At 39.6% G+C, this 72,089-nt stretch overlaps 3 protein-coding genes across 5 annotated transcripts in view; 1 reads left to right on the top strand and 2 right to left on the bottom strand.

Annotated features, from left to right (window-relative positions):
* Positions 1-1,746, bottom strand: part of C3H9orf40 (chromosome 3 C9orf40 homolog) — a 7,150-nt gene extending 5,404 nt beyond the window's left edge. The window contains exon 1 of the mRNA XM_055272242.2: positions 504-1,746. Coding sequence (XP_055128217.1) covers positions 504-929 — 426 coding nt within the window. The 5' untranslated portion in view covers positions 930-1,746. The remainder of the gene's footprint in view (positions 1-503) is intronic.
* A 16,797-nt stretch (positions 1,747-18,543) lies between these two features.
* LOC129479314 (protein GVQW1-like) lies at positions 18,544-37,106 on the top strand. Its single transcript, XM_063636994.1, has 5 exons — positions 18,544-18,647; positions 26,996-27,084; positions 34,103-34,223; positions 34,438-34,491; positions 36,952-37,106. The coding sequence occupies exons 1-4, from the start codon at positions 18,613-18,615 to the stop codon at positions 34,463-34,465; spliced, it is 273 nt and encodes a 90-aa protein (XP_063493064.1). The 5' UTR covers positions 18,544-18,612; the 3' UTR covers positions 34,466-34,491; positions 36,952-37,106.
* On the bottom strand, positions 23,701-70,886 carry CARNMT1 (carnosine N-methyltransferase 1). 3 transcript variants are annotated; one of them, XM_063636990.1, is made up of 9 exons: positions 70,382-70,396; positions 69,416-69,514; positions 60,688-60,883; positions 59,704-59,867; positions 42,509-42,649; positions 41,376-41,554; positions 39,232-39,345; positions 27,596-27,699; positions 23,701-26,544 (listed from the first exon to the last, which is right to left on the bottom strand). In XM_063636990.1, exons 3-9 carry the CDS (start codon positions 60,874-60,876, stop codon positions 26,443-26,445), a joined length of 993 nt encoding a protein of 330 aa, XP_063493060.1. In that variant the 5' UTR covers positions 60,877-60,883; positions 69,416-69,514; positions 70,382-70,396; the 3' UTR covers positions 23,701-26,442. The 3 variants fall into 3 exon arrangements, with proteins under 3 accessions (XP_063493060.1, XP_055128201.1, XP_055128203.1); XM_055272226.2 differs by lacking the exon at positions 69,416-69,514 and having other exon boundaries at positions 70,382-70,886; XM_055272228.2 differs by lacking the exons at positions 69,416-69,514; positions 70,382-70,396 and adding an exon at positions 69,907-70,134.
* Positions 70,887-72,089: the final 1,203 nt, after the last annotated feature.

The raw sequence follows: 72,089 nt of genomic DNA, 5'->3' as shown, positions 1-72,089 counted from the left end.
TTTCTCCAGAAGCTGTACCAGCCTGTAGGACATTCAATTAATCGATGGCTACCACATTGGTCTCCCTCTAGAAAAAGAACTCTATCCCGAATTCTAGACTAATCGTCGTTAAACCCAGGAAGGCCCTCTACACCTTTGTCTGTCGTTTGTCGTTGGGCTGAACCTATCCCCTCACCGTCCGCGTCCTCAACCATGCTCACAGCCCGCCACGACCCACGGTCCCGTTTCCCTTTTACGGAGCGCGGCGCTGACGCCGCAAGGCCACTTCTATCGCTCCCGACCACGGTCTGTTTCTCCCTCGCCCAGCCCAGTGCTTTCTGCCCATCGGACTCTCGGGGTGTCTTCTGGCGGTCGGCGTCCTCTCCCAGAGAGGTGACCCCTTCTTTTCCCCCCATCAGGCGTCTTAACCTACACAAGTCATGAGTGGGAACCGGCGCGTTTTGGGTGTCGGAGGGAAAAGGCAAGCCCCTTCGCCCCTCAGCCCACCCGCCCCCAGCCCCTACCTGGCGCGATGCGACCCCCCAGTCTCCCCGCTGGGGTCCTGCGCGCCCCGCCCCGTCGTCGCCACCGCCCCCCGGGGGCCGGGCGCCCGGGAGCTCCTCCCCCGGCCCCGGCAATACGGGCGGCAGCGGCAGCGGCGGATCGCCTGTCTCCAGGCCGTGGTCCTCACGCTCCTGGCCGCTCGGGGCGCTGTTGTCCCCGCTGTCACGGCGCTTGCTGGGCGAAGCCGAGGGCTCTGCCATGGTCCCTGCGTCGATTTTGCGCTTTCGGTGCTGCTCGGGGACGCCGAGGGGCTGCCCAGCATGCGCGACCCCGGGCGGCCGGATCCAGAGAGGCGGTGGCGGCGACTGCTCAGCGAAGTCGCAGAGCAGGAGTCGCTTCCAAGGCACGTGGAACGTCACCGGCTCGGCCGCACGCCGCTTGGCCATGGGCCCAGAGGCTCGGGCGGAGCCCGCCAGGCGCGGGAGACCGAGTGCCGATAGCTGCGGGGGCGAAGAGCGAGGACTAAGCGCGTGAGAGAGGGATAGGCCGAAGTCGGGCGAGAAGGGCGACAGGACGCTGGAGGGGGTAGGGCGGGGCGGCTCGCGCACGAGCTAGGGCTGGGGCTCCGGCTCAGAGGCAGCTCCCGCGCTCAGCCCTCGCCGCCGCCGAGATGCGGCCCGGACGTTGAGAAGCAACCGCGAAGCGGCGGAGATTCGAACCTGCGCACAACGTGCGCGGGCGCACTCTGTCTGGCCAGGCGGAGCCGCTGGTTGGTGGAGGCTTGCGGGGCGCGCTCCCGAGCGCCCTCGCGACCGGAAGTGCGCGCCCGGGGGTAGGCGGGAAGGCGGCGGCGGGATTAATTAAAGACCCGATCAAGCGGCCCGCAGAGGGGCGTGACCTTGTTTTCTCAGGAGCGTGGCGGTGGTCTTACTACTATGTTCGGAAAAGCGCGGTACGCTCTAGACTCTTCTATAGGAAATTTAAGGCCTTTAAAATGTGTATTTCCTTCCTCCAGTCAGTGACCACTGGGGCGTCTCCATGAGATTAAGACAGATTATAGAGTTCCAGACCATCCTGGGCAACATAGCAAGACCTCGTCTCTACCAAAAATACAAAAATAGGCCAGACTTGTTGGCCTGACCCTGTGGTCCCGGCTACTCGGGAGGCTGAAGAGGAAGATTCACTTGAGCCCGGGAGGTGGAGGCTGTAGTGAGCCAGAGATCGCACCACTACACTGCAGCCTGGGCAACAGAGCGAGACTCCCGTCTCAAAAAAAAAAAAAAAAGGTAAAGGATAATACAAGATTTAAATAAAACTAGTGTTTAAGAAGCTTCACAGGCCGGGCGCGGTGGCTCACGCTTGTAATCCCAGCACTTTGGGAGGCCGAGGCGGGCGGATCACGAGGTCAGGAGATCGAGACCACGGTGAAACCCCGTCTCTACTAAAAATACAAAAAAATTAGCCGGGCGTGGTGGCGGGCGCCTGTAGTCCCAGCTACTCGGAGAGGCTGAGGCAGGAGAATGGCGTGAACCCGGGAGGCGGAGCTTGCAGGGAGCCGAGATTGCGCCACTGCACTCCAGCCTGGGCGACAGAGCGAGACTCCTCCGTCTCAAAAAAAAAAAGAAGCTTCACAGTAGGTTGTTACTCAAAACAAACGACTGAAGGGGAGTGCGGGCTGAGGGAAGTAGCTAAAGCTAACATACAAAACACACACAAATCGAAGTGTATGCTTTGCATGTTTTGCACAGCTGCTGTGGAAGGTGAAGCAGGCAGTACATTCCTGGAAGATCTCTTGATTAAAAACTTAGGGAGGGAGTTACAGACAAAATGTGCAGCTCATCCAAAATAGCTGAGTAGTTGGCAAGAACCAAGCCTGAAGCACAGCTGTCCTTTCCAACTGAAACCTAAAATTGTTGGGCTCTTAAATTAATGTTGGAAGGCTGAGTTCCCTGCTTACTATGGGCGGTGGTCACTAAGGCCATTACAGCAAAATAGTGTTGTCAGGTGAAGTGAGGTGGAGACAACTGCAGTATATTTACTATTTTATTATTTTTTTTTTTGAGACAGGGTCTCGGCCGCCTAGGCGGGAGTGCAGTGGTGCCATCACGGCTCACTGCAGCCGGGCCCCACTGAGCTCAAGCGATCCTCCTGTCTGGGCCTCCCAAAGTGCTTGGTTTATAGGTGTGAGCCACCGCATCTGGTCGTATTTACTATTTTAATAGTTTGATAAAGACAGTAAGGAAGAAAATAAGACTATTACCAGTACTTTGAAGAGAAAAACTGTCCTCTGTAGAAAAAGTGTGCAAGGAAGATAATTCTATTTTAGTGCTAGGTACTATCTCAGTACTAATTACCCTGTACCCCTGCACCTCAAGGTGGTTGTGAGAGGACAAGTTAATTAGTTATTAACAAGCACAGAAATGGACCAAGTTAGGGTAGTAAGCAATAGCTTTTCTGTTTGGTTTTTACTTTTCTTGTTTGAAATTGGTAACTGGCCAGGTGTGGTGGCTCACGCCTTTAATCCCAGCACTTTTGAGAATATGAGGTGCACAGATCACCTGAGCCCAGGAGTTCCAATACCAGCCTGGCCAACATGGTGAAACCCCATCTCTACAGAAAATACAAAAATTAGCCAGAGGTGGTGCCTTGCACCTGTAGTCCCGGGGAGGCTGAGGTGGGAGGATCATTTGAACCCTGGAGGCAGAGGCCAAGATTACACCACTGCACTTCCAGCCTGGGTGACAGTGTGAGACCCTGTCTCCAGAAAAAAACAAATTGAAAACCCATCTATCTCAAACAGAGAAAGAGTTTTGCCATTTTTAAATCAGCAGGAAAGATCTTAATTGTAGCCATCAGGTGCTGTTTGAAATGTTCTGAGTGCCCCGAAATAATGAGTATAGTTTAGCTAATGGTTGGTTCTTTTGTGTTCCTCTTTACAAACGCTTTTTTCAAAATTGTGAAATTTATCATATATGCAAAAGGTTGTATAAAATACACATGTAGTTAAAAGAATGATAGTAAAACATACAGCATTCTGTTTCAGAAGTAGAGTACTACCTGTACTAGAACATGACAAGCTCCCTATGTGCCCCTTCCCCACTGGCACATGCCCTTCCCTTTCCCTCACTCCCGGTAATTACTGTTTTAAATGTTGAGTTAATCATTCCTTTGTTTTTTAACTTCTCCATCTGTATGTATATTGCTAAATAACTTTTTTTTTTTTTTTTTTGAGACGGGGCTTGCTCTGTTGCCCCGGCTGGAGAGCAGTGATATGATTACAGCTCACTGCACCGACCTCTCAGGGGCAAGCAATCCTCCCACCTCAGCCTCCTGAGTAGCTGAGACTACAGGTGTACATCACTACACCCAGCTAATTTTTAAAATTTTTTTTGTAGAGCCAGGGTTTTGCCATGTTGCCCAGACTAGTCTCAAAGTCCTGAACTCAAGCAATCTGCCTGCCCTGGCCTCCCAAAGTGTTGGGATTACAGGCATGAGCCACCACGCCCGGCTTAATATATTTTTTAAGACTGGGTATTGCTCTGTCGCCCAGGATAGAATGTAGTGGCATGATCACTGCTCACTGCAGCTTCAACTTCCTGGCCTCAAGCAGTCCCCCTGCCTCAGCCTCCCAAGTAACTGGGCCCATGGCTTGTGCCACCACACCCAGCTAATTTTTTATTTTTAGTAGCAACAAGGTCTCACTATATTGCCCAGGCTTGTTTTGCTGGGTTTTGTTTTTGTTTTTGTTTTTTTAAAACAGCTTTACCTAGGTCTAAATGACATACAATAACATGCATATAAAGTGTACAATTTGACATTCATACACCTGTGAAACCATAACCACAATCAAGATGATCAAAGTTTTGAGAGCAATCTTTGACATCTTGTTCTTTAGGAGTGTTTCAACTATACTTGGCCCTTTGTTATTGCATAATAGCATCCTCTGTAACATTTAGTTACTCTTTTGGAATTTTGGTTATAATTGCATTGAGATTATAGATCAATTTGGGAAGAATTATTATCTTTACAATACCAAGCTCATTTCCTGTTCAAGAATATAACTATTTAAGTTTTTAAAAATCTCTCAATAAAGTTTTATCTTTCTCACCATAAAGAGCTTATATCTTTGTTAAGTTTATCCCTAGGCACTTTATAATTTTTGTAGACAATATTCTTTTTCTTTTTAAATAACATTTTCTGAGTTTTTGTTGCTGCTCTGGGTTCTTTTTTTTAAGGCCCCAGAAGTAGAATTTGAAATTAGTTTACCCTAAGTTGTAAATAGTACCAGACCCACTTGTTCACGGAATTTGTCCATTTCATTAATCAAATTTGTTGGAATATTTTCTTAGTTTCTCTTTTTCTCATTTCATTGGCTTCTACTAAATTTGGATTTACTTTGCTCTTCTTTCTTTAGCTTCTTCTAATAGAACCTAGGTCACTGATTTTAGTCTTTGTTAGTTTCTTTTTGGAGACAGAGTCGCTCTGGCTGGAGTGAAGTGGCATGATCTTGGCTCACTGCAGCCTCTGCCTCCCAGGTTCAAGCGATTCTCCTGCCTCAGCCTCCCGAGTAGCTGGGACTACGGGTGCATGCCACCGCACCCGGCTAATTTTTGCATTTTTGGTAGAGACGGGGTTTCACCATGCTAGCCAGGTTGGTCTCAAACTCCTGACTTCAGGTGATCCACCCACCTCGGCCTCCCAAAGTGCTGGGATTACAGGCGTGAGCCAACGCGCCCAGCCGTCTTTGTTAGTTTCTAAAATAAATATTTAAAGCTGTAACTTTCCCTGTAGCACTGCTTTGGCTACATCCTACAAATTTTGGTATGTTGTATTTTTATTATCTTTCAGTTTGAAGTACTTTCAAAATTTCCTTTCTTGTTACTCTACCTCCTTCCTATTGTTACGAATTTCATTTTAAGTTAACCTATTGGTATTTACTTAGCTATACCTCTTTGAATTAATAATGTGGTTGCCATAAGGACTGTTCATATACATCTTTATTTTTTCACAGTCTACTTCGAGCTAACATTGTACCACTTTATGTAAAACATAAACACCTTGCACTCCTCCCCCTGCCCTATCCAAATGCATTTTTTATTGACCTAATAGGATCTTCTACCTATTCTACATATCCCATAATTTTGTGGATAATAACTCAGAAGTCATTAGTTACAACAAAACAACAAAGAAGGGAAACTTTTTTCTTCTTACTGAAAAAGGAATACACACAAATTTATTCTGCTTATCTTTAAACTTGTGTGTTTCAGACTAACTGAAGCCTCACAGCAGTGTAGGGTGGGGAAGTAGTTTAAAATTTTTTAATTGCCAGAACTTTTACATATCTGATTTGATCCCAAAAACTTTGGGGCAGATTATTGCCAGTTTAACAGATAAACCTCTCTTCTGAGCATCAGATCCATGTGACTTCTCATGAGTCTACCTTACCCACCTTATTTAAAATTGCAACTCACTCTACATTTCTCCTGACTCTTGATTCCCCTCTTTTCCCCCATAGCATGATTACTTTCTAATCTATTATACATTTCACTTACTTATTACTCTTATTGTCTCCCTTTCTAGAAAGTAAGCTCCTTGAAGGTAGGGTTCCAGTTTGTTTTTTGGGTTTTGTCCCCAGTCATATACTCAAAGTGACTAGCATGTTAGGTGCTCAGTAAATATTTGTTGCTTGAATGAGTGTCCATTATTTCCACTTGGGTGTTCTGTAGGCATCTCATATTCCATCCTCCAGTGTCATCAGTCATCTATACAGGTACCCATACCAGAAATATAATTGTATTCTTTCATAATCACATTCACTCAGTTTATTCTTTGAATACATATTTTAAGCATCTGCTACAGACCAGGCACTGGGGTTACAACAGTAAAACAAAAATCCCTACCCCATGACTGTCCAAGGAATCTTGGGGGAGACAGACAATAAATAAGTACATCTATCAGGTGGTGCTGAGGAAAAATAAAAATAAAGCAGGATAAGAGGTCAAGATGGGCATCTCTGACAAGACTTTTGGGCCAAGACCTGAGGAAAGTGAGGGGGCAAATCATGTGATCCTAGTCAGATGTAATAGCAAGTATGAATGTCCAAAAGTATAAAATAGCAAAAGCATGAGCAAAGGGCAGCAAAAAAACAAAAAACCCAGTGCTGCCTTTTTCTCAATGTTTTGTTTTGGGTAGTGTCTGTTTCTTCAAGTTCACTAGTTCGTTCTCTTGTACCTTATCTGCTGTTAACCCCACACACTATTTTTTCATCTTCCATGATGTACTTTTCATCTCTAGTTCCATTTGGGTCTTTTTTTCTATCTTCCAAATCTAGGTAACTTTTTGAACATACGGAATACAGTTATTCTGTTTTAATGCTTTCTGCTAATTCTAACATCTGTGTCAGTTCTGGTTTGGGTTCACCTGATCTTTCTCCTCTCTATGGGTCGTGTTATCCAGCATGCCTGGTATCGTGTTTGTCAGCATACTTGGTAGTTATTGCTACCAGATATTGTTTTACTTTGTTGGGTGCTATTTTTGTATTTCCATAAGTATTCTTGAGATTTATTCTAGGATGCTGTTAAGTACATAGACATAGTTTGACCCATTTGGATCTTGCTTACAAGATTTGTCAAGTGGGACCTGAGCTTTTTTAGTCTAGGGCTAATGATTCCACATTACCAAGGCAAGACTTCTCTGTACCACACCTAGTGCCCTACACATTTTGAGGTTTTATAGTCTGGGTGTGAGAACAAACACTCTCTGGCCCTGTGTGGGCCCTGGCTACTGTTATGATACTTCAGGTGCTTTTTTTCCTCTGGCCGTGGTTCGTTATCTCACACATGCACTGATCAGTAGTACTCTGAAGATTACTCAAGGGGGACTGTTCTCATATCTCCAGTGTTGTATGTGCAGCTACCAATGTTTGTATCATATTGGTTATTAAAATTTTAATAAGTGATTGTGTTGATAAGGATATGCAGAAACAGATGCTCTCTTTGTTTTAAAGTGTAAGTTAGTATAACCTTTTAAGAGAGCAATCTGGGTGGGGTGTGGTGGCTCACGCCTGTAATCCCAGCACTTTGGGAGGCTGAGCCAGGTGGATCACTTGAGGTCAGGAATTTGAGACCAGTCTGACCAACGTGGTGAAACCCCATCTCTACTAAAAAATACAAAATTAGCCGGGCGTAGGGGCACGTGCCTGTAATCCCAGCTGCTTGGGAGACTGAGGCAGGAGAATTGCTTGAACCCGGGAGGCAGAGGTTGCAGTGAGCCAAGATCGCACCATTGCACTACAGCCTGGGCAGCAACAAGAGCAAAATTCCGTCTCAAAAAAAAAAAAGCAATCTGACAATATCTGTGAAAATTAAAAAATACACACACACATTCAGAAACTCTAACTCTAGGAACTTATACTCCAGATATACTACTGACAATAGACATAAACAACTATGTACAGGATTATTACATTGTGGCATAATGCTACATAGCAAAAGATTGCAAACAACCGAATGTTACTTACTAGTAAAGTATGGCATATGTTATGTATTAATAAAATTAGTATAATAAATATGTATTTTATGTATAATGGAATGCTGTGCTTTTTTTTTTTTTGAGTCGGAGTCTTGCTCTGTCACCCAGGCTGGAGTGCAGTGGCGCAATCTCAGTTCACTGCAACCTCTGCCTCCTGGGTTCAAGCAATTCTCCTGCCTCAGCTTCCCAAAGAGCAGGGATTACAGGCATGCACCTCCACGCCTGACTAATTTTTGTATTTTTAGTAGAGATGGGTTTCACCATGTTGGCCAGGCTGTTCTCGAACTCCTGACCTCAGGTGATCTGCCTGCCCCGGCCTCCTAAATTGTTGGGATTACAGGCGTGAGCCACCGTGCCCAGCCTGTGCTTTTTAACTGAAGTAAATTTGTATTTATGGATATAGAATAATTGTCAAAATACAACAAAAAAAGGTGCAGAGTAGACTCTATTGGTCACAGATATATAGACATTTCTCAGAGATACTGCATGTTCAGTTCCAGACCAACACAATAAAGCAATTATCATAATAAAGTGAGTCTCACAAATTTTTTGGTTTCTCAGTGCAAATAAAAGTTATGCTGGCCGGGTACAGTAGTTTATGCCTGTAATCCCAGCACTTTGGGAGGCTGAGGTGGGTGGATCAGTTGAGCTCAGGAGTTTGAGACCAGCCTGGGCAACATGGTGAAACCCTGTCTCTACTAAAATACAAAAAAAAAACACAAAAAACCGGGTGTGGCAGTGTGCGCCTGTAATCCCAACTACTCAGGAGGCTGAGACAGGAGAATTTCTTGAACCCGGGAGGCAGAGGTTGCACTGAGCCGAGGTTGTGCCATTGCACTCCAGCCGAAGCGACAGAGCAAGACTCCATCTCAAAAAAAAAAAAACCACACACACACACACATACACAAATTAGCTGGGCGTGGTGGTGCACACCTGTAATTTCAGCTACTCAGGAGGCTAAGGCAGGAGGATAGCTTTAACCCAGGAGGTAGAGACTGCAGTGAGCCGAGATGGTGCCACTGCACTCCAGCCTGGGCACTAGAGCAAAATCCTGTCTCAAAAAATAAAAGGTGATGCTTACACTATACTATAGTCTATCAACTGTAAAATAGCATATCAAAAAAAGTACATACTGTAACTTACAAGTAACTTATTGCTGCAAGGTGCTAACAGTTATCTGAACCTGCAGTGAGCCATAATCTTTTTGCTCGTGGAAGATGTTGCCTCAATGTTGATAGCTGTTGACTGATCAGGGTGGTGGCTGCTGAAGGTTGGAGTGGCTGTGCAGTTTCTTAAGACAACAATGAAGTTTGCTGCATCAATTGATTCATCCTTTCACAGAAGTATCTGATGCTGTTTGATAGGATTCTACCCATGGAAGAACTTTTTCAAAACAGGAGTCAGTCTTCAAACCCCACCACTGCTTTATTGACTACATTTAAGTATTATTCTAAATTATTTGTTGTTATGTCAATAGGGTTGACAGCATCTTTATCAGGAATAGATTCCATCAAGAATTTCTTTGCTTAACTATAAGAAGCAACTCTTCACCTTTCAAGTTTTACCATAAGACTGTAGCAGTCCAGTCACATCTTCACTCATAAGCTTTTTTCATGGCATTCCATTGGGTGCTCAAGAAGGGTGGGGGCATACATAGCAGGAGGCTGCTGCGATCCCCCCTGTAAAGCAAAGATATGTAGTATAGCTGCCCCTGAGGTGGGGATAGGCACAAAAACCCACCTGTTTCCCTGGTTCATTTTCTGCCAAAAACAGAAGCCTTAAGCCGCTGATGGAGGGTTAACAAACATTTTCTCAGGGCAGAAAATGCTTTTGTGGGAGGAATAGAGGCAAAACGTCTCTGCCTCAGAAGGAAGGACAAAGGCAAAGATCTTTCATTTAAGGAGAAAAAGTAGAAGCACAAATCTTAATTTAGAGGAGAGAGACATAAAATAGTTTGGCGCCTAGCATCCTCCACTGATACTACTAGGAGAGGAGTAGGAAATTCCTGCTGAAGACCAGTCATAAATACATGAGGAGCAGGGATAGGAATGCTAAGGACACAATTCTGAGGCCAGGTGTGCAAAGCCTGCCTAAGACTGAGGCTGAGCTAAGACAACAAAGATTCCTTATTGTCTCTACCATGAGCCTAGCACAGACTAACAAGAAAATGCAGTCTACCTCTGAGGCAGGGGCAAGAGCATGGAGAGAGAACGTCTTGGGAGCAAAGGCATACAGAGACAGCTGGAATTGGAGAGGAAGCTGGAACATTGAGGAAAATACCCTCTGGCATCCTGTCCTTTAAGCACACAGGAACAGCTCACTGCTAGAGGAATTTGAAATCTGTGATGTGCTGCAGATAACAGTAAGAAAACATAAACTCAGTTTCTTACAATACTGACTCAACCTCCCATACCAGCCTAACAGGCATGTATTTATAACCAGACATAAATACTGTTTACCTCAGTTTCTGTTTTTTTCTACACACGATAAATGAAATTCAATATTATAAGACTCAAGGGAAAAAAAAAAAAAACACCTTGTCAAGAGATAATGCAATTAATAGAACAAGACTCAGAGGTGACTCAGATAAAATTTGAATTATCAGTTAAGGACTAACATTAATATACTATATTGAAGGATATAGTGAAATAGGTGGACAACACATTGACGCAGGGTGTTTTAGCAGAGATGAAAACTATAAAAATATAAATGAAAATGCTAGAAATAAAAAGAGATGAAAATCCCTTCAACAGGTTCATTAGTAGAATGGAGATAGCTGAGGAAAGATTCAATGTATTGGAAGATACATTTAAAAAGTCATTCTGAAACACTGAGAAAAAAATTACAAAAAAAAAAAAAAAAAGCCCAGTGTGGTGGCTCACACCTGTAATCCCAGCACTTTGCAGGAGCAAGACGGGCAGATCACTTGAGGTCAGGAGTTTGAGACCAGCCTGGCCAATATGGCAAAACCCCAGCTCTACTAAAAATACAAAAATCAGCTGGGCATGGTAGCAGGTGCGGGGAATCCCAGCTACTCGGGAGGCTGAGGCAGGAGAATTGCTTGAACCCAGGAGGAGGTTGCAGTGAGCTGAGATCCCGCCATTGTGCTCCAGCCTGGGTGACAAGAGTGAAACTCTGCTTCCAAAACAAACAATAAAAACAGTGCCCAGGAGCTATGGAATAATAACAAGCAGTCTAACATACATGTAATAAAAGTCTCAGAAGGAGAAGAGAAAACAGGAAAGAATATTTTAGGAGATAATGGCAAGGAATTTTTCAGAAATAATAACAAAACATCAAACCACAGATCTAACCAGTTTAGAAAACCCCAAACAGGATAAATACCAAAACCAATTAAAGCAGCCAGAGGAAAAAAGAAACACACTCAGAAGGACAAAGATAAGAATTATAGCAGAGTACTCATCAAAACAACAGAGTGACATATTTAAAGAAATAAATCAACCCCCAATTTTGTACTCTGTGAATAAATCTTTGAAAAATAAAAGATGAAATAAAGACTTTTTAGACAAAAGCTGAAAGAAGTCACTGTCAGCAGACCTATGATATAAAGTAAGTTCTCTAGGCAGAAGAGTGATGGCAGATAGAAACTTGGATACATACAAAGAAATGACTAGTGCTTTATAACAAGTTATCCCCAAACTTAAGTGACTTCAAACAACATTTTCTCAAGTCTATGGGTTAGAAATTCACCATCAGTTTGGCTGGGTGTTACAGTGTCGCTCATGTGGTTACAATTATGTGGTTGGCTGGGTGTTTGATTATAGAAGGCTTGCCTGGGGTGGAGGATCCACTTCCAAGCTCATTCAATTCATATGACTCTTTGGAGGAGGCCTAACTTCTTCACCAAGTGGGATTCTCCATAGGGGTATTTCAGTATCTTCATGACATGTCATCTGGCTTCCCCCCAGTGCCAGAGATCTGAGAGAAAATGGAAGGTGCAATGTCTTTTATGACCTAGCCTTGGAATGACACATTTCTACCACATTCTATTCATTTAATAAATTACTACAGCCCACACTCAAGGGAACGGGAATTAGGCTGTTCCCAAGGTAGGAGTATTGAAGAATTTGGGGACATATTTTTAAAGCAACCCACACCAGAAATTATTCAAAAATGACGATAAATATAAAAGATATTTTTTGTTAAAGAATTGAGTCCAAAGCAAAAATATTACCACTGTATTCAGGGGTTTATTACACACATAAAATTAAGATGTATGACAACAGCATAAATGATGCAAGAGAAATTGGAAGTATATTGTTGTAAGGTTCTAACTATACATGAAGTGGTACACCATTTGAAGTTTGTATAAGTTGAACATATTTTAAAACCTGGAGAAGCCACTGAAACCTTTTTTTAAATAAAGAGCTATAACTAATAAGCCAATAATGGAGATAAAATCAAGAAAATACTCAATCCAAAAGAAAGTGAGAAAAAAGAAAATGGGACAAGTCGAAAATAGCAAAATAGTGAGATTACATTCAACCACATCCATAATTACATTAAAATGTAAACTAATTTCCAATTAAAAGACATCAGATTGAATAAAAAAACAAGACCCATCGGTCTTCAAGATGGCTGACTAGAGGCATCTGGTACTCAACTTCTCCGTAAAGAACCAAAATAGTGAATAGATAATCACAGTTCGAATATATCATCTAGGAGAGAACACTAAAATTCAACAGAGAAGTGAACAGGAAACACCTAAAACAAGGAAGGAGAGGGAAGTGAGGCAGCCTGCTCAGCTGGGATTGGCTGGGAGCCTGTAGAGACTTCCCAATGAAGGGAAAGGGTAAGGGACAGACACCCCAGCAGTCCACATTTTTATTGCAGACTCCTACAATCCTAACCACAGGAGAGCTCCCTCAATCCTTGTGGGCCCTGAGACTAACATAGGGAGCTGCTTGAAGACCATGTGATGGTATTGCTCCAGAAAGGGATCTAAGGCTGAGTCTTGCACACCCTGAGTTTTAAGCAGCTACAGCAAGGTACCATTTTGAGAGCCAGCACCTCCATGTGCCACCAGGCAGCCTGGGGACAGGTTTGCCTAGACTGGCTCTGTACCCCCTAGTCCCCAAGCACACTCTCAGGGGCCCTGCGGACTGCCTAGCTCAGCCCACCGCCATTGACACCTGAGCACTCCTCCCAGGATCCTAAGGTCAGGCCCACCCAACCTGCCACTACCATCACAGATGTCACCCACCTGTATATGCCACCCTGTGAGCCTAGGGACTGGCCCTCCCAGCCTGTCACAGCCACTGCCAATGCTAGCATGGACCACTTGGGAACCAGAGAACTGTCCCACCACTGCTACTGCCTTGGCTTATGCCATGCTGACTATCCAGGGGCCTAACAAACTGCCTACCTGCTCAGCCCACCACTGTCACTACCAAGCACCCAAGCAAGCCAGCTGGAGGGCCAAGAATCTGCCCATCTGAACCTGCTAATATACCAGTGACAGCATATCCCACCCAGGGGCCAAAGGACAGGCATGCTCAGCCCACTCCTGCCATCACCGGGAACTGAGGACTGGCCCACCTATGTCCCTGTCCACAGCAAAACTTCACCACAGCCTCCACTAAATGGACTCTAAGCCACTGAGAAAATCACAGACACTATTGACACTATTTATACCTAAAGAAAACATACAGAGACTACACTACTGCACACACCCAGAATCAAAGCCACAGTGTCCTACCCAACCAACACCACATATACATCTTCAGGAAAAAGTCCTCCACTATGAAAGCAAATCCAAAAAAATTGGAAGAAGTGACTGTTAGACCAGATGTGCCGCGAAAAATGTAAGGACACAACAAACATGAAAAAGCAGGGAAATATAACACCTTCAAGGGCACACAATAATTCTCCAGCAACAGATTCCAATGAAAAAGAAATTTATGAAGTCCAGAAAAAGAATTCAAAATAATGATATTAAAGAAGCTCGGTGAGACAGCAGAGCACACAACAAATACAAAAAATAATGAGAAATTTACCAAAGACATAACAATCATGAAAAAAACACCAAATTTTGGAACTGATGAATTCACTGAATGAAACACAATATACACTTAAAAGCTTCAAAAATAGATCAAGCAGAACAAAAAATTGCAGAACTTGCAGACAGGTCTTTTGAAATAACCCAGTCAGACAAAAATAAAGAAAAAAGAATGAACAAAGCCTACATGACATATGGGACACCATAAAATGACCAATATTCAAATTTTTGGTGTTCCAGAATGCAAAGAGAAAAGGGGTAGAAAATCCATTTCATGAAACAGTAGCTGAAAATTTCCTAGGTCTAGTAAGAGATTTAAAGATCCAATACAAGAAGTTCAGAGATCCCCAAACAGATGCGATTCAAAGAGGTCTTCACGACACATGGTCGTCAAATTTCAAAGACAGAGAATTCCAAAAACAGCAAAAGAATAGTGTCTAGTCACTTACAAGGGATCCCCCAACTGACTAAGCAGAATTCTCAATGGAAACCCTACAGGCCAGGAAAGAATGGGATGGTATAGACAATGAGCTGAGAGAAAAAACCGCCAGCCAAGGATGCTACACCCAGCAAAGCTATCCGTCATAAATGATGGAGAAGTAGTCTTTCCCAGACAAGCAACAGTTGAGGGAATTCATCACACTAGGTGAGCCCTACAAGAAATGTTTAAGAGAGTCCTGGAAGGAAAACAATGATACACACCACCACAAAAACACAAAATTACAAACCCCACTGGTAGAGCAAAGACACAAATAGGAGAAAGGACTCAAACATTACCACTACAGAAAACCACCAAATCACAATAATAAATAAGAGAGAAAGGGAGGAACAAAGGATATATAAAACAAGTAGCTATCAAGTAATAAAACGACAGGAATTAGCTCTTACATATCAATAATAACCTTGAATGTAAACAGATTAAACTTTCCACTTGAAAGTTACAGGCTGGCCTAATGGATTAAAAAAAAACACGGCCCACCCATAAGCTGCCTAACAGAAACTCGTCTCACTTGTAAGAACGTATACAGACAAATTAAAGACATGGAAAGAGAGATTCCAATCAAATGGTAATCAAAAGAAAGCAGGGGTAGCTATACTAATGTTGGATAAAACAGACTTTAAGTCAAAAACTGTTAAAAGAGACAAAGAAGGTCACTATATAATGATAAGTGGATTAGTAGGGCAAGAGTATATAACAATTATAAATATATATGTACCCAACATTAGAGCACCCAGATATATAAAGCAAATATTAGATCTAAAGGGAGAGATGGACTGTAACATAGAGTTTGGGACTTCAACATACCACTTTCAGAATTAGACCAACTAGATGGAAAATTAACAAACATTTACACTGCACTTTAGACCTAATGGACCTAAACAGCACATTTCATCCTACAGCTATAGAATACACTTTCTCCTCATCAGCACATGAAGCATTTTCCAGCACAGACCATATGTTAAGCCACAAAACAAGTCTCAACAAATTTTTTTTTTACTTTTTTTTTTTTTTTTTTTTTTTGAGACGGAGTCTCGCTCTGTCGCCCAGGCTGGAGTGCAGTGGCGCGATCTCGGCTCACTGCAAGCTCCGCCTCCCGGGTCCACGCCATTCTCCTGCCTCAGCCTCTCCAAGTAGCTGGGACTACAGGCGCCCGCCACCACGCCCGGCTAATTTTTTGTATTTTTAGTAGAGACAGGGTTTCACCGTGGTCTCGATCTCCTGACCTCGTGATCCGCCCGCCTCAGCCTCCCAAAGTGCTGGGATTACAAGCGTGAGCCACCGCGCCCGGCCAAGTCTCAACAAATTTTTAAAATAGAAATCATATCAATTATCTTCGCAGACCACAATGGGATAAAACAATAAATAAGTAGCATGGGCTGGGCACGGTGGCTCACGCCTGTAATCCCAGCACTTTGGGAAGCCAAGGCGGGCGGATCACGAGGTCAGGAGTTTGAGACCAGGCTGACCAACATGGTGAAACCCCATCTCTACTAAAATTACACAAATAATTAGCTGGGCATGGTGGCGTGGTGCCTGTAATCCCAGCTACTCAGGAGGCTGAGGCAGGAGAATTGCTTGAACCCCGGGAGGTGGAGGTTGCAGTGGGCTGAGGTCACACCACTGCACTCCAGCCTGGGCAACAGAGTGAGACTCTGTCTCAAAAAATATATATTATATTTTTTATATAATATGCAACATATTTTATATAAGCTATATAATATAATCTATATTATAATCTGTTATAATCTATATTATATAATCTATATTATATATAATCTATAATATAGTTATAATCTATATTATATCTAATTATGTATATATTAGATATAATATAGATTATAATATAATATATAATTATATACTATCTAGATTATTTATAATATAGATTATATAATATACTATATATAATATATATATATAGTGTGTGTGGTGTGTGGGAGTGGGGAGCAGACTTGTCTTGCTGTCTTTGTCAGAAATTCTAAGTAAGGGCTGTGTATTTGTGGATTACCTTCTTTTGTTCTTCCTGCCAGAGATCATGATAAGAGGGTGTTGGGGGTAGGATTAGCTTGAATTTTTTTTTTTTTCATTATATTCTTCTCCTGTCTGCTCCCTGCTTAGCCCTCCGTTTTCTCATTCCTCTGGTCTTTGAAGACCATTTGGCTGGTCTTCAAAACTGTCATGTGTAGGGTTGACAATGTTGGGGGTAGGGGATCCAGCTTATTTTATTTTCAAGTCCATTCTTGGGGCTGGTGGGGAGGCAAAATGCCCCTCCCTAAGCCCTTAGTGTGTGCCAAGCTTGCTTTTTGATGTTGGCAGTGGAGGGGGAACCTCCCCTCCAGTCTCCAGGGTGGTGACTGAGTTTCCTGTGTCAAACCCTTTAATGGGCACAAAATGGGAGTGCTTGATTTCAGGGTTTTGTTTTTTTTTTTTTATGAATGTCCAAATCTGTGTTTCTCCCTGCCCTCCCAGACTGTGTGGCCAGTTGAAAGTGTCTGGTTTGTGTTCGTCTCTCCCTCATTTCTGGAGCAAGGCCTGAGACCCTGCCACATCTCCTATGCTCTGTATCCATGCCTCCTTTGGACATTAAAAGTTGACTGATGCAATAATAATAAATCATAATGACGTCTCACTTTACATTAGAATAAGTGTTATTAAAAAGCAAAAAAAAAAAATTACAGATGCTAGTGAGGATGTACAGAAAAGGGAACTCAAACTGTTGGTGGAAATGTAAATTAGTTCAGCCACTATGGAAAACAACAGAGAAAAAAACTAAAAATAGAACTACCATACCACCTAGCAATTCTTCTACTGGGCATTTATCCAAAGGAAATCAGTATACCAGAAGGATACATGCACTCCCATGTTTCTGACAGCTCTATTGACAGTAAAGATAAGGAATCAACCTAAGTGTCCATCAACAGATGAACAAAGGAAATGTGGTCTACATACACAATGGAGTACTATTCAGTCACAAAAGAGAGTGAAATCATGTCATTTACAGCAACATGGGTGGATCTGGAGGACATTAAGTTAAATAAGCCAGGCAGAAAAAGACAAATACTGCATGTTCTCACTCATATGTGGGAGCTAAGAAAGTTGATCTCATGGAGGTAGTGAGTAGAATGATAGCTATCAGAGGATGGGAAGGGCATATGGGTAGGAGTGGCTATGAAGAGAGGTTGGTTAATGGGTACAAACATACAGTTAGATAGAGTAAGTTCTAATGTTTGATACAAAGTTGGGTGACTATAGTTAATAGTTAACAACAATGTATATTTCAAAATAACTAGAAAAGAGGACTTGGAATGTTCCTAATATATAGAAATAAACATTCAAGGTGATGGATACCCCAAATACTCTAAAGTGATTATTGCACATTCTATGCATGTAACAATATCACATGTGCCCTATATAAATATGTACAAATACTATGCATTGATTAAAATTTAAAAAGCAAGACCAAGGTATGTGCTGTTAATGAGAAACCCATTTTAAATATAAGGTAGGTTAAAAGTGAAAAAATAAGGGAAAAAAACAACAGTGCATGCAAATACTGGTAAACTCCAAACAAGGTCTATCAATAGTTTAGTAATAGTATTGTACCAATGTCAACTTCAAGGTTTTAATAATATGGTTACTTAAAATGCTATCTTTGGGGGAAGCTGGGTGAGAGTACACAGAACTCTCTGTATTATTTGTGTAATTTCTCATGTCTTTACCAGCATCTAGGAAACTGTAACAGACTAACTTATCAGATGGTAAATAGGGTAAACTCAAATAGCAGACTTAGCAATTTTGTTGAGAAAGAAAGGATGCTGATAGACATGTATTTCTGGATTAGGAAAGACAAGGCTCTGCAGGCCAGTACAAGAAAATAAGACTCCCAAGATCCAGTAATGAATACTATTGCCCAAATGGCAGGAGACCCTACTTCTTCCCGTTTATATGCCGAGCTGCTAGAAGCAGGACTGAAATAAGTCACCCAAATAATAACTTCATTGTTGCTCTCTTCCAGGCAGAAAGAAGAAGAAATGTTATAACAGAGCAGCAAGTCCCATGATCCTAGCTAACAGGTGGTATGGCTGTGACTGCTGAGGTGGAGAGTCCTCAAAGGTAAATTAATGTTGTCAGCAATGAAGGCTTCGCTATTTAAATAGAGCTTTGAGTGACCTGAAGACAGAAGTTAATTTGGTTGAATTGAGCATGGGTGGCCACTTAAAAGTGAGTGAAGGAAACGCCTTGCCTAATAGTATAAAGCCAAACACCTGGTTCCTGTCAACAGTCCAACCTGGCTTATAATGAGGACAGGGCTCTGGATGCCAGGGCCGCCAAGGCTGGAAGACTGCAGGGCAGAACACAGTGGCGTGAGCATGGACAGAAAGGAAGTTTGGATCATAATCCTGAAAAACAATTCTGAATGCCATAATCTCAAATATTGAAATACTGAAAGATCAAAATCCCTGAAGTCTAAAAATCCAGAAAATTGCAATCCCAAAATTTCAAAATCTTGAAAATGTAGGGAAAAAAATCTTAAAAATTATTTAAAATGCATTTATTTACATTTTTAAAAGGGGATTTATTTGAGAAACATAAAAACACAAGAGAACACTGTGTAGGCCACTTCACACAATGAAATAGGCAATAACATATTTTTTGCAAGCATAAACACTCAGGCATACTGATGACAATTGCGTGGATGTAACAATTATGGGCAGATGAACTGTATTCATAAAGAAATGGGTGAAAAAGCTAAATATATAAAAGCATACACCCAGCTTTATAACTGCAGTCATCTGAAATACAGTGATAGACAACATAAGTCTTCTGACCAGATCAATCAAAAACTTCAATGGGGGGCCGGGTGCGGTGGCTCATGCCTGTAATCCCAGCACTTTGGGAGGCCGAGGCGGGCAGATCACTTCAGGTCAGGAGTTCGAGACCAGCCTGACCAACATGGTGAAACCCTGTCTCTACCAAAAATACAAAAATTAGTCAGGTGTGGTGGTAGGCACCTATGATCCCAGCTACTCAGGAGGCTGAGGCAGGAGAATTGCTTGAATCCAGTAGGTGATTACGGTGAGCCGAGATCACGCCACTGCACTCAAGCTGGGGCAATAGGGCAAGACTCCATCTAAAAGGAAACAAAAAAACAAAAACAAAAAAAAAACTTGGCTGGGCATGGTGGCTCACGTCTGCAATTCCAGCACTTTGGGAGGCCAACATGGGCGGATCACCTGAGGTCAGGAGTTCAAGACCAGCCTGACCAACATGGTGAAACCCTGTGTCTACAAAAATACAAAAATTAGCTAGGCGTGGTGGTGGGCACTTGTAGTCCCAGCTACTTGAGAGGCTGAGGCAGGAGAATCGCTTGAACCCAGGAGGCGGAGGTTGCAGTGAGCTGAGATGGTGCCACTGCACTCCAGCCTGGGCAACAGAACAAGACTCTGTCTTAAAAAAAACAAAAACAAAAACAAAAACCTTCAGTGGGTCACCACCAAATACACATTAGCCCAAAGAGCCAAGATTTTCAGAAATTTTATCTTTGACAAACGCAGACGTACAAAGAGGACATCTCTTCCTTTACTGAGGAAGTTTCTACATTTTTACATACATGCAAAATGCTTACACATGGTTAATGCTGTGATAATGTACTCCGTGGTGTCAAATTTCTGATGTCCGAGGCAGCAGCGGAAAATTTGTCCCAGCTCTGAGAGGGACTAATTTGCCTTCTCTGTTCTCTATAGGCCCCTGGCTGATTGGACGGCTCCTGCCAACACTAAGGACAGATCTTTCCCACTTAGTCCACTGAGACTCACATACACATCTCCCCTAGAAAGACTCTCACAGATACACTGAAAATAATGCCTTACTAGGTTTCTAGGTATTCCTTAATCCAGACAAGTTGACACCTAAAACTATGTCCATAAGTCCACTTCTTGTCAATTTGGCACCCATATGAATCTCCTTAAACCGTAATTTCCTAGTAAAGACAATAACAAGGTAATAGTTCTGCCTCTCGTGATGCAAGTATACTGCATACAACCGAAAACACATTAATCCCTTCCCCAGAATTTGTCTCACGGGATTTCAAAGATTTTAATCCATTGAAATTTTAGATGTTAGGGACTTTAGACCTTAAGGATTTTGATATTTCAGGATTTCAACATTCAGGATTATGTATTTTGAGATGATGATCAGCACCAAAGTAAGGGGTCTTGGAAGCTGGACACTCATTGGATGTTGGAGATAGATGGGGGAAGAAGTAACAGCAGTGCTCAGGCACTGAACCTGGAGACAGTGGTCAATGGAAAAAAATGCTGACAATCAAATTTCTTCCCCACCACCATTGAGAAACATAAAAACACAAGAGAACACTTTGTAGGCCACTTCACACAATGAAATAGGCAATAACATTTTTTTGCAAGCATAAACACTCAGGCATACTAATGACAATTGCGTGGATGTAACAATTATGAGCAGATGAACTGTATTCCCCACCACCATTGCTCCTACTGTCATTGTAGGCTAGCTTCCTCTGCCACCTGGAACTCCCAACTGGGGGATAACCTGATCTTTTGGGATCTGTGCTGTAGCACCTGATGCACATGTTAAACTTCTTGGTCTGTGTTCCTACAGGAAAAAAGGCACTTTAATTCAACTGACAGGGTTTGGATAGGGCTTGGAGTGGGGAAGGAAAACTGAAATTGTTAGGGGCCAGGGAGAGCTGAGCTGGCAGGTCGAACAAAGCTTTAATCACTTACTGAAATAGCAAGAGGTTAAACTAGAGAAAGCGCCAACTCTTTTCTGTCCTATCCCAGCCCCCAAATTTTTGACGAGGAGCTGGACCCCTCAAAAATAATGTCACCAGGGCTCTTTGAACATATTCAATATATGTATAATAGAATTCATGGATTTTATGCCTGCACTTCTTGGTCTATATCTTATTCCATCTCACTCTCAAGGAATACTGCACAGACTGAACTCACTCCCTGGTGGTCCAGTATTAAGTAATATAGGCCTCCAAGAGGAGAAGTTTCAAAGACTTAATGGCTGCCTGAGTACTCAGAGAGGCAACAGCTCAATACTAACAATCGCAACAGCTGCCTAACCCAGCCACCACGTACATCTTTATATGTTAACAAAAGAAGGCAGCTATTAACCTGCTAAGCTTTTGTTGAAACTTAATGTGACTTAACGTAGGTCTTCTGACTCTTTGGCTTGACATCCCCATTTTGGGATGGGTCAACTTGGACTTGATGGCTAACAAGATGAAAAGAATCTAATAAGCCTCGCTAGTCAAAGAGAAATAGCATAGCTTGCCTGGCCCAAGCAACTTTTTGGTCCTACATGAAAAAATGGCAGCTATCCTTTTGGAGGTAAACTGTACGGCCAACTCCACTGCATAAAGCAATCTCATTGGTTCAGTGGGGCCCTTGACTTAGTTTCCCCTAAATTTCTGGGCCTACTTCACAAATTGTTTGGCTACAATGAAACATAATGGAGTCCAATGAGCTGCTGCTGCTGTTCAGCTTCAGTGCCAGCTACGTAAAACCAAAAGCAGATGTGGCTGCTCCTCTCAATTACTAGAACTCAAGGCAGTCCTCAAGGCTCTGGCCAGTACTCCACCTGATGAACCTCACTAAGTTTTAATTAGGTTTGGAGCTGTTGCCAATGACCTATCAGGTCTGCCACATGAAATCATATAGACTGGCAGATTAAAAACACTTCTCTTTGGCCATTAAACTCAGAGAAATTGCTTAACTTTCCCAATAATTAAGTAAATGAATATTCAAATTAGATAACACTTCTTATACAGGCATACCTTGGAGATACTGCAGACTCAGTTCCAGACCATCATGATAAAGTGAGTCACACACATTTTGAGGTTTCCCAGTGCATATAAAAGTATGTTTATACTATACTGTAGCGTGTTAAATGTGCAATAGCATTTTGTCTAAAAGAACAACGTACATACTTAATTTAAAAATACGTGATTGCAAAAAAATGCTGACACAGAGATATGACATGAGCACATGCTGTTGGAAAATGACACCAATATAGACTTGTTTGATGCAGGGTTGCCACAAACCTTCAATTTGTAAAAAAAAAAAAAAAAAAAAAAAAAAAAAAAAATACAGTATCTGCAAGGTGCAATAAAGCAAAGTAGAATAAAATGAGGTATGTCTGTAGTGACAAAAATGAAAAGCTCAGCAATATCCAGTACTGGCCACGGAATGGATATGTTACTTTTAAACACTGTTCCTGGCATGTAAATTGGTGCAGTCCTTCTGAAAGGCAACTTTTAACTGAAAATGCACATACACACTGACTGAAAGATCCCACATCTAAATAGGTATCAAAGAGAAAGAATCAAACATATGCAAGAGGGATGTGCTAGCAGGTTAATAAAAGTGGGAGTAACATGCCATTAAATTTTACTTATGCCCTCGCCTACTATTACCTACTATTATATTTCATTATAATTCCCAACAAACTTTTGGAATCTGTATCTGTACCTACCATTTTTTACTGTTTTCCCCAGGATTCCACGGAAACCTTTTTCAAAGGGTCACCGTAAGATAATTAAAACTAATGTCCTGTTAACAATCCTCATTTTTTCCATCACTATATAGCAGTCAACACAGACTGAAATTACATTTATGGTAATTGTCTATCATGTGCTTTCATACACACAAAAATATATATAAAAGCTCATATGACCTAATAAACCATCTGAAATAGATGGTATTAATCCTCTCTTACAGATGAGGAAACAAGCCAAGAGTGGCTTGCCTGAGATCACAATCATTCAGGAAAATGAACCCAGAAGATCTAAGTGCTCATCCCACTGATGGCTGGTCCTAGAACTGTCTTCTACTAGTTCCTTTTATAGTTCTTTTTCTATTATTTAACAAAACTGAAAATCAAGATTATTCGTTTTCCTCAATGGATTCTAACTTTGTTACAGTGAACTTGAATGAAACAAAGTGAAAATAATTAGTATAAGGCTTGGCGTATTATAAGGTGAAGTATTCATGTTACTGACTTCTTAGAAGCATATAAAAATAAGCTAATCCAAGAGTTCAAAAGTATATATGCTCAACTCATTAAAATCCCCACATCTATGGTTACATTAACTTAGATGAAAACAACCAAGCAACTAGTGTTTCATAGCAATTGGCAGACTTTAATATTCAAGAAAAATTAATTTCATCATACACATTAAAAATATAGGAAATTTCATGCAGACATGAAGCTTCCAATTCAGCTTTTGTGGCAACTTTTAGAATGAGAGTTACATATAAATACAGTACATTTTACAGTTACCAAACTTCATAATTTTATACTGTGATTTTTACAGCTTCTCCTTATATTGTACATATTCCACCTTGCTCACTTGATTAGCATACCCTATATCTGCACTGCTTCAGAATACGTAAATTGAAGAAAAAAACATAAGCACAATGGACTATCTCTTCCCATTTCACAAAGTAAATGAAAATGTTTGTGTATACAGCTAATTTAAGAAAAACATTTTAAACTTTAAGGCTTACATACTTTAGTAGCTAGGACTAAAATTAAGAAATACAAAGTTAAATAAATCCTCCAGTGATACTTCTATTATTGATACCACATTTTCAAGTTTAGAATATATTAACTGCAAAAGCTGTAAGAAAAAAAGTGATGCAAATTTGTATAGAACATTTAAAAAACAATATTCATGATATGAGAGATAAATTAACAAATGAAGTAACTGATTTCAGAATTAACTAAAACATATGCTATAATTTAGAAATTTAACATTATTAAAGAAAACCTAATAGAAAAAAATTAATTAATAAAGCCAACCCACCAGTGTCAACCTGTTTTCGCCTGTGACAAAAACAAAGATCATTTGTTTTGATACAAGTTGTAAAAAAGTGAATACTAGTCAGTGAATAAAAAGCATGTCTAAGCCATTCAAAAACAGCATGCATTCCTTTCTGTTCAATTGACTTTTTAAAAAATACTTATGTACTTTGTAAGTTTTCTTCTTTTAAAACAATAATTTGAGGTTTTTTTTTCTTCCTTGCCACTAAATTCAAACTCATTCATGTAAGTAATAAGAATTTCCACCAAATGAACATCTGCTAAGTATTGAGGGACACAAAAAAAGAGAAATCTTTGAAAAAAAAAAAAAGGTTACAGTCTTCCCAATTTTGACATGTCAAATTAACTGCATGAAATCCTCTATTGCATAGTGAGAGTAAAGGTCACAAAAGTCCCATCACTGTACACAGAAAAGGTCCCCCCAACTAGTAAGATGCCAAATAGGGTAGTAACTCCCCAGCCTAAGTGACAACAAAGGTCTAAAGATTTACAAGTAACTTTTCCTATTAAAACATGACATTTATGCGACCAGCACATTACTGAGATTAAATCCATCTAATTTAAATTGCCACAGAGGTCATTTAAAGCAATCACAATCATCTGTGAAAATATTCCATAAGAGTTCTTCCTTTTCTCCAAGAAAAGGCTAAAACATTAGTCATCTCTACTTTCCAAGCTACTGGAAACAGAATATCATACATTAAAAAATACAAAGGAAAACTCCCTCCAATAAAGATCTGCTAGAGGTAGAAATTTAAAGCAGCATATACTGTTTAAGCTCCATCTATCAGGGAACAAAATTGGTATTAATCTGAAATTACATGATGGCTGCTGCTTACAATATTGAAGACACAGACCATGGGCAGTAATTTATCCCTGAATTTCATAATCAAAATTCCCCACATTAATACTATTATGACAGTTTTTCCTAGTATATAATTGTTTTAATGAAAAAAGTGCTTGCTTTCATAATCCAGATAATCTAAAGAAAAGACATTATTGTAAACATCACACTGTCAAACTCTGTATTCATTTAGAGTCTGAAAATCATATATTTCAAATGGGTAAATTTTATTCTTATTTTCTCTGTTTCCTAGCACTACTTTTAATAAAGGCTTTTTATTTCTCACTTTGAATGTTGAGATCTCGTATATTTCAAAGTGATCCATGATGAGTATGCTTTCATAAAGTGTTCAGTTTATTGTGGCCAAAAGACTTTGATAATTTCTCAGTTACTTGAATATATTTTACCGGCCTGTGATGCTATTAAATTTAACACTTCATAAAAAAGAAATGTTTGATGCTTCTTTAAGTTCATCTGAGCTAGAAAATACAAAATTAAATTAATCTGAATGATAAAAGAATAGACACAGGCCAGGTGCGGTGGTACATGCCTATAGTCCTAGCTACTCAGGAGGCTAAGGCAGGAAGATCGCTTGAGTCCAGGAGTTTGAGGTTACAGTGAACTATGATCGTGCCACTGCACTCCGGCCTGGGAGACAGAGCGGGATCCTGTCTCTGAAGGAAAAAAAAAAAAAGACATATTTTACGCATAGTTTTCTTAGATTGAAAGTGAACAAAGTCCCAACTCCAGATGTTGAATATGACTGAGGATCCTTAGACTCTTCTAAAAGTTACATGTGCAATGCATACAAAACAACAAAAAAAGGAAGATTATTATGGACTTCAATACTATTAGTCATTAATTCGGCAGACTTGCAATGGACAGCATCATGAAGACACTGGAGATTAGGTCTTTTTCCTACTGAAACACAATTCTGGGCTTCAAGGAAAAAGTATACTTCAAGACATTTCCTCCATTTTTACTTGTGTAGTACAAATCTGCATGGCATAGTATATTTCTGAAAAAGCAATAGACATATTAAGAAAATAGACACTATTTCTAAATTTCGTTAGGAATAAGAAGGCACCACTGATTTGAGGTTGTGTCCTGTCATCACTGATAGTTGATTTTGAGTCGTTTATTTCAGCATTTGTTCTTACTAAACTTTTTTCCAGGTGGTATCACTTGAGACCATTATTGTGGCTTACGGACCACAAACAAGACACATTCATAGTAGTATTTCATCATAGAGAGATCATTCACAGTATATGTTGACAATACAGATTCTTTTTCCACCTGCAATGCAAACAATAATCATAATACTGACTATGACAGTCATCATGACCACACCACTAACAAATTCTGAGTGCATATGTATCAGTGGCAGGCACAACTTTAAGCATATTCATTTATTACATACAACTACCCCCATAAGAGAGGTAATATTAATATTAGTAGTCTCACTTTACAAAGAACAGTCACACTAATAAGTGGTGGAACTGAGATTCAAACTCAGGCAGTCTTGAGCTCTGAACTACATGATATGTTGCTTCTTATCATTCTTAAAAACAAACCTATTGTTTCCAAAATGGAATGCTTCTAAATCAATGAACTGAAACACAATAGCCAAAATATCACAAAACTTTACAGTAATGCACATAATTAAAAAAAGATGAAGTAGTACACAAGGACATATTGTGAATATCCCTCTTATACCTGCCCTCCCACCCCCTTTTGTTTTCCCCAGAGCCTACTCTACTTTCTATCTATCAGTGGGAGTCTGTAAGACCAGTATTATAATGATCAGCTACCATGTATTGAAAGGCTATTTCACCAGTAAGTACAGTTTTCCCTTTATGTACACATTATCCCAAATCCTTGTAATTCTGAAAGCTAAGTAACACAGGTCAAGCATCCCTAATCTGAAAATCTGAAACGCTCCAAAATCCAAAATGTTTTGAGCGCCGACATAATGCCACAAGTGATAAATTCCACATCTGACTTCATGTGGCAGGTGGTCAAAATTTTAAAATATTGTTATCAAATTACCTTTGGGCTATGCTTATAAGGCATATATAAAACATAAATGAATTTCACATTTAGACTTCAGTCCCCTCCCAAGATATGTCATTATGTATATGCATATATTGCAAAATTGGAAAAAAATCCAAAATCCAAAACATTTCTGGTCCCAAGCATTTTGAATAAGGGATACTCAACCTGTATTATCTTCCCTTTATAGATAAGAAAACAGAGAATTCAAATAGTCACTAACAGCCATGATATCAACACTTCTGTTGAGGTGCTTTGGGAGTTAAACTTTGGCAATATTTTATTCCATTCTTACCTCTACCTTGAATCCATACTGCAGAACAACGTTTTTTATATCCTCATAGCTCAATTCTATGGAAAGTTCATTTGCCAGATTTTCAAAGTGGTACAGCAGAGGACCTATGGTTTAAAGATACTATGAATTACTTGAATATAAACATACACTCATAGCTGTGTTACACCGAATTCCAAGTTGAGTAAGTTAGGTACTGGATGAGACAAACATAAAAAGTCTGGGCATTTGCTGAAAATGCCCAGACCTCTGAAAATTTGGCGTAGTATCTGACACCCTCAAGAGTTGAGCCTACACTCATGAGGATTAAGTCCCTCTGGCGTACCTGCCTTACACTGTGATTCACACCATGGGCCTTCACCTTTAAGTTGTAAGTTACTTCACTTGTAAGTTACTTGCAAACTTCACCTTTCACTTGTAAGTTACTGAAGGAGTAGATGAATCAGAGAATGCTAAGTCCTCAAATTCCAAATGTATTCTGCAATTATAATTCCACAAGCAAATGCAAAACTGCAGTTACCAACTGTGTATCATATGAAAACAAAGAAGGAGCCTCAAGTTAACCTAGGTAGTAAAAGGTGGACAGGTTATGTGGAAGGTTTCCTGAAAGGAGGAAGTAACATTAGAGCTGGCTTTTTTTAAGTGCACTGTTCATATCCCAGCTCTAACATCTAATAATTGTGTGCTGTGGGCAATTCACTAACTCCGCTTCATCTGTAATATGACTTTTTTTTTTTTTTTTTTTTTGGAGACAGAATCTCACTCTGTTGCCCAGGATGGGTGAGGTGCAGTGGCACGATCTGGGCTTACTGCAACCTCCACCTCCCAGGTTCAAGCGATTTTCCTGCCTCAGCCTCCTGAATAGCTGAGATTACAGGAACCTGTCATCACGCCAGGCTAATTTTTATATTTTTAGTAGAGACAGGGTTTCACCATGTTGGCCAGGCTGGTCTTGGAACTCCTGACCTCAAGTGATCCACCAGCCTTGGCCTCCCAAAGTGTTGCGATTACAGGCGTGAGCCACCGTGTGTGCCCTGTAATATGACTTTAATATGAGATAATATGTATTACACCTGTCATAAACAAGGCACTAAGTAAAGGACAGGTATTACACTGTTTCTATGACATCCTCCCTTTACTATTTGCTCATTCCGTACATTCAAGAAATGCACATATGATTTAAAGCATGATTTTCAAATCTTTCAATCTATCATTCTGCCCAATCCATCAACCTCATCCAGGAACCATTATCACTTAACACAGTTATATATACCTCAGGCTAATCTAGACAATCTTCTCTTTACTTTTCATTGGGTTAATTATAAATCCTGCAACCAGCTCTCTACTCCTACACCCCATACAATGTGCTAATCATGGAAGATAAAAGTATTTAATAACAAGACAAAGGTTCTGCTACCAAGAGGCTTAACATTCTGTGGATCACAGTCAGGGTAAAAAAGTTTTTCTTTCTCTCTCCTTTCTGTATCCTACATAAACGACTAGAAAAAATGACCACGAATATAATGTATATGTTAGTGCTACTTACAAAAGATAACAATGGTTCCTTATCAAACTACTCTATCAAGCTGAAATTTGTTATATTAGTACTAGTAAAAATGATCGTTTTCTACCATTTCCTGAGCACTGATGTTTCCTAGACTACCCAAAGCTTTTATAAGAATGCAGAGCCTCACAGCAGTCTTTCCAGCTTTTAAAGATTATGTTGTTCCTGTTCCATTATTTTAAGAGCCTCCAATAACATAGTTTTATTATCTCTACATACATACATATATATATTCCAATGATTTTTACATACTCAGACCATTTTTACCTCTAGTCATGGTGTGTTCCACCTAAAAAGCTCCAACCCTCCAACTCAAGCTTTAGCCATGCTTCAAAACCTTGCTGAAATCCATCCAAGTCTTCATCCCTACTGCTCATTGTTCTTAATGTGGCGTATTTTAACACTCATTTAATGCAGTGTTGCATTGCTCAGTGAAAATTTTTCAGGTAATTAGCACTGTTTTCTCACTAGATTACAAGTTATGTAAGTCAAGGAACACATCTTAAGTTGCTTTTGAACCCACTACAATGCCTAGCTTAGTGCTGAATTTACAAATTTTAGCAAAGACAACAGCTGGAGTGTATATTTTTAGTCTTCTAATACAATGGTACTTTGACAAATATCCTTGTGCATATTTTAGATTATCCCTTACAAAGATGTTTCTTGAAGGTCAGAGAATAAACATTTTTACTGACCTGATTCAGACTGCCAAAAATGCTTTCCCAAAGAGTTATAAGTTTTCACTCACAATTGCAATAAGTACTTATTTCAACATCTTATATTAAGCGGTGGGAATGCAATGGTACAGTCACTTTGGAAAACACCTTGCCAGTTTCTTTTTTTTTTTTTTTTGACACGGAGTCTCGCTCTGTCGCCCAGGCTAGAGTGCAGTGGCGCAATCTCGGCTCACTGCAAGCTCCGCCTCCCAGGTTCACGCCATTCTCCTGCCTCAGCCTCTCCGAGTAGCTGGGACTACAGGCGCCCGCCACCACGCCCGGCTAATTTTTTTGTATTTTTAGTAGAGACGGGGTTTCATTGTGGTCTCAATCTCCTGACCTCGTGATCCGCCCGCCTCGGCCTCCCAAAATGCTGGGATTACAAGTGTGAGCCACCGCGCCCGGCCCACCTTGCCAGTTTCTAAGTTATAGATACACTCACCATATGTGACCCAGCAATTCTGTTAGGTACGTATTTATGCAGAATAAATGGAAATTTGCAGTCACATGAAGATTTATACTCATATTTAATGCAACTTTATTCTTAAACATAATAATTTGGGAATAACCCAAACGTCCACCAACCAGTGAATGGATAAACAAAATGTAATATATCAAATGGAAAACTACTCAACAATAAAAAAAGACCACAATAGTACATGCAACAAAATGATGAATCTCAAAAGTGTTATGGTAAGAAAGCCAGAGACAAAAAGCAGCATACTGTATGATTCTATTTATATGACATTCTAGAAAAGGGAAAACTATAGTAACAGAATCCAAAGTAGTGATGGCATGGTATTAGGAGTAAGAGGAGACAAAGAAGTACAAGGGGACATTTTGGGGTGATGGAAATGGGAAGATTCCCTGTCTTGATAGTGGCCATGGTTACACAATTATCCAGTTTTCAAAATGCATCAAACTGTACATTTGTAAGAAGGGTGAATTTTATTATATGTCAATTATACCTCCAAAAAATCCAACTTAAAAAAAAAACACAACAAGAATTCTTATTAAACAAAATATTTGCTAATTTGATATGGGGAAAATTATATATAATTTGAATTTGCATCTCTTTGAGGCTGAGCAGTTTTTCATATTTACGACCTAGTTGCCCATTCTTTAAACAAATACTTACCAAGCACCTAGCTAATGTCTGGCATTGGATATATATGAAGATGAATAACAGAGACACATTCCTCAAAGGGTTCTTTATTTTCTCAACTCTCATGTCTCTTCGTTCTTTTTAAATTTTTAATTATTTAATTTTTTTTTAGAGACAGTGTCTCGTTATATTACCCAAGCTGGATTAGAATTCCTGGGCTCAAGCAATCCTCTTGCCTCAGTCTCCCAAATAGCTGGGACTACAGGCATGCAACATCACACCCAGCTTTCTTCATATTCTTTTAGTGGCCATAACAGAAGGAGCAAAGATATGTTTTTTTCCTTGATTATAAGATCAAAACTAGGAAGCTGAGATAACATGAAAAAGCATTAAAAAATTAAAAAATCACCTATAAGTCTAACATTCAGAGTAAGCACTTGAATATTTATCTCCTTGCAGTCTTTCCTCGATGTACAGTGTATTCCATATACAGTCTTATATCTTATATACTTCATTGGGAACGTTTCCCTATTTCATTATTTCTAGAAAATAGTTTTACTGTATGAATGTCTTATGACTGTCCACTCCATTACTGTTAGAAATGTAAGTTCACTCTAAGTTCTCGCTGAGTATGTCTGTCCATTTCATCAGTCTTTAGTCTGCCCATATCTGATTATTTTCCTCTGACAGACTTCTAGAAGCAGGCCAAATTTGGCCTATGGGCTGTAGTTTGCCAACCCCTGACTGAATGTATGAATATTTAAGGTTTTCCCACACATTATTTTATAACATGTTACTGTTTTTCTAGAAGAAAGTTGTATCATTTTACATCCCCACTAACAGAACAAGAGCATATCCCATCTCACTGTACTTACCTAAGCTTTAAGTAAGCAAATTTAAAAACTTAGTGAATATGATAGGTGAAAAATGGTAGCACATTTATATTTATTTACTTGATTAACAGTGAGAATGAACATTTTTTTCTGTATATAGGTCGTTTACATTTATTCTTTTTTTCATTTTTTTACTGAGTGTTGGAGTCTTGCTCTGTCACCCAGGTTGAAGTATGATGGCATAAGCATAGTTCACTGCAGCCTTGAATTTCTGGGCTCCGGTGATCCTCTCACCTCAGCTCCCAAGTAGCTGGGAGTACAGGCACAGGCCACTACACCTGGCTAATTTTTAAACATTTTTTTAAGAGATGAAGGGTCTTGCTGTGTTGCCCAGGCTGGTCTAGAAATCCTGGCCTCAAGCGATCTGCCTAGCTTGACCTCAGGAGTTGTCAGGATTACAGGCATGAGCTACGTCATCCAGTTTTTTTATTATTAAAATAACTTGCATATTTATGTTGTACAGCCTATTTCATTGCTGGGTAGTTTTCTCTTTTTTCCCCCTTTAAAGAATTTTTTTAATCTAAAAATATAGTTTGCTGTTGATATGGTTTGGCTTTGTGCCTCCACCCAAATCTCATCTCAAATTATAATCCCACATGGAGGGAGGGACCTGGTGGGAGGTGACTGGATCATGGGGGCGGTTCCCCCCATGCTGTTCTCAGGATACTGAGTTCTTGCAAGATCTGATGCTTTAAAGGTGGCAAATGCAAATTCCTCTGGGGAAAAACACTTCAACCCAGGCCTTAAGAAATCCAAAGTGTGATTTCTCACGAACAATCCCCAATAAACACTCAAAGTCAACGGCACAGAGAAACAAGAAATCATGAACAAGAACCAAGAAAAGCAAGAGAAAGCAGAAAATGACCTGCAAAGACTTGAGATGTTAGAATTATCAGAAATAATATGGTCAGTATTTTCAAATAAAAGACTATCGGTCAGAAGAAACTATCCAGAGTGCAGCATGGCGAGAAAGATAGCAAGAGAAGTGGTTGAGAGATATGAAAGCTACCATAAGAAGTTATAAAATACATTTGATTACACTTCCAGAAGAAACAGAGAAAAAGAATGAGGCCGAGGCAGTATGTGAAGAAGTAATGGCTATCGTTACATATTTTAATGCTAAACCTACGATTGGTAAGAGGGGATCCCCCCGCAAAGCTGAGAATTTTTCACAACTGATAAGGTCAATTCATAGACTTAAGAAGCCTAACAAACTGCACAGTATTAAAAAGAAAACTCTACACCTAGATGTAATATTAGACCTGCTAAAAACTACAAAGTAAAAATCTTAAAAAAACAGAATACCTTCAGAGGAGCAACATTTTAAAAAGCTGAATTCTCAGCAGCAAAGACAGAAGCTAGAGGCCACTGGGTGTGATATATTCTAAGTGCTGAAAGCTACCTGCCACCTTAGTATCTTATATTGAGTGTTGCATTGGAACTAAAGTTATCAGTATGAACTTATGATTTTGTCTGTATGTTTGTGTGTATGTATGTATGAGTGTGTGTTTAGTTTTTCTTAAGGCCCTCCTTTGATGATTTTTACAGACACGCATGTACGTATGATTTTTACAGACGGACATATACATATATTTCCTACCCTGTTTGCCAAAAAGGCCTAGACAAAATACCACTCCAGTGGTAGAAACTAGATTTTCCATTTCTACAAACCATTCCCCATTAAAAGGAACCAGGAATCCTTGGAAATAATGGCTGGTCAGAGAAAGTACAAGATGGGCTTGGAATATCTGGTTGTTGCACAACAGTTCAAGACCAGCCTGGCCAACATGGTGAAACCCCATCTCCAAACAGTGACAGGGATATGTCGAAAGAACAGGAACTAGCTTAAAGGGGGTTGCCAAACCACTTGCCATATCTGTGACAAGTGGATTTAAACCATTTACACCTGTAAGGCTCTAAAAGTTCTGGTTAGGAGATAAAGATTGTTTGACTGGATAGTAAAAATGTACTGTATGCTGTTTGTAAGAGACACACCTAAAACATAAAGATTGCCACAAAAAGGCTGAAAAATCTAAAAAGTTAGGCATAAAGATTTGAGACAGAAAAAGATACAAGAAACAATTATTAATTTTAAAATAAGCTTATATAGCGATATTGACATGCCCACTCTAAGAAATATGACTGGCATCTGTGCAAAACATCTGGAATTCAAACCTCAGTAAGTTTTTTGTTTGTTGGTTGGTTTTTTTTGTTTTGTTTTGTTTTTTTCAGAGGGAGTCTCGCTCTGTCGCCAGGCTGGAGTGAAGTGGCACAATCTCAGATCACTGCAACCTCTGCCTCCCAACTTCAAGCACTTCTCCTGCCTCAGCCTCCCGAGTAGCTGTGACTACAGGTGTGCGCCACCACACTCAGCTAATTTTTGTATTTTTAGTAAAAACGGGGTTTCACCATGTTGGAGTTGGAGATGGCTTGGGCTGATGGTCACTGCTTGAGCATTTTCCAAAGTTTTTAATTAATCCCCTTCTTTTCTGCCCTACATTTTGCCCCCATTCTATATGAGGACATGCTTTCCTAAATCCTGCTCCTTTCCTATTTACTTTTTCTAGGGAATTAAACTTAGGGTCTCTCACCTGAGCATGGAGTGGAACTGGGCATATAAGGTAGGCATCTTGATTATAGAGGAGTCAACTGTTCAATATATATAGATTTTCAAGTTAGGTTTTTCCATACAGCACCTCATTTTCCAGAGTTATTCGGGTAAGGTGGCTCTCACATGTTTTTCTTCGCAAAACTTACCTATCTACCCCAACTTCTAAAAACTGGTACATTATTTTGTCCCTCAGTAACACGCCTGCCATTCTTTGTCCATGTGTTTTATATCTTTTTATATTTTTACTACTACTATAATGAGGAAAGGCTGCATGTCTACCTTTTAAAGGGAATCTCATGTTTTAAAAAATTCTAGGCCGGGCACAGTGGCTCACGCTTGTAATCCCAGCACTTTGGGAGGCTGAGGCAGGTGGATCACCTGAGGTCAGGAGTTCAAGACCAGCCTGGCCAACATGGTGAAACCCCATCTCCGCTTAAAATACAAAAAACAGCCAGGCATGGTGGCGCACGCCTGTAACCCCAGCTACTCGAGAGGCTGAGGCATGAGAATCACTTGAACCCAGGAGACAGAGGTTGCAGTGAGCCGAGACAGTACCACTGCACTCCAGCCGGGGCGACAGAGTGAGACTCCGTCCAAAAAAAAAAATTCTGTAGCTTCATAATGCTCTAAAATCTGACTTAAGACCTATCTTTCAATACACTTCACAAAGATCTCCTTTGGTACTTTTACCAGATGTAGTTACATTTTAATTCTTCAGATGTAGTTAGATTCATTTTATTAATTCTTCCAGATGTAGCTAAATGCCTGCCCTCCACTACCTGACTCCCAAATTTATCAGTGCATACATACACACACACTTCCTTTTTAGAAGAAATTATAAATAAATGTGTTTAAGGAGTGCTGGTCAGGATGAAAAACTGAAAAAGGGAATTCACAGGCATTCTTTTTTTCTCTGCCAAAATCATAGCCTTACCCAAAGGACATATGCATAATAGTTCCCTTAAAAGGCTTACTAGCTTTCCTTAAACTGGGTAGTGTTAAAGAGTCCATCAAATTCTCCTTAATTAAAGCATTTTGTAAATTAATGATCCCCGCCAAATCTGATTTCATGCAATTTGGGCAACATTTTCATATATAATTTTACCTCCAATGTCACTTGTTCCCAAATGGCTGGCCATTACATTTCCCATTATATATGAATATATTGATGTTCTAGTCTACATAAGCATGGTTAGGGTAAAATCATCCCCAAGAGGTTGATCTCTCACTTTACAGAGTAAATTAAGCCTCCAGGTCTACATAATTAAAGCCAAAACCATAAGAATGTTATGAATTTACCAATATAGATGGCACTTCATCATGTCTTCGAGACATCTTAGTATGTTCCCTTTTTCAAATTTTGAAACAATACATTCATACATACAGGTAACAGTCATTAATATCCACTGTTTGCCAGGCTTTGTACCAGGTGACTAGGAAGCATTAGATCTTTGCCCTTACGGAGCTTAGAGACTAGCAGTGGAAACAAAGGCATATGGGTGCTAACACCAAACTTAAGTATATGTTACAGCAGAGTCTCTTAGAACGTAAGAAACACAGAATACTTAACCCAACCCGAAAGGATCACCTGAGCTAAGTGTTTAAGAACACACAGGGACTAACCAAGGGAAAACAGAAGAGAAAGAAAGGGCTAAGTCAAAGGACTGGCACTTGAGGTCAGAGAAGGGGTGGTAAAAAACAATCCTGAAGGTAAAAAACATAATCCTGAAGAGTTTAGGTTTTCCAGAAAGCTAGAATTTCATGCAGGGAGTCTTACAGGAACAGATTTGCATGTTAGGAAGGTCACTGATGATTATGTGGAGAAATGAAAAGGGCTGAAGACAACTTGAAGGGAGGGGGGTCCTTAAGGAAACTACTACAGTAATCCTAATGCTAATCCGGGCAAGAAACCATGAAATTGGAGCAATGGTTCTCAACTGGAGATGACTTTGCCAACACCCTCCACTCCCAGAGGGCAACATTTTCCAATATCTAAAGACATTTTGGTTGTCAAAACTGGGAGGTACTACTGGAGTCTTAGAGGCCAGGAAGGCTGTTAACCATCCTACACTATACAGGCCAGACCCCCACTTCCCTCACCACTCCCACTGAAGAATGATCCAGCCCAAATGTCAATACCACAATCGAGAAACCCTGGAATAGAAAGATATTCAAGGGCGATTAAGTAGCTTTAGGAGATACAACTTTTAGACCGACTAGAGACAAACAGCGAGGAAAAAGAGAGGTCCTATTGACTGTTTGTGTCTCCCTGCCTCCAAATTCACACGTTGAAGCCCTAATCCCCAGTGTGGCTTTATTTGAAGGTAGGACTTCTAAGGAAGTAATTAAGGTAAATGAGGTCGTAAGGGTGGGGTCCTCATCCAATAGGATTAGTGTCCTTATAAGAAGAGACACCAAAGAGCTCACCCATGCTCTCATTCACTCCTTCTCCCTCTATGCACAACCAAAGAAAGGCTATGTGAATACATAGCAAGAGGGTAACCCCTGCAAATCAAAGGAAGAGCCTCACTAGACACCAACATGGTGAGCACCTGAAATTCCAGTCATCAGAACTGTGAGAAAATAAACTTGTTATTTAAGCCACCCAATCTGTGGTATTGTTATGGTAGCCTGAGTGACCTAATAAAAGGGGTAATGAAAGGCTCCCAGTATTTTTCTTTGGGGGAACCTGAGTAGATGATGAATAGAAAAAATATTGGGAGGCATGGAATCGTTTTGTTTTGGCTTTTTTTTGAGATGGGGTCTCGGGGCATGCTGCCCAGGCTGGTCTTGAGACACAAAGATTTTGAAGTATCTGTGGTACACCCAAGTTGGACATACTGGCTTGGAGCACAAGAGAGATGTTTGAACCAAAGATACTGATTGGGAATCGAAAGAGTAGGAGAAGCCATGAGATTAGGTAGGAGGAATATGGAGTCAAAAATGAGTACATGGCATAAAAAATGAAAAACAGATTAGATGCCCAGAACACACTAACATTTAAAATAAAACCGATTCTGAGACTTTTTTTTACATTCTTTAACTTATACATACAAAAGATTTATAAGTTAATACTTTATAAAGTACTAACCTTCCAAATAACTATTTTTAAGGACTGTGTTTCTCCATTATTACAATTTTCAAAATTGTTTTGAGAATCCATAGTGGAATTAGCTCTCCTTATTGACTTCCTGTTAACCAACATGCTCCATTATTTCTGATGCTCATGACAGATCATAAGTCACACTATAGTACATCTACTCTTATCAAACAGTATACTTATCAAGAGCCAACTTTATGTGCTTCAGGTAGTTACAATTATTGTATTATATAACTTAATATTCATAAACCAATAAAACAAATGTTTTAAAAAAAGCTGTTTCTATGAAAGTCACATGCTCTGGAAATACATAAAACCTTACCATAACTCAGTAATGGGGGCCAAAAAATTTAATTATGTAAACACAGGGTCATGTTAATGCTAACTTACAAATTAACTGAGGTTAATCAAGAAATTGGCTGTGGGCTTCAAGCCTGTCTTTGCCACATGTAAGCTACAGGACTGTTCTGCTAGTTATTTAACCCAAGACTCTTAAGTTTCTTCAACTATAACATAGTGCCATTTCAATATAGGGCTGCTTTGAGATTCCACAAGGTATTTATAAGGGACCAACATAGTATCTAACCCACAGTAAGCAAAGACCCAGTAGGTAATATCTTTCCATTTTTCCTTGGGAAAAATTTCCCAAGGTAACTACTTTTAAAGAAGACTTACAGTTTGGGATATTTATTTTATTATGATTGCATTGTACCGCTGCTTTCATCTGGTCCTAAGGAATTCTTAAGAGAAGTTTGCAAAAGACTTACTACTACCTCCAGGGCTTAGTCCCAAATGGCAAAATTTCTGGCAAATTAAAATCATTAAAAAGAGACTAGGTGTCAGAAATTAGTCACAAAAATACACCCACCAGGAAGGCCAAGGGCTCAAAACCATGTACGTTATGTCCTTTTACGTAGTATAATCATCCTTACCTTGAAAACCTTTATGTTCTAGTCGTGATGTCTTTCTGAACGCAGATTATGTATCTCACTAAAGAACACATGTATATCTACCTGGATATTATCATTATACCCCCTTTATTTTAAAAAGGAGTAAAGTGGCAATTTCCTTTAGATTCTGGACTGGAGGAACCATGTTATACTCATCATTTAATTTCTAACATCGAGTAGTAAGTAGAATGCAGTAAAAAAAGAATTTTGCATAAAAAAAATTGTGTTTCTATTCTTTCTTAAACTCAAGGTAATCACAGAAGTTATCACACCTACACTCTTCCCAGTACATGGATGTACTAGGGAGGAAGATTCCACGGGAGAGGTAAAATCTCCCCACTATGCTTCATTATAGAAAGAAAAAGAGAACACTCTCTTCCTAACAGAACGGACCACTGTCTCAGCATGTGGGATGGTGATAATGAGGGAATGATTACCTACCATCAGATCAACAATTAGTATACACTGAAATTACAATGACTGTGAGACTGACCTAAGTGTGAATATACAACTTCTGAGCTTCCACTGCCTTAGGAGGGATCACCACCAGGATGCAGTCTAAAGGAAACTGTAGCGGTTTTAAAACATTTACAACGTAATTCTAATGTTCATGAACATTTGAGACTGTGAAGTTAAATGTAATACAGCTGTAAGTACTAAGATTAATATACAAAATTTTAGTAAATACTAAAAAACTTACCTAAATTTATCCAAATTCCACCTGGCTTGAGTATTTTCCATATTGTATCAATATAATCAATTACATTGTGAGCTGTGTCTATGAAGAAACAGGTAGCAATACAGTCCCAGGTATCTAATGAAGAAAAATCAAATTACTGCATCTGTTATGTTATTTTGCTTTTTTCTTTTAATTATTTAAATCTGCCAGTTACCTTTTACAGAGTATTAATATTTGACAGAGATTCAGAAGCTAAACTTCTGATCAACATTATAATCAAGGTAACCAAACAGTCACTTATGGGAAATACTGATATCAATAATCTGATTAAGTAACCAATTTGGAAATCATCCCCAATAACACTGATATTATAATCTATTCTCTACATATTATTACCAATGATATTTGCTAAGAGTTTTGTTTATCCTCTATTCAACTTCTAGCCTTCATTTAAAATCATTTAAAACAAAATGATAGTCATTCAAATTTAAACTAGTGTTAACCACCAATTCTGGCAGGTTTCAGAAAGACTGCAGGCACCAGTTGCCAACTGAGGAATGAATGACATCCAAATACCTCAACATCTACCACAACTTCGAATAATTACCAGGGAAAAAGGGGAGCCAGGGGCAGGCAGAAGCAGTGGGTGGGAACCCAGTAGAGAACACCGTTTGCCTCTAGGAGGTATGGTGTCTATACAAATGCTAGTGCAATAAAGGCACTTGATCCCATGGAGGACTACCTTCATCATCTGTTCTCTCAAACCTTGCTCTAGAAAAAGGGGACTTTTACTTGCCTAAGTGATGTTTTCCATTATTTCATTCCTTATCCACAACACCTAACATCTTCCATCTCTCCCTTACTTCCTTCAGAGTACAGGTTGTCCCAATCTCAGAGTTCAGAGAAAAATAAACAAAAACTTTCTATGTTTTAAATAAATAAATGAATAAAAACAATCTATGTTGTTGCTATCCCTGCTTTAAGCCCTCCAATGGCTTCCTGTTTCTCTGAGTACAATTTCAAGTCCTTGCTATGGCCTGTCAACAAGTTTGCCTCATCAAACTCTCTCGAGGCTGACCTCTCACCATTGTACCCATTGCTTACTACAGCCTAGCTCCTCCTTGAGCAGAGCAAGCACTCTCTCTACTCCCTGATCCTCTTCCCTTGCCATTCCCCATCTGCAACATTTTCCCTTCAAATATCTCAGTGGTTTGCCTCTGTACTCTTTCAAGGTTCTCTGCTAGATATTTTTTTTTTTTAGTTTCTACTCTTAGAAAGGCTTTCTCTGAAAACTCTATATAAAGCAGCAGCCTCTCCCCAGTCACTCTGTAATCCCTCTTCCCTGCCTTATTTTTTCTTCCTTACAATATCATATTTATTATTGCCTCCCTTTCTCTACTGGAAGTTCTCTGTGGACAGGGATTTTGTTTTGTTCACTGTTCTCTTTTGACACCTAGAACATACCTGGTACTCAGTAGGTGCTCAACAAATACCTATTGACTCAACGATCTTGCTGAACCCTCAGTATTCTATTTTGTTTTCCTTTTAGTGCCAATCTCCCTCTCTTCTTTCCCTATTACCATCTCCCTTTCTCTCCTGCCTAGCTCAGATTTCTTCAACAGTTTGCCAGGCTGAAGTCAACTGTGCAGCCTGACTATAAAAGTCCTCCATGATCTGGAACAAATTTACTTTTCTAGCAATAGCTCCCATTAAATCTCATTAAATCTCCTATTAAATCGTTTCTTCCCCTGCCAGTACAGCTGTGCTGCCATCCCCAATCACCTTATTCATATCTTTGTACTTCTGCCTGCCTCAAATGCTATTCTCTCAACCTTCAAGTCATAGCCTCACTATGAACAGCTTCCTTCTTACACTAATAACCTTTCTTTTTTTTGTATTCATTACTCATTCAAACTTTGTTTACATGGTATCTCTTAGTATTAATGGGCCCAATAGATTCTAAATTTCTTGACTGTAGATATCTTACACTTCTTATATCCTATCACTGCCTTGTACATGACTTTGAAAACATTCTAAATTGACACTGAAATATGCCTTATGTTCTACCATCAAAATGAATGATCTAAACCTTGGCTTAGGATAAAACTAGCTCATTAAATTTAGAATAAAGGACAAGACTTCTTAAACGCTTGATTTGGACTTACTGCATTCTGAATAAATCTCTTGAAAATCTCCTGCTGTCATAGAGAAGTTAGAACCAGGAGGAAGACTGTGGGGGTCAACATCAGGGAAAAAGATGGGTCGAATCTGATCAGCTGATCTCCGGTTATTGCTAAACTGATGGATCCAAGGATAAAGTTTATATTTATTAATTTCAGAACATCTGCAAAATATGAGTATAAAATCAGGTGTTAACTAAATATTTTACCAAGAAAATCCACTTTAAATACTAAAAATATACTGTTTAATTGAAGATTTGCATATATAATTAATATTTAAAGAGTCACTATTACAGCTTCCCTAATTATCTGAAAATGTACATATACATGTAGATGAGCAACCAATCATGGATTAAAGACAGAAAAAAAAAGTAAATTCAGAGATATAAATGTGCTGTTCATTCAAATTTTTAAAAATGTATTTCTAAACTTCAAAACCAAGTAAAACAGTCCAACGAGGTTTTTTTAAATGGTACTGGTTTCAACTAAAACAGTTTGCTATCTATTTTTTGTATAACCCTCTTCTTTTTCCCTTTTTCACCAACCCCCTAAAACTCATACTGCCATCCGAGACAACGTATTATTTAAACAAGGCAGCTACTCAATGTACATCTTCTGGCTTTAAAAATAACAATTGTTTTCCACTGCCTTCCAAAAGAGGCCACAGAAGTTCTGAGAGATCTTTCCAACTCAGTCATGAGAGCATACTTGGCCATTTTATAAGAACTTGATTAAGGAGAAAAAGTTATAATTGCTAAACTAAACTCTTATTTAACTAAAGAAACAAGGAGGTAAAGAAGCTTAAGGAATAAATTTAGAAATACTCCTTCCTGGTTCATACTTAGTCCTGAAGATTTTGTACAGAAATCATTTCATGGAATGCCCAGTCACTTTCTATAAAGTCACTCACCCATCCTGTTTCAACATTCTAATAACTAGGCAGTTGGTTCAAGTGATAATTTGTATAAGTACTTTGATTTTAACATAAGAAACATTTGTGATATATGTAATAATCAAATGCTATGTACTTATCTTCAAATTCAAAATTGTTCAAGAAAATAGGTAAGTCAATCTGATTCTGAGAAATTACTATTTCCAGCAAAAAATAAATTAAATACCTGTTGAGTACAAAGTTGGAAGAAAAGAGCATAAAAAAACTCCATTCATTTCCTTGACAAGCATAACCTAGCATAGCTATTTCCCAGGCCAGTCTTCCTAGTCCAGCACCAGGTACCAGAATATTTACTTTAGAAGGATCCCTGAAATGAAATAAGGCAATTATGTCCAACCCCTCAAAGAAAAAAAGAAAAAGACAAAATCCACATTAACAACTAAAAACTTACTCATTTACTCAATAAGAATAAGCTCACTAAGACTCTGACTTCTCACAATCAAGAAATACTTCTAAATATCAAAAATAAAAGGTATAAGGAATTATTATGTATGTTCTGATATCAGATGAGGGTTTTAGCCCTTAAAAATTATTTTTCAGAAAAAAGGAGTCCCCTTACATCTGAAGACTTATAAAGTCACTCATATTGCTAATAGCTGTCACCCTGAACAACTATCTTAGAAAGACAAATTATTCCAAAGGGATCCCAATTAAATATGAAGAGTTTGAACAAAAGTACTTCATCATATGGGACAATAAATACAACATAACTTTATTTCTAAATTTTATATGTAACCCAATTATTTATGTTAGATTAAACAGACGTAGAGTTTAATGTGTCGGGTATATCTCTAAATCCCTATATATTTTAGTTGACAGAAGAATTTGGGGGAGGGGATATTTTCATGGGGAAAATGGGAAACGGCCCTCTAATTAAACATACATGATAACAAATATATTACACCAAACCAGAGGTTCACGACCAAACTGATCTCTACCTACCAGCACCACACTGCCATACATATTTCCTTCATGTAAGATCCATCATTCCACTTTCCAACCACTAAAAGCTTTACCAAAACAAGGCTTTTTCTCAGGAATTTTGGCAAATCAATATAATCCCGAGGAAACTAAAATTGTAGTCTTATAAGAAGCCAAAGGAAAATGTATACAATCAGCTAATATCATGTCAAGTAAAAAGAAACTTCACTACTGTATTTCCTAAATTTGGTTCACAAATCAAATCCAATTTCCAAATCTACTCCTACTAATTTTTTTTTATCTTTGGTAACTGTGGCCTTTAAGTTTGGCATGCTCCAAGCAGCAACAGGGCACTTTACTAGTAGCCCATATAACCTTGGCATGTCCCACTTCAAAATAAAAAAGAAAGAACACTATGGGGCTTTTGAAAACTCATAGCTCTAGGACTCTGTGCTATTCCTTATATAAGGGACCTGCCATGATGGCATCCTACTCAGACCTAACGCTCTCTCATTTCTCACTCCCTACCAGACCCACCGAAACCCCTACTCTGCAGAATTACCTTTCTTTTCTCAGTTCCCATCTGTCCAATCATAACATGCATTTCTACTCTTACCCAGCAAGTGGCTGTTCTCAGCTTAGAATTTTTTTTTTTTTAATTATCTGATCAAACTCATGCAACAGAAAGCAAAAGGATTTGGAAGTAAATTCATATAGCATTTAAATCTTTATATAAAAATAACCAGCAATCAATTTCCAAATGGCTGATGACCCCAGTAAAATATCACCATGCAGGAGTTAGAAATTATGCTACCCTGAAGGGAAAGCTGTGACAATAATGTTAACAATTATTTTGCTAACTTACAGAAAGTTAACTTAATGACTGCTTTTATCAAATTCTCCTTAACTAAACAGAACCATAGAACTCTCTACCTCAACCTAATGGCAGAAAATATATTAACAGTACCTTGTATTAAAACTGCTATTGAAAGGCTACCCATCAAGTCACAGAACAAAGAATATATCAAAGTCCTATCTTAAGAGTTAACAGACACTAATATAAATCTAAGTTACTGGCATTATGACAAAGAGGAAGTGGACATGTAAGAAATGCATTAAAACAAACCCTCTAGAACTGAAAAAATGATCAGGAACTATGCAATGAATGGGTAAGATGGAGAAAAATTTTCCCTAAATCTTTGTTCTTAGCTAGATTTTATTCATTTGGTCTTTAGACAAGGGATATTAACAGCATAATGAAAAGTTCCTCTAACTGTGATGTGTAAACTAACGCACTCTAAGTGGGAATTTCTGCTATGAATCCGTAAAGTCTAGGGCATTTCTTTTTTTTTTTTTTGAGGCAGACTCTCGCTCTGTCGCCCAGGCTGGAGTGCAGTGGCGCAATCTCGGCTCACTGCAAGCTCCGCCTCCCGGGTTCACGCCATTCTCCTGCCTCAGCCTCCCGAGTAGCTGGGACTACAGGCGCCTGCCACCACGCCCGGCTAATTTTTTGTATTTTTAGTAGAGACGGGGTTTCACCATGTTAGCCAGGATGGTCTCGATCTCCTGACCTCGTGATCCACCCGTCTCGGCCTCCCAAAGTGCTGGGATTACAGGCATGAGCCACCGCGCCCGGCCAAGTCTAGGGCATTTCTATGAGGTCATTTCTGTGGAGAACAAGAAACATAAATCTAATACAGACCTTAATGGTGAGACAACCTTAAACCAGGCTGAATTTTTTTTTTTAAAGCAGGAATAGAGAGGCATACAATATGTAGCTCAGTAATCAAATGGTGCCTACTTGAGATTCTTAGTGAAAATAAGCAAGCCAACAAGTTTACCTAGTTAATAAGGTCCAAATATGGAGAAGCACTACATTTACTACAAATGTGACCTCCCTAATAACAGGAGGAAAAGTTTCAACAGTTTATTCAAGACAAACAGGAACGGAGAAGAAGGGATACATCTGTAAGGATATCGAGCCCATGTGTCTAAAGAGGCCATAGATCACATTTCCATCACCCTTTCTGCTCCAGCTTTTTCACCAGCAGTAAACATTACTCTTGACAGAGGTTTCCTTTGTTGCACACAGAACGATCTTTGCACTGCAGTTGTAAATTTTAAAACTCCAACACAAAGTGCTGTCTTGTTGGGTCATTATGACACTTGGCTGACCCCTAGTGGTAGAAGTAAATACAACTTTTAGGTACCTACGGTGGTTCTCTTTGAATCACAGTACAGTACTGTGAAACAGTACAGTACAGTAAAAGCCACTAACTACATGTGGCTACTGAACACTTAAAACGTGGCTATTGCAAATTGAGACGTGCTGTAAGTGTAAAATGAACACCAAATTTAAAGACAGTATAAAAATGAAAAACATCTCATTAATAATCTTTTATTACATCAAAATTTTCAAAATAAAAATAAAATTGCTTCTTTTAAAAAATATGGCTGCCCTGAGCACACTGCCTGTGGCGTAGCCCTGCTCTGCAGAAGCAGTCAAAAAAATTTTTTTTAATATGAAAAAAAGATCTAAAGCAAATATGGCAAAATGTCAAGGCTTAACAGAACTAGTATTGAATTACTTTTTTTTAAAATTGAGAGTCTTGCTCTGTTGCTCAGGCTGGAGTGCAATAGTGCCATCTCGGGTCACTGCAACCTCTGCCTCTCAGGCTCAAACGATCCTCCTGCCTCAGCATCCCAAGTGGCTGGGACTACAGGTGTGTGCCACCATGCTCAGCTAATTTTTATATTTTTAGAGATGGAGTTTCGCCGTGTTGCCCAGGCTGGTCTTGAACTCCTAGGCTCAAGTAACCTACCTACCTTGGCCTCCCAAAGTGCTGGGATTACAGGCATGAGCCACCACACCCAGCCAAAAATTTTTTATTCGTCATAGAAAATTGACTATAAATCAGGAGTGTTTAGCATCTCCTAACTAACCTCTTCATCAACTCCCAACAAAGAACTCTTTATTTCAGCCAGACAACTTCTCACTGAACCCAGAAAAGACTTTCTTTAGAGCTCTCACCCACGGAAACTCAAATTATTATCTTATTATTATAAATTATCACTTCATCTATATTTCCTAAATATCCCAGGCAAAGTTCCCTGAACTCTCTTCTCTATGCTTTCAATAATTCATTCATACTTCTATTATAGTTTACATACCAAGGTTCTTCACTTCGCGTCATTCACTTAACACAGGTACAGCAACTATGGCTTGCAGGCCAGTCACCTGTCATTGTAAATGAAGTTTTACTGAAGCACAGCCATACTCACTCATCTAAGAATTGTTTATGGCTGCATTCCTACAGCAAGGCGCTAAGCAGTCTCAGGAGAGACAACATTGCCGGCAAAGCCTAAAATATTTACTGTTTGGCACTTCAAGAAAACATTTGCCAACCCCTGATCTAACACAATTCCCCTGAATCTCTTTCATAGCAGTACACAGAGCTTTCTTAACTCACTGCATGATTGTAACATAATTTATCAAAATCTCCTAATAAAGGACATTTATATTGTTTCCAATCTTTCACTATCATAATGTTAAAACAAATACCCTTAGCATGAATAACTCCTTTTTATTTTGAAAAATTTTACTTCCCACACTACACTAATGTAGTGGCATAAATAACTTTCACATGCAGAAATATATGTGTAGAACAGCTTCCCTTAAATTGAACTTCAAGAATCAAGATATGCATTTGTTTTTTGTTTTGTTTTGTTTTCTTTTCTTTTGCTATGAGACGGAGTCTCGCTCTGTCGCCCAGGCTAGAGTGCAGTGGCACGATCTTGACTCACTGCAACCTCCGCCTCCAGGGTTAAAGCAATTCTCCTGCCTCGGCCTCCCAAATAGCTGAGACTACGGGCCTGTACCACCACACCCAGCTAATTTTTGTATTTTTAGTAGAGACAGGTTTCACCATGTTAGCAAGGCTGGTCTTGAACTCCTGACATCAGGTGATCCACCTACTTCAGCCTCCCAGTGCTGGGATTACAGGCGTGAGCCACGGCGCCTGGCCAAGATATGCATTTGAATTTTGACAAATAAGCCACATTGTTCTACATAATTTTTTGCTAATTTATTCTTCCACCAGCAACATATTTATGTTTCCTCACACCTTCACTAATAGTTATCTTTTAAATCTTTGCAATAAAATAAGTAAAAAATGGCATCTTAACATGGTTTTTATATTTGCATTTCCTTATGAGATTGAGTGTCCTGTATTTCTTTTTATGTGATCTATTTACAGCATTTGTCTACTGGGTTACGAATGCTGAGTGGTTTTTCTACTGTGTTATTCTTCTAGATCTGTAAGCACTTGAAATCTTGTTTTGAAAGAAATATGAGACACATACCTGTCTTTGGTCTAGGAGAACTTTCAGGATGAGGGAGAAATCTATCTTTCGTCTCTAAACTACCACCTGCACTATTTGGCAGTCTACATTTTCTCCAATTTCCTCCATTTTCTTTTTAAAAATGAGTTCTCCTAGCTAAAAGAATATTTTCATGAACTATAATTTACATTATTTATTTTAAGTAGAAAAAAAATGCTTCTTTAAAGCTCAGAGTATTTTTTTCCTAATGCCCAACTATATAAAAGAAAAAACAAATTCAACCAGTCAGTAGTGCATCAGTATCTTTTTGGAGTGTTTGTGTATATATATTAAAATGCAAAGACATAACAGATTTTCCCCCACAAATCACTTCCAAGTCTTCTAAAATTGAATGGGCTAATGAAATTAAGATCTAAAAAATATAGTCCAGCAACTTTTAGACTCAAAAAATGTGATTTTACATGTTAGCCTTCCTTCCAGATAGGATGCAAACTTAAGAATCTATATTTCCTTACCTACTATAAGCTTTACAGCACTGAATTCTTATATTTAAATGATTAGACATTCACTTGGAAAATTTTTTTTTAAATCTCAATACATACTGATCTGACCATCAATTAAGAAGAGTTATTACATTATGTTTATGTTCATACGTGAGAAAAAGGTTTAAACCTTAAGCTCATTCTTTAAATTAAAAACATATATATCGTAAATTTCAATGAGCAACTGCTCACTAGTGTTCAAATCCTATTTAAAACAAAAACAAACCAGAGGATATGAAAACAGCATTTCCTTAATTAACAGACTCTATACAAAAGCAAGTCAATCTGTGGCTTCAAAGCTGCTTGTGCTTGCAAACTCAGACATATTAAAAACTCTAAACATAGACAAATTGGAGAAACTGATATATGTGTTTCCTTAGGAAAAATATTTTAATGACCACAAATATAGTTAATTCTACACATATTTCATTAAGTATATGATCTTTTTTTTTTTTTTTTTTTGAGATGGAGTCTCGCTCTGTCGCCCAGGCTGGAGTGCAGTGGTGCAATCTTGGCTCACTGCAAGCTCCACCTCCGGGGTTCATGCCATTCTCCTGCCTCAGCCTCCCGAGTAGCTGGGACTACAGGTGCCCACCACCACGCCCGGCTAATTTTTTGTATTTTTAGTAGAGACGGGGTTTCACTGTGTTAGCCAGGATGGTCTCAATCTCCTGACCTCGTGATCCACCCGCCTCGGCCTCCCAAAGTGCTGGGATTACAGGCGTGAGCCACTGCGCCCGGCAAGTATATGATCTTCTATAGGCAGTTCAATTAGGAAAGGCCTTCGGTGAAATTAAAACACACACACACCCACACACACAATAAAAGGCTAGCTGACATAAATTTGTGTTAACTTGAGCCTGAGTATAAAGACATTAAATTCCCCATGTACTTACTGTGGCATAAACAGAGTCCTAGAAATTTATCTGAAAGACACAAAGTTGACCAGAATCTATCTAGAATCAACCTGGGTTCTGAAGGGCTACAATTAATGACCCTTTTCTTCCTTTTTTTTTTTTGTGACAGAGTCTCGCTCTGTCGCTGAGGCTGGGAATGCAGTGGCTCGATCTTGGCTCACTGCAACCTCCACCTCCCGGATTCAAGCGATTCTCCTGCCTTGGCCTCCCAGGTAGCTGGGATTACAAGTGCATGCTACCACGCCCAGCAAATTTTTGTATTTTTAGTGGAGACGGGGTCTCACCATGTTGGCCAGGGTGGTCTCGAACTCCTGACCCCAAGTGATCCGCCCACCTCGGCCACCCAAAGTGCTGGGATTACAGGCATGAGCCACCACACCTGGCTTAATGCCCCTTTTCCAGGCTCTAGGGTTTATTTATTCTGGCAAAGCTATGATTTTAATATGGATGCAGCCTTTACTGTGTTTTATTAGGTTTCCTGTTTAGGTTTTTTTGATAGCTCACCTTATCTACTATAAGGAAATCAATCTAAATCAAGTAAGTAAAACAAATAGCATACGAAGAAATGTAACAAAAAAAAGTGTGATAGATATTACATTTCAGTGTATTTCATTTAAAGTTTATATATACCTATCCACTTTTATAACAATTACTTTCAGGAAAGGAAACTGGGTAACTGAGGAACAGTTATGAAGAACGGTTATGGAAAGGAGACTATATATCCCTTGAAACCTTTTAAGTTTTAAATCCTGCAAAATGTTTTACTTATTCAGAACGGTTTTAAATTATTTTTATTTAAAAATAACCTGTTAGTACCAAAGGACGAGTTAATTCATCCTTTCCTCACCAGTTTACATTTTGTGAAGTAATAACAATGGAAAAGGAACAGTGTGTGCTAGTTCACTAATTATCTTATAATTATCTAATAATGCCATGCCCTTTTAGTATTGCTGACACTGTTATACTAACTAATGGTATCATACATGATTCTATAATCACTGAGTATAAACAAAGTCATGTTTTAAGTGCCAGAAATGATGTTGATATAAACATTTCACATTCAGCCTCCAACATTCACTCAAACTTTGGTACATTTCTATTAAAAGCCTTATCAATTAAAACCTACAGATATTTCAGCAACAAGTATTTCGAATTTTGAGGTATACCTGGACTTTATTGAAAGTATTAAACTAGTATCTATTACTTTATAAAGCAGGGCACTGAATATATCGAGAGAGAATACTAGCTAGAAACTTTAAGAATATAACATCTTTTTGGAAACAACGATGTTTATTTAAACGATTATTTACCATGACCAAGTGGAACTTATCCCAGGAATGCAAGGGTGGTTCAACACAAGAAAATCAATTGATGAAATATATCACATTAATGGAAGAAAAAACATATACATCATCTCAACTGATGCAAAAAAGATATTTGACAAAATTCAGCACTCTATCAGAAAAACCTTCAGAAAACTTAAAGAAAATTTGGCTGGGCGTGGTGGCTCACACCTGTAATCCCAGCACTTTGGGAGGCCAAGGTGGGCAGATCACTTGAGGTCGAGTTTGAGATCAGCCTGACCAACATAGTGAAACCCCGTCTCTACTGAAAATACAAAAATTAGCTGGGTGTGGTGGTGGGCGCCTGTAATCCCAGCTACTCGGGAGGCTGAGGCAGGAGAATCACTTGAACCTAGGAGGCAGAGGTTGCAGTGAGCCAAGATTGTGCCACTGCACTCCAGCCTGGGTGACAGAGCGAGACCCTGTCTCAAAAAAAAAAAAAACCCCAAGAAAATTCTTCAACATGATAAAGGGTATTTATGAAAGTCCCACAGCTACTCAATGGTGAAAGACTGAAAGATTTCTCCCTAAGAACAGAAACAAGGAAAAGGCATTCAAATTGGAAAAGAAAAGGTAAAAACTACCTCTTTTTGCATAATGTGATCCACAAAGTATCCCTAAGAAAGCTAACAGAGCTAATAAAGCAAGATTGCAGGGTACAAGATCAACACACAAAAATCAGTTGTGCTTCTACTACATTAGCAACAAAAATTCTGAAAAGTAAATTAAGAAAGCAATTCTATTTATAATAGCACCTAACACAGGGATGTCGAATCTTTTGGCTTCCCTGGGCCACACTGGAAGGATTGTCTTGGGCCACACATAAAATAACACTAAAAACAGCTGATGGGCTTAAAAAAAAAAAAAAAAAAAAACCCTCATAATGTTTTAAGAAAGTTTACGAATTTATGCTGGACCACATTCAAAGCTGTCCTGGGCCGCATGCAGCCCACTGGCCATGGGTTGGACAAGTTTGATTTAAAAGAATTAAATACATACAAATAAATCTTTATAATTTTTTTTTTCTTGAGACAGAGTCTCACTCTATTGCCCAGGCTGGAGTGCAATGGCACGATCTCAGCTCACTGCAACCTCCGCCTCCCGAGTTCAAGCGATTCTCCTGCCTCAGCCTTCCAAGTAGCTGGAATCACAGGCACACGCCACCACGCCCAGCTACATTTTGTATTTTAGTAGAGACGGGGTTTCACCATGTTGGCTAGGCTGGTCTTGAACTCCTGACCTCATGATCTGCCTGCCTCGGCCTCCCAAAGTGCTGGGATTACAGGCATGAGCCACCACGCCTGGCCACATATAAATAAATCTAACCAAAGTGAAAGACCTATACACTGAAAACTACAAAACACTGCTGAGAGAAATTAAAGCTCTAAATAAATGGAAAGACATACTGTGATAATGTGTAAGATCTAACACTGTCAAGACCTCAGTACTACAAAGCAATCTATATATTCAGCACAATCCTTAATCAAAATTCCAACAAACTTTTTTGTAGAAATGAAAAAACCTGAAATTCACAAGCATTACAAGAGGTCCCCAAAATAATCTTGAAAAACAACAAAGGAGGCCTCACACTTCCTGACTTTGAAATTTATAAAGCTACGGCAATTAAAACAGTATGTTATGGAATAAGGACAAACACACAGACCAATGAAACAGAATATAGAGTCCAGAAAAAACCCGCATATATGGTCCACTAATTTTCAATGAGTCTACCAAGACCATTCAGTCGGGAAAGGACAGTCTTTTTTTTTTTTTTTTTTTTTTTTAACAAATGTACTGGAAAAACTGGATATCCATATGCAAAAGAATAAAGTTGGATTATTACGTTAACCACATATAAAAATCAACTCAAAATGGATCAAAGACCTAAACTTGGGAATTAAAACTATAAAAACTTTAGTTTATTTAAAAATTTTTTTCTTTTTAACTTTAGAGATAAGTCTTTGCAATGTCGCCCAGGTTGGGATGCAGTGGCTATTAGAAGTGCAATCACAGCACACAGCACACAACACCCATGAACTCCTGGGCTCAAGCAATCCTCCTGACTCAGGGACTACTGGTGTTTGCCACCATGCCCAACCCAAGTTTTTTTTTTTTTTTTTCGGTGTAAGTAACCCATACCAAGTATTTCTTAATGTTGCAAAGATATTCCTACTACTCTGATGCAGGAAAAATATTATCAAACATAAAATAAAAGGTGAGATGCATATGAAACTTCAGAAAGCAGTAATATTCCTACATTGCCATATTTCTAGATGCAAGGCTTATGGACAAATAAGTGATTAGTAGAAGCAGCTAATACATGCAAATATATTAGAAATTAAAATCACTTAATGATTCAGTCAGTCAGCACCACCCCTCTCCCCACCCCCCAGCCCACTAGTGGCCTAATAAGACTAAGGAGAAATGATTTTTTTCTGGTCATTAATATTACTTTATTGTCTACTATTCCTTTACATACAATGCCTGGCATTCAATAAAAAAAAATTAAGAAACATGCAAAGAAGCAAGAAAATGTGGAACTCATAAGGAAGCCTTCAAGAAAACAATTGCACAAACAGAATGTAAGAATCATCAGGTAGGGATTTTAAAATAATCATGAAAAGTACGTTAAAGCATGTAGTGCAAAAAGTAGATCATGTATACAAAGAGGGAATGTGGGTACAGAGAGAGTATATGCATAGGGGTGTGCATGTATATGTAACTGCTAGAAATTTTTTAAAAAATCAAAAAAAGAGTATAAGAGATAAAAAAACTTTTTTCTCTCTTATTAAAAAAAAAAAAAAAAAAAGAAATTCTTTTTTTTTTTTTTTTGAGACGGAGTTTTGCTCTTGCTGCCCAGGCTAGAATGGCATGATCTCGGCTCACTGCAACCTCTGCCTCTTGAGTTCAAGGGATTCTCCTGCCTCAGTCTCCCAAGTAGCTGGGATTACAGGCACCCGCCACCACACCCAGCTAATTTTTTGTATTTTTAGTAGAGACAGGGTTTCACCATGTTGGCCAGGCTGGTCTTGAACTCCTGACCTCAAGTGATCCACTCACCTCAGCCTCCCAAAGTGCTGGGTTTATAGGTGTGAGCTATCACCTCAGGCCAAGAACTCTTTCAAAGGACTTATCAGCAGATTAGCATAGTAAATAATCAGTGAAGTTGAAGTTAGGTTAACAGAAATTATCCAAACTATACCATAAAGGGCTGGGAGGAGAAGGAGTGTGTGCAAAGAGTCATGTGAAACCTAAGAGATGACATGAAATGGTTTAATACTTAATATACATGTAACTGGAGTACCAGAAGAGAAAGAAGTAGAGGAAATGATAGAAAAATAATGTGAAGAGACATAGCAAAGAATTTCTGAATTGATGATATAGATCTACCTAAACCCCAAGACATTAGCAAACCCTAACCAAGATAAATACAAAGGAAACCACATTTAAGACACCTCACAGTCAAACTGCTAAATAATAAAGGTGGAGGCGGGGGGGGAGAATGGAGAGTAACTGCTTAATGGGTATGAGGTTTTATTCCGGGTTGATGAAATGTTTTGGATCTACACAGTGGTGGTAGATGTACAATACTGTGGAAGTACTGAATGTCCCTGAATTATTTAAAATGATTACTTTTGTTTTATGCCATTCACCTCAATAAAAAACTGAGGGAAAAAGACATAAATATATAATTCTCAAAAAAAAACATGTAACATGACCCTTTAACATATGAAAATGTTCAGTTTCACTCATCATAAGAGAAATGCAAATTAAGACTATGCCAACATACAATTTCCCACCCATCAGGCTGGCAAAAGGTCAAAAGCTTAAAACTACAGTATTTGTCAGGGCTGTGCATAAACAGGCACTTTCATACATTGCCAGTAGACAGACAAAACAATGCAACCCTTATAGAAGAATATAGTAATGACTGTGGCAGACAGACCCTGTAGTGGTGCTCCCATGCTCCCTACCTCCTGGTCCTCATGTCTCGCTCCTAACCAACAGAATATGGCAAAGTTGATGAGATGTCCCTCCTGTGATTGCCATTATTATTGAGACAGGGTCTTGCTCTGTTACCCAGGCTGGAATGCAGTAATGTTATCACTGCAACTTTGAACTCCTGGGCTCAAATGATCCCCTTGCCTGGCATCCACCTCCAGAGTAGCCAGGACTATACAAGTGCATGCCACCTCACCTGGCTAATTTTCAAATTTTTAGTAGAGATGAGGTCTCACTACGTTGCCCAAGTTGGTCTTGAATTCCTAGCCTCAAGTGATTCTCTAATCTTGGTCTCTCAAAGTACTGGGATTATAGACATAAGCCTTGACACCCAGCTCTATGACTGTTCAACACTGTAAGACGGTTGACAGCTTGCTTGATCTAGACACCCTCCTTGCTGGCTTGATGAAGTGGTCCTTTTGGGAAAGACAAGGAACTGTGGGTTGCCTCTAGGAGATGAGGCAGGCTTCCAACTGACAAACAAGAACAGCTAAGACCCTCAGTCCTACAGCCGCAATGAAAACAATTCTGCCTCAGTACTATAACTGCAATTAAACAAAATGAAATATGAGTGACAGATTCTTCCCCACTCAAGTCTCCAGGTGAAAATACAGCCCAGCAGACACCTAGATTGCTGCCTTGTAAGCTCCTGCACAGAAGAACCAGTTAAGCCAAGCCTAGACTCCTGACCCACAGAAACTGAAATCAATGTGTTATGCAGCAATCCCACTTCTAAGAATTTTTTTTTTTTTTTTTTTTTTTTGAGACGGAGTCTCGCTCTGTCACCCAGGCTGGAGTGCAGTGGCGCAATCTCGGCTCACTGCAAGCTCCGCCTCCCGGGTTCACGCCATTCTCCTGCCTCAGCCTCTCCGAGTAGCTGGGACTACAGGCACCCACCACCACGCCCGGCTAATTTTTTTTTTGTATTTTTAGTAGAGACGGGGTTTCACCGTGGTCTCGATCTCCTGACCTCGTGATCCACCCGCCTCGGCCTCCCAAAGTGCTGGGATTACAAGCGTGAGCCACCGCGCCCGGCCTCCACTTCTAAGAATTTAAATTAAAGATACACTCTCCTGCACACATACCCGATGAAAGGAACTATCTGACGATTTTTCTGCTAGCAAACGTGAGCTTCGAGCTCTTGATGCCAATCACTGTACATCCTTGACTATTTGAGATGTGACTGATTATCACTTATATCTGAGCTCGGAATGTACATTAATATGTTGGGTCAGTTAAGAGCCCAGGTACTGAGGGTCTTCAAGTTTCTGGTTTTTTTTTTTCTTTGAGATAGCCTTGCTGTATTGGCCAGGCTGGAGTTCAGTGGCATGATCTTGGGTCACTGCAACCTCTGCTTCCCGGGTTCAAACAATTCTCCTGCCTGAGACTCCCGAGTAGCTAGAATTACAGGTGTGTACCACCATGCCCAGCTAATTTTTGTATTTTTAGTAGAGATGGGGTTTTGCCATGTTAGCCAGGCTGATCTCGAACTCTTGACCTCAAGTGATCCATCCAGCTTAGCCTAAGTGCTGGGATTACAGGCATGAGCCACCACGCCTGGACAGGTCTTCAAGTTTTAAGAATTTTTTAAAAATTAGAGCTCCATTTTTCTTCAGAATGATCCATGCCCAAATACAGAACCATATGGACAGTGGGTTACAGAGTTTGCATGGCAAAGTTCAAGTTGTTACACTGTGTTTTTAAAAAATCTTATCTATATGTACTGTTAAATCAGAGACCATCAGATCTACTTATCAGAACCAGGAAGATAGATTCTTCAGAGCTATTTCAACTGATACTTGTTTTCCTCAAAACTTGGTGGACTGTCAGGGAAAGGGCCCCACAATTTTTTGTCTTTGATATTAGCTCCAATTCTCTTAAGTATATACAGGCCCTATAATTGCAGCAGAAAAAAATGCATGATGGAAAATTTCCATAATCCACGCAATGAGACCTGAAAAATCATCCTTACTGGGTATAATTTATTATGGTGCAATTAAGTGCCAACTAATATTTCTCACCATGGACTGGTCAGGGACTGCTGCAAAGAAAAATAAACAGATCCTTCTGCATTATTTATATTCTAAAATTTGGTAAGAGGAAATCAGGAGAAATTACTTCTGAAATTATATTATGGATTTTTTAAAAGATTATCAAATAAAGTTATTTTAAAATAAAAATTAAAGTTATGCCTCCAATAATATAAAAATACATATGCATAAAGTTATTAATTTTAGCATTATGTATAATTGCTAGATACTGCCAACTACCTAAATAGCCTAATGTAGGAGAAAGTTGGTTGAATAAACTATGATACATCCAAGTAACAGAGTAATCTTCAGCTGGGAAAAAAAAAAAAAATGACTGAAGATCTCTGTGAACTGATAGCATAGCTACTTCCAGGATACACTAAGTGAAAAAAGCAAGGTACAGAATAAATGTATGATATATTACCTTTTGTGGATGACGAAAGAGGGTAATTATAAAGAAAAACAAAAAGACCAGGCACAGTGGTTTATGCCTGTAATCCCAATATTTTGGGAGGCAGAGGCAGGAGGATCACTTGAGGCTGGCAGTTCAAGACCAGCCTGTTCAACATAGCAAGACCCCTGTCTCTACAAAAAATATTAAAAAATTAGCTGGGTGGCTGACGTGGGAGGACTACTTGAGCCCAGGAGTTTAAGGCTACAGTGAGCTACGATAACACCACTGCACTACAGCCTGGATGACAGAGCAACACTTTGTGTCAAACAAAAAGAGAGAGAGAGAGAGAGAAAAACAAACAAAACACATCTACTTTTTTTTTTTTTTTTTTGAGACGGAGTCTCGCTCTGTCACCCAGGCTGGAGTGCAGTGGCGCGATCTCCGTTCACTGCAAGCTCCACCTCCCAGGTTCACGCCATTCTCCTGCCTCAGCCTCTCCGAGTAGCTGGGACTACAGACGCCCGCCACCACGCCCAGCTAATTTTTTGTATTTTTAGTAGAGACGGGGTTTCACCGTGGTCTCGATCTCCTGACCTCGTGATCCGCCCGCCTCGGCCTCCCAAAGTGCTGGGATTACAAGCGTGAGCCACTGCGCCCGGCCTACTTTCTTAAAAAAAAAAAACCCAAAGAATAAAAGGATGAATAAACAAGATGCCAATGATATTGATTATCCAAATGGGGTACAGAATAAAGGGAGGGAATAAAACACTAGGAAGCTGGGGATTAAAGGGAGAGCTAATTTGGGAAAATTGCAAAGAATAAATTCACTATACAACCTTAGTCTAAGGGAAAAATAACTATTAGCAAATCCCGAACTCCTTTTAGTAGGTTTCTTTTTCACAGAGGTATGAATGAAGCAATTCTGAAACCATTCTGTGTGTACTGTAGACAACTGGGTGAATAAGTAAATGTATTGATGTTAGAAGCGAGGTAAACAGATATAGAGAAGAGGGAAAACCAAGGACAACCCTAAAGAGTTGGGACTGGAATTAAGAGTTATCAGTATGAACCACAGTAAATTATGAAACTTGAATATAGACTGTAAATTACCTAACAGTATTCGGGGTTAAATTTCCTCAATGGTTTCAGACACACACATACATAATGCAAGGGAAAGAGGAAGGGAGGGAAGAAGGAAGAGGAAACAGTAAAAGCAAATGTGGCAAAATGTTAAAAACTGGTGAATTCAGGTAAAAAGTATAAGTGAATTCAGGAGGTCTCCATATAATTCATGCAATTTATCTGCAATTTTAAAGTTATTTCAAAATAGTTAAAATAGCCAGGCATAGTAGTAGGTGTCTGTAATCCCAGCTACTCGGGAGGCTGAGGAACAAGAATCACTCGAGCCCAGCAGGCAGAGGTTGCAGTGAGCAGCGCCACTGCACCCCAGCCTGGGCAATAGAGTGAAAAATAAAAATAATAAATAAATACATAATAATCAATAAAATAAAATGTCCCAACAAAAAATAGAGAGAAGAGACACATATGTATGGAAATTTCTGAAAGCATATACTCAAACATAAAGTCGTCAATCAATAAGGAGGCGAAGGAGAGGAGGAAAAGGAGCCTCTCTAAAAGATCTTTAAATAAGACTGAATTCCATCCAATAGCTTTCGTTAAATATATACCCCTAAATCAGGCGTTCCTAACCTGGGACTGAGGTTTGGTGGATTAAATTCTATCCATCAAGAGATCTGTGGATAGAATTCACTGAGTCTCTGAAGGAATGGGAAAAAATTACATTTTAATTTCAGAAACTAATTTTTTTTCTTCAATTATGGATGCAGGCAACAAACAACAATAGTTTTAGCAATACCTATGACTTTATCACGAAGAGAAATCACACATATTTTCACTTCACATTAGCTGAAGTTCTCAAAACAGTGTATATCCCATTCAGCATTTTCATAATACAGTAATTACACTTGCAGCTAAATTGTATTTAAAGTGACATATGAATTAAAAAAACATGCATCACAAATTTACTTTTTAAATATTTTGATAACTGTATTTCAAAATCACTGTTTTCTTTGTAATCATATGCACTTAAATTTATTCACTTAAAATTGTTATTCTGGGCCAGGTGAGGTAGCTCACACCTGTAATCCTAGCACTTTGGGAGGAAGACCCAGGCAGATCACTTGGGGTCGGGAGTTCGAGACCGACCTGGCCAACATGGTGAGCCCATGTCTCTACCAAAAACACAAAAATTAGCCAGGCGTGGTGGTGTAAGCCTGCAGTCCCAGCTACTTCGGAGTCTGAGGCATGAGAATCACTTGAACCCAGGAGGCAGAGGTCACAGTGAACCAAGACCATACCACTGCACTCCAGCCTGGGCAAGAGAGTGAGACTGTCTCAAAAAAAAAAAAAAAAATTATTCTGAAAAGCAGACCATGGGCTTCAGACTGACCAATGGTTCCAAGGCACAAAAAAGTTAAGAATCTCTGCTTGCTCAGAGGTACAGATCCCTCACTTGTTTACAACTATGTCATAATGAGGAGAATTAAAAGTTTACAGTTTTTTTGCTTTGCCATAAAGCAAATTATAAAAAGATACATATCATTGATAATTTTAGATCTAACCTTGTTATTTAATTTCTAAGTAATTTCCCCTAAGCACTAGCACAAAAATTATTCAAAATAATAACTGTAACCTCACACAGAGCATCCGATAACAAATGTAACACACATGTAAAACATACAGGCACACAGCAACTGTAACAATGAAGCAAGACTGTGAAACATTTTATCAAGAAACTCATAAAGTGTTTATACACTTTAAAAACTTGGTTAAAAACAAAGTACTATTTACCATCTCTCTTTTGGAAAATTTTTTAAAATTTCTTTAATGATTGGCTGGTAACAGGCATCCCTTTCTGCTTTCCCAGTTTCACTCCAGTCTCTCACAAACTGTTTCAACGTGGATTTTAACTTATCCATGTCAAATGTAGATGCTGGCATAATCTTTCCATTCCCCTGTTCAAAAAACAGACATCAATTAGCTTCTGAGAGAGTAATCCACTTATATTATGGTTAAATAGACATGCTACTAAGGGGCTATATAGGTGGCTTAGTGGATAAATCACTAGCCTCTCACCTCAACTGGGGTTCAAGTGCAGCTTGAGATCCTAAATGAAAAGAGTTTTGTGGTCTCACTGCTACCCTCAAAAGATTAAGGTCCATTAATCATAAAACCACCATATAATTAAGCAGTGTTTACTCAGGAGAGGACCAAACTGAGCTGCTATGGAGACCGAACATCCTCTCTAAGAGAGGGAAGAAAGTCCCTGCAGGTCATTGATGGGGCAGCATGGAGAGGCTCACACTGGAGTGGCCCAACTGTATCCATCCTGTGGATACAAAAAGAGGACTTCAGTTTCTGTGTACTGCCAGTCCCTTGAGATTTATAAGTGAAAACAATTTCTTACAATAAAAGATGAACAGCAATAGATACAAGACACTGAAAAAATATGAGTTAAGCAAGGGAAATTAATTTCTAGCTAGTAAAGTTGCTTTTAAAAAATTTAAGTCACTAACCCTGTATCCCAAAACAGAACATTATGTCAAAATGCATCAAAATCCCAACAGTTATATTAGTACTTAAAAAAGGAAAACCAGTGAAGATCCAGTCTCTGGCTATTAAGCCTAATCAAATGACTGAACATTTAAGTTAAAACTTTCTGAGTAGAGCAAATAGCCTGTGCCAGATTATAAAAATGAAATCCAGAAAATAAAAGACCTCAAAATACAGAGGTTGACCCTAAAATAAACACAAATAGAACAAACTTTCACATACATCTTCTCCATATTCTTTATTTTCAAACATATGTATGCAATCATTCACAATGGTCAGTAGTATTTCTTGATTATGATCAATGCATTTCCGGATCTTGTCCAAGTGAAGAAGAAACTGAGGAAGTAGTTTCTGTTGGTTAGCTGGAAGTGATCGAAACTGTCTTTCTGTTCGGTTCACTCGCTCATGCATACTGGTGCTAAAACATAAAAGGTGTTTTTTAAATTCACAAAAGAATTCTCACCAGAGGCCAATCTTACTTTAAGGTTGTCTTTCTGTACAATTATTTCCTTATTATGCTGGATACTGTCCTACCATTTACAATCTCTTGGCTTTAAAAAGGCATGAGCTTAGAAAGTTGTAAATCTTTTTACTTTATTACAAATCCTTCTCTAAGCAACCAAAATACAAATGGTTTATCACTAGTAAAAGTAAACATATGCACCAATTAGAAGGGGAAAAAGATTAATGTACAATTAATTTAGTTTTGTGTTTTAAACTTAAAATTTTCAGCAAAACCAGCTTTAGATTTTTCCATCTTTCAGTAGCAAAATACTGCTGTGAAATTATAATACACACAAAATATGTCCTGAAACTAACTAAAAGCTAACCAGGTTGAATTTTTTAAAATATCATAGAAGATCTTATATACTACAAATTACTAAGCAAATAAAAAATTAAAATTCTATAGTGTTTTACTTAACAATACCCACAATTTGCATTGCAAAAATGAACCCAAAGGTCACTTTGGGGACTACTTATTCATAAAACCAGAAAATAGAACATCATTTTTACTTATATTATTATTATTTTTGAGAGGGATTTTTGCTCTTGTCGCCCAGGCTGGAATGCAGTGGCACAGTCTCGGCTCACTGCAACCTCTGTCTCCCAGGCTCAAGCCATCCTTCCACCTCAGCCTCCCAAGTAACTGGGACTACAGACATGTGCCACCACACTTGGCTAATACTTTTGTATTTTTTTGTAGAGATGGGTTTCATCATGTTGCCCAGGCTGGTCTCAAACTCCTGGGCTCAAGCAATCTGCCTGCCCTGGTCGCCCAAAGTACTGGGATTGCAGACATGAGCCACCATGCCTGGCCATGAGAACATCATTTTTAAAAGTTAAATATATACTCATAGTATATCATTCTTACATTGACAAGACGGCCAAAATTTAAAATCCTGACTATATCAAATGTTGGTGATTGGCGAAAATATGGTGTAATTAGGACATTTACACACTAATGGTAAGTGCATACATCAGTGCAACCACTTTGGAAAATTAAATTTAGAGCATTACCTAGTACAACTTAGCATGGTACTTGCCTTATGACCTAGCAATTATATCCTAGAAACTCTTGCAAATGGGCCCCATGAAACATGAACAATCTTTATCACAGCACTGTTAGAGATAACAAACAGGCAGGTGCAGTGGCTCATCCCTGTAATCCCTTGGCACTTTGGAAGGCCAATGTGGGCAGATCACTTGAGGTCAGAAGTTCAAGACCAGCCTGGCCAACACGGTGAAACCCCATCTCTACAAAAATACAAAAATTAGCTGGGCATGGTGACGTCCACCAATAATCCCAGCTACTTGCAAGGCTGAGGCAGGAGAATCGCTTGAACGCGGGAGGCAGAGGTTGCAGTGAGCCGAGATTGCACCACTGCGTTCCAGCCTGGGCAACAGAGCGAAACTCCATCTAAAAAAAAAAAAAAAAAAAAAAAGGAACAAAATATCTGGAAACAACCCAAAGGTCTATTATCAGAAATTATCACATAGTTACTGTAGAATGAACAAATTACAGTATAGTTATACAGTGGAATGCAGCGAAATAAGTAAATTACAGCTCATACAATAATATGTGAGGACTAAACACTGATCTTTTTTATTTTTTCTGTCTTCTCTAAGTTCCTCACTAAGAGGCCTGGGGCGTCATGCCTTACAAATTATAAAATCTCGTTGGATAGGTTTTTATTAACCCTATATAATACGGCTTACTTTCCAACCTGACTCTGGTATGGCATCTTATGACAAATAGCAGACTCAGAAGGAAATCAGAATATTTTACCCCAAAATCTATTTGACATTTTGAAATGGCTGCCACATGGCCAACGGATTTCAATGGCCCCACAAAGCCATGTTTCCTAGGGGAAATATGCATCTGTCAAGAATCTCCATTAATGCAACCAGGCCCTCCCTTTCTAGGCCTTTCCTGGATCCAAGAGAGATTAACTGAGAGCCTGACAACATTAAAGTCTAAAAAGTGACATTTAGTATCTCTTCCCTCTGAGGGCTGCTACCTAGGAGGCTTCATTTAACTTAACAAGAACCTTGGCTTTCACAAGTCCCTTATCTTAACTCAAGCATTCCTTTCTACTTACCATAGCCTACCTCTATCAACCAACTACCAACTGAAGAATCCTTAAAACCCACCTATGACTTGTAACCCCTTCTTTAAGATGTCCTACCTTTTGGGTGAGATCAATGTATACCTTCCATGTAGTTCCTGTATCTCTAAAATGTATAAAACCAAGCTGTAACCTGACCACCTGGGGCGTACTTTGTCAGGGTCATTTGAGATCGTGTAATCACAGGCTGCAGTCACTATCATATTGGCCCAGAACAAACCTCTAAATATATTTTGGCAGAAATTGGTTACTCCCATCACCATCTGGATAACCTCAAGAACATATACATTTGTTGAAAACAATTGCCGGAAAATACATAATGTACAATTGCATTTCATAGAAAACTAAATATTATTATTTAGGGACTAAGCATATGTGGAAAAACTACAAAAAAAGCAAAGAAGTAAAAATTCAGGTTAATAATTCTGAGGGTGAAACAGATAGGATGTTTTTTAAAAACTAGGTGATTGATAAGTGTTCACTGTATCATTCCTTACATTTTATATCTGTATATGTGTGTGCGTTTAAATGTTCTTTAGTATTAATTCAATATTAAATGAAAATGGAAGTATTTTTCATTTTCTATTTCATTTTCTTTCTTTTTTTTGAGATGGAGTCTTGCTCTGTTGCCCAGGCTGGAGTGCAGTGGCGTGATCTCAGCTGACTGCAACCTCCCCCTCCCGGGTTCAAGCGACTCTCCTGCCTCAGCCTCCCAAGTAGCTGGGACTACAGGTGCACGCCACCATGCCCAGCTAATTTTTGTATTTTTAGTAGAGACGGAGTTTCACCATACTGTCCAGGATGGTCTTGATCTCTTGACCTCGTGATCCGCCTGCCTCCACCTCTCAAACTGCTGGGATTATAGGCGTGAGCCACCACGCCCAGCCTTCATTTTCATTTTCAATTTCACTTTCATTTTCAATTTCACTTTCATTTTCAATACCTTTGTCATTTGGTTTCTTAAATCTTTATTCATCCAAACAATTTTCTTATTTTTACCCTCTGCCAAATTATTCCAACTGCCAAACAGTAATGAACTTCAGAAGAAGCTCCTGACAAACAAGCAAAAACCTGGCTGGTCGCATTTTTACAAGCTTGTGTGTGGTGGCTTGGTGTGGGGGGCCCTTAGGGATAAGGTGAAGAGATCAAGTTGTCAGAAGCTCCAGTGACATCCCCCTCTGGGGAGAGTATGATAATGAGCTTTGAAGTCAGAAAGATCAGGGATGAAATCCAGGTTATGAGAGCTATTTGCCACATGACACCAGGCAAATTACCTCCTTCCTTTGTCCAACTCTCTCATATACAGAAGCAAGATATGAATGAACAATGATGATGATCATGGAAGCTACCATTTATTGAGATTTAATAAATACCAGGGACTAAACCAAGTCAGTTAATACTGATTATTCTGAAACATCTTCATAATTAGGTAGCTAGCATTAAGTTCCTCTGCCTAGCAGACAGGGTTTCATTGGAAATAACGTACTCAAAAGATTTAGCCCAATAGCTGAAAGCACAGCAAGCACTCAAAATATATATACTATATATATACCTACTGTTCAATATACTATATAGAGTATATACATACATAGTATATATATACTGCTATATACATACCATATATATTATATACATAGTATATATCTACTATATACAGTATATAAACTATATACATAGTATATATAGTATAAATAGTATATATAGTAGTATAAATATACTATATATACCTACTGTTCAAAAAAGCAGTAGCTATATCTCATTTATCTTACTAAAATGTTCAAAGTATGAAAAATGTAGAAATTAAAAGTACTCAGGGAAAGAAGGCCTAATAATTCCTCTTCTAGAGGGAACCACTTCTAACCTTTTGGCACATTTCCATTTTGCTTAATACAAAGTTGCAGTGGCTCATGCCAGTAATCTCAGTATTTTGGGAGACCAAGGCGGGAAGCCTGTTTGAGGCCAGGTGTTCAAAACCAGCCTGGGCAATATAGCAAGACCCTCCTCTCTACAAAAAAATAAAAAAACAAAATTAGCCAGGCGTGGTGGTGCATGCCTGTAGTCTCACCTACTTGGGAGGCTGAGGTAGGAGAATCGCTTTAGCCCAGAAAGTCAATGGTGCAGCGAGCCATGATTGTGTCACTGCACTACAGGCTGGGTAACAGAGCAAAAACCCTGTCTCCAAAAAAGAGAAGAAAAAAAAAGTCATCTGGCATCTTACTTTTTTAAGCTGTATATTGACAAATTATAATTGTCTATATTTGTGGGGTACAAAGTGGATGTTCATCATTCCATCTTAGGTAACCAACAGTTACTTAGCTATTTCCCAACTATTGGGCATTTAGACACTCACTTGTTTTTATGATGAACATTTTGTGTTCAAAATCTGTCTACAATTTAGGAAAAAAATTAGTATAAATTCTCAAAACCAGAATTACCAGGTGAGAAGGAATACTTTTTTCTTTTTTCTTTTTTTTTGAGATGGAGTCTCACTCTGTCACCTAGGCTGGAATACAGTGGCATGATCTCAGCTCACTGCCAGCTCTGCCTTCCAGCTTCAAGCAATTCTTCTGGTTCAGTCTCCCAGGTAGCTGGGACTACAGGTGCACACCACCATGCACGGCTAATTTTTATATTTTTAGTAGAGATGGGGTTTCACCATGTTGGTCAGGCTGATCTTGAACTCCTGACCTGAAGTGATCTGCCAACCTTGGTCTCCCAAAGTATTGGGATTACAGGTGTGAGCCCCTAAACCTGGCCAGGAGTTAGTATTTTTAAGGCTCTTGATATAAAATGATGTGCAGAAAGACTCCATAAATTTACATTCCTAACAGCAGACTATGACATTAAAGGAACTAAAATGGCCACATCAAGTTAGGCAAACAGCAGAGCTTCAACAGTTTACAATTCACTGTCAGACAGATTGAACAGCCTCACAGAGCTTTCTTCCTAGTGTTTACTCCCGGGCTCTGGATGCCCCACAACTTCCCTCTCACCACACCTCAAAACTCATATCCAAAGTGAACTTAGCACATGCCCCACAAAAACCTGCCCTCCTTCCTTCATGGCTCTGCCAAACCTGCTTTGAAGGAGTATTTTACAAAAATCAGACTCTCCTTGGTTCTGAACTAAGTCAGCATCAGGAGGCGACATCCTCTTGCTGATAAGAGGAGAAAGTAAACTTAGTAGTCATTTTTCCCCAGTGGTGGTATCTCTACCTCCAACTCTCTCTAGAAACCTGGTGTCAGCAGTGACCTCAACTCTGATTTAGTCACCTGTCATCAGGGTGAGCCCATACCAGGTCTGATCTAAAGGCCATGGTCACAGGCCCATTCCTCTGCACTTAGTTGAACTACTCTAGGAAATCCAAATAGAAAAAAACATAACTTGTCAGAAATAAAGCCTGTCTTGATTCATTTTAAATCTTTATTAAATATCTAACATTAAATTTGTCTTACTAGTATAACTCCACATTAATGCACAGTGAAATTTTAGGTAACAATTTTGGATTTTAGGTCAGATTCTACCACAACTGGATTGTGTAACCCTGAGCAAGTTGCTTACTGCTTTGTGTCTATCCACATCCTCACCTGTAAAAATCAGCTCTAAATCTGAATATTAAAAAATCTCACCCCGTTATTTCTAAAAGTAAGAAGTTTCTGAAAAGACTTTCAGCTTTTCAACTCTAGTGTTTTCTATGTGCTGAGGTGCTTCATTCATAACAAGACTGGGTTATAAAACTAACATTTTTGCTATTCAATACAAATGAGCTATATCCGTTTTTACCTTAATGAGAATGTCATCTAAGCAAAATCGGTAGGAATCACAAAATTGAAACCCATTAGAAAGAGAAAATATTAATCAAAAGACACTCCTTGCTTTATGACCTTTTAACTAAATCTCCTACATATTAACTAAAAGACATTTTGCAGTAAAATTGAACCCTGCAAAATCTGGATGTACAGCTGACCCTTGAAAAATACTTGGGTTAGGGGCACCAACCCCCGTGCAGTCAAAAACCCACATGTAACTTTGATTCACCAAAAACTTAACTACTAATAGCCTACTACTGACCGAAAGCCTTACCAATAACATAAACAACTGACAGATATGTTGTATGTTAATATATTATGTACTATATTCTTACAATAAAGCTAAAGAAAATATTAAGAAAGTCGTAGGAAAGGGAAAATACATTTACGCTACTGCACTGCATTTATCAATACTGTAAGTTTACATTATTTGATTACAAGATGAATCCTCTGTCTGAAATGGGGTTGGGGGGCAACCTCCAGCTGCAGACCTCTATCTACAGTACATATCAAACAAATCAACTTTTTCTTGTAATGTCTTGACTTTTCTCTGCTTCTTGGGAGCACTTGCAGCATCACCAGTGGCATGTCATATGGGACCCATGGTGTTATTTAAGGTTTATGGTATTGCATTAAATTTGATGAAATCTGTTTACTGCTATACACAATTTACTTTTGGTGTTATATGGGACCCATGGTGTTATTTAAGGTTTATGGTATTGCATTAAATTTGATGATATGTTTACTGCTATACGCAATGTACTTGACAGACAAAAGCAGAGTGATTATTTTAAGCAGATACTGCCAACATTTGAGCTTACTGCAAAAGCAACAGGAAGTGGCTACAAAATTATTACAGTATTACCGTATCTATTACAGATAATTTTATGCAACTAAGATTTAATGCTACATATTTGCTTGTTTACATTTATCTCAATTGCAAATAGCTCCATGTAAGATCTGTGTTTGTGTAAGTTTTGATAAATTTTAACTTTTTATAATAGATTTGTGTATATTTTATGGTACTAAATGATAAACTAGTATCCACACATATGCATTCGTGGCATAATTTTTTCTTAATTTTTTCACTATTTCTAGGCTATGCAAGTTCGCTAAGTTTTTCAAATTGTTGCAATCTCAAAACAATTTTCCAATATGTTTATTTCAAAAAATTTGTGTATAAGTGGACCCATGCAGTTCAGATCCATATTGTTTAAGGGTCAACTGTACTTGCTAAATGTGTAGAACCGGACTGTCCATCACAACCTACTTCGATAATGGAAAAGCTTTTATTTGCACTGTCCAATACAGCAGACTCTAGCCACACGTAGCTATTGAGCACCTGAAATATGGGTAGTGAAACTGAGCAACTAAATTTTAAAGGTTATTAAATACTAATTAATTTTAGCTTAAATTTATCCAGATATGATTAGTGGCTACAGTTTAAGTCTAGAAGATCACAAAATATTAGAATGTAACAATCCACTGTTTTCTGCTACATAAGCTTTCTGTACCCCTAGCCTTTAAGTGACATTTTAAAAAGCATATTTTTGATGTTATACTATTTTCAGTCCAAGTATCTGAAGTGTTTCAAGAGAGTATATACAAATAAAAACGATTTTTTTTAAAAAAATGAAATGTCCTGAATCCAACATTACACTGGTAGAGAGTATAGGAAACAGTATCACAACCACTAGAATATTCACACAAGATCTCTTCTCTATATTGCCACACTTCAGTTCCTGATCAACCCCTACCCCAACAAAGTCCCATCCCATACTTACCCATAAATATCCATTTTAAATTGGTCCTAATATATTAAAAGTAAGTGCAACTACACACTTAACTAAATGGGTCCACCATATTCCCAAGACATTTCCCAATATTCTTTCTAGATTTTTCAAGAGCAAAATGTACCAGACTTTTCTGTATCTCCCACTCTTAGCTATCTGATGTTAGCTGCCTTTCCTAACTGTATGGTTCTTTCAGTCACAATTCTTGCATCAAATCAATTCTCCAATGGTCTGCCTTGCTCCCTCTGTTACTACTAAATCCGGAGAAATAAAATATCCAAACTACTCTTTTGGGCTCTGTGAAGTAATGCTGTCCCTGGTCTCTATTTCTGAGTTTAATCAGTAAATTATTTCATCAAGATCTTCGAAGTTCAAAAGTTCCTATCACGTATACAATCAGATTCCAAGTAACTTTTTAAGCTTTCACTAAGCAAGCTTCTAAATTCAGACTAGTAAACTAATTTAACTATCAGTCAAAAACTTGATAGACTATTTGGGAATGAGAAATGTATTTCTTTGCTACTATTTGTTTTGTTAAAAACAGAGCTTAAACAACATATGCCAAGCACTAGTGACATAAAAATAAATAAGACTCAGCCCCTGCCCTTGAGGAGGTCACAGCAAAGTAAGAGATTTATGAAAACTATAATACATAAGATGAACAATATAAAAAAACTTTGCATAAAGCACAGCAGGAACCCACCTATGGGAACAGGTTTACCTGCGTAGGAGGTCATGTCTGTCTGATTCCAATTGCAGCCTCAGAACATAGTCACCGGCGGACTCATATCTCTTACGTGAATAAAAGTGTTATCTTCACCTGAAAATCCAGTTGATTTAAGTCCCTTTCAGCTCTTGGAATTATAATTTTGTGATTAAGCTATTTTAACATCTATCTAGAAGAAACGTGGAAGTTAGGGAGCTGTTTTTATGAATGAGGAGCATACTTAAAGGTCCTACCACAGTGCCTAGCACGCCAGGGAGAATTAGATACAGATTTGCAGAAAAAAAGAACGTAAAGGCAGCTCTTATTGTGACTTCTCTCATTTCTCTCCTAATCATTAGCAAATTTTAGAATATCCGGACCACTTCCGCCCTTAATCACCCACCAGTTAAAGACACTGAGCAGCATCATTCAATCGCTCACACAAAAGTGCAAGTGCGTTCACAGCGCCAAAGAGGGGGTGGGTGGAAATCTTAAACTGCTCTTACAGGCACTGGTAACAGTTTGGGAAAATACGTCCTACAGCATCCCACGCGTAGGTGAACTTGGGCTCTCCGTGTGTTCAGTTTGGAGGACATCGACCACACACACCAATCAGCCCAGCAGTGGACGATTCTACCACCATCTTCTTCTATCTGAAATTGTTACAGCGCTTCTCCGGTCACCCCCATCGGCCTCAAAGCCAAACCTTTACGAGGACGGAGGCAGGAGAGCTAATCTGATCCTGAGGTCAGAAGACACGAGGCTGTGCAGCAGACGGCGCGGCGGACACGCGGGTGTGCAGGGCCGGGAGGGGCTGGGGTGGTGCGAGGTGACTCGGGGCCCGGAGGTCAGCTGCAGCAGCCGGGTCCCAACGCCTCGGAGGCGTGGCGGCGGGACGGCGAGCGCCCCCGTTCCGGCGGGTCCGCCGCCACCAGTGGGCGCCCCGACGGTCTGGGCCGGGGTCCGCCACGGGCTCCTTACCCGTAGTAGCGGAAGGCATTAATGATCTTCCAGAAGTGCTCACGCTCAAGCCTCTCCTCCTCCTCCTCGGTGCTGCGCGTGGCCGCCGCCGCCGCCGCCGCCGAAACCGCCGCGGCCGAGCCCCAACGCCCGGCGGAAAACTGCACTTCCACCTCCTCGCTGCCGCCACCGCCTCCTCCCCCGCAGCCCTCGGGCAGCCGGGAGGTGGGCGGCGGAGGGCGCCGCCGTCGCTGCATCGCCGCCGCGGCCCTCGGCCTGGCTCGCTTGCGTCTCGCCGCGACCGACAGCGTGGTGGCGGCTGCTTGGCCTTCCTCTAGACGGCGCCCGCCGCGGACATGCCCCCAGCTCGCAGCGCGCTCCGCCCCCGCCACCCTCAGGCCTCCATCCGCGCTGGGCTCCGCCAGGTTTTCAGCGCTCCCAGAACCAACGCGCATGCGTGTGCCTTGGTACGCGGAGGGCCCGTGCGGTCTGCGCTCATTTGCTCCCGGGCTTCGGAGACAGCGCGCTGACGTCACGACCACGCTTCCAAGGGCGGGGCCGAGGCCCCGGGGTAGGGGGCGGAGGAGGAGCTCGTAGGTGGGGTGGGGCTGGCACTGCGGTTACCTGTGCGCGGCCGCGTGGGTGGGACTTAAGAGCTTGCGAGTGCCGGATTGTTGAGCTGGAGGCTGAACGCAGTCCCAGGCAGTAGCAAGGAAGGGAAAGGCAAAAAGGAAAAGTTCGGCTTTGATGATTTTATTAGGAATTTTTATTTCAGAAAGTCTAGGAGGAACGTCTTGTATCCACCCTAATTTAAGTTGTAATTCGCTTCCTAAATGAATTCCTATTTTTAATTACTTAAGGGGGTCGGAAGTGGGCGCCGTCATCTTTTCACTCTTTTTTTTTTTTTTTTTTCCCACTCTGTCGCCCAGGCTGGAGTGCAGTGGTGCGATCTCGGCTCACTGCAACCTCTGCTTCCTGGGTTCAAGCGATTCTCCTGCCTCAGCCTCCCGAGTGGCTGGGATTACAGGCGGGCGCCACCACTCCCGGCTAATTTTAGTATTTTTAGTAGAGATGGGGTTTCACCATGTTGGCCAGGCTGGTCTGGAATTCCTGGCCTCAGGTGATCCACCCTCCTCGGCCTCCCAAATTGCTGGGATTACAGGCGTGAGCCATCGCGCCCGTCCCATCTTTCCAGTCTTTAGGGGCTTGCGGCAGTCCTAATTCCTCGTTTACTGAGGATGGCAGCAGATAAGGAAAATGCAAGGACCTTCTATCCAGCACCTGGTCTTGGGAAGACCATGACACCTACCAGCATCTAAGGGTGGCTCTTGGGAAATAACTTATTCTGGGGCCGGGCGCGGTGGATCACGCTTGTAATCCCAGCACTTTGGGAGGCCTAGGTGGGCGGATGACGAGGTCAGGATATCGAGACCATCCTGGCTTACATGGTGAAACCCCGACTCTACTAAAAACACAAAAAATTAGCCGGGCTTGGTGGCGGGCGCCTGTAGTCCCAGCTACTCCGGAGGCTGAGGCAGGAGAATGGCGTGAACCCGGGAGGCGGAGCTTGCAGTGAGCCGAGATCCCGCTAGAGCGAGACTCCGTCTCAAAAAAAAAAAAAAGAAAAAGAAATAACGTACTCTGTTCAATTTAATCCACCACCCAGCAAATGAGTCTTACAAAGTAATGATAAAAGGGAAAGATTGCTTTATTCGAGGGGTTAAATATG

The sequence above is a fragment of the Symphalangus syndactylus genome, chromosome 3, assembly GCF_028878055.3.
Source record: "Symphalangus syndactylus isolate Jambi chromosome 3, NHGRI_mSymSyn1-v2.1_pri, whole genome shotgun sequence".
NCBI classification, from domain to species: Eukaryota; Metazoa; Chordata; class Mammalia; order Primates; family Hylobatidae; genus Symphalangus; species Symphalangus syndactylus.
Note: the sequence above shows the minus strand (reverse complement) of the source record. Positions and strands in the feature narration are given on the sequence as shown.

Coding starts and splice junctions, on each gene's coding strand:
- LOC129479314 (XM_063636994.1), top strand. CDS start 18,613: ATGGCTGTGACTGCTGAGGTGGAGAGTCCTCAAAG. Junction 18,648..26,995: donor GAGGTGGAGAGTCCTCAAAG/GTAAATTAATGT, acceptor TGTTTTCCCCAG/AGCCTACTCTACTTTCTATC. Junction 34,224..34,437: donor CCGAGTAGCTGTGACTACAG/GTGTGCGCCACC, acceptor TACTTTTTCTAG/GGAATTAAACTTAGGGTCTC.
- CARNMT1 (XM_055272226.2), bottom strand. CDS start 70,815: ATGCGCGTTGGTTCTGGGAGCGCTGAAAACCTGGCGGAGCCCAGCGCG. Junction 60,884..70,381: donor AATGCCTTCCGCTACTACGG/GTAAGGAGCCCG, acceptor TTTATGTTTTAG/CACCAGTATGCATGAGCGAG. Junction 26,545..27,595: donor AGTATGGATTCAAGGTAGAG/GTAAGAATGGAA, acceptor TTTGCATTGCAG/GTGGAAAAAGAATCTGTATT.